The sequence below is a fragment of the Chelmon rostratus genome, chromosome 3 (genome assembly GCF_017976325.1).
Source record: "Chelmon rostratus isolate fCheRos1 chromosome 3, fCheRos1.pri, whole genome shotgun sequence".
NCBI classification, from domain to species: Eukaryota; Metazoa; Chordata; class Actinopteri; order Chaetodontiformes; family Chaetodontidae; genus Chelmon; species Chelmon rostratus.
In genome coordinates, this window is record NC_055660.1 from 17,844,090 (window position 1) to 17,913,554 (window position 69,465).

General features: G+C 41.8%; 8 protein-coding genes across 9 annotated transcripts in view; 2 read left to right on the forward strand and 6 right to left on the reverse strand.

Annotated features, from left to right (window-relative positions):
* Window positions 1–25,793: 25,793 nt before the first annotated feature.
* Window positions 25,794–27,372, forward strand: LOC121604515 (NAD(P)(+)--arginine ADP-ribosyltransferase 2-like). 2 transcript variants are annotated; one of them, XM_041934055.1, is made up of 3 exons: window positions 25,794–25,859; window positions 26,060–26,145; window positions 26,524–27,372. In XM_041934055.1, exons 2-3 carry the CDS (start codon window positions 26,071–26,073, stop codon window positions 27,256–27,258), a joined length of 810 nt encoding a protein of 269 aa, XP_041789989.1. In that variant the 5' UTR covers window positions 25,794–25,859; window positions 26,060–26,070; the 3' UTR covers window positions 27,259–27,372. The 2 variants fall into 2 exon arrangements, with proteins under 2 accessions (XP_041789989.1, XP_041789990.1); XM_041934056.1 differs by lacking the exon at window positions 25,794–25,859 and having other exon boundaries at window positions 26,027–26,145.
* A 5,273-nt stretch (window positions 27,373–32,645) lies between these two features.
* On the reverse strand, window positions 32,646–34,533 carry cbln18 (cerebellin 18). Its single transcript, XM_041934088.1, has 4 exons — window positions 34,440–34,533; window positions 33,904–34,083; window positions 33,044–33,175; window positions 32,646–32,947 (listed from the first exon to the last, which is right to left on the reverse strand). Exons 1-4 carry the CDS (start codon window positions 34,531–34,533, stop codon window positions 32,646–32,648), a joined length of 708 nt encoding a protein of 235 aa, XP_041790022.1.
* Window positions 34,534–37,680: 3,147 nt separating this feature from the next.
* Window positions 37,681–41,423, reverse strand: tppp2 (tubulin polymerization-promoting protein family member 2). Its single transcript, XM_041933894.1, has 4 exons — window positions 41,350–41,423; window positions 40,352–40,543; window positions 39,915–40,068; window positions 37,681–39,789 (listed from the first exon to the last, which is right to left on the reverse strand). Exons 2-4 carry the CDS (start codon window positions 40,540–40,542, stop codon window positions 39,598–39,600), a joined length of 537 nt encoding a protein of 178 aa, XP_041789828.1. The 5' UTR covers window position 40,543; window positions 41,350–41,423; the 3' UTR covers window positions 37,681–39,597.
* A 2,959-nt stretch (window positions 41,424–44,382) lies between these two features.
* ftr84 (finTRIM family, member 84) lies at window positions 44,383–48,456 on the forward strand. Its single transcript, XM_041933775.1, has 7 exons — window positions 44,383–45,125; window positions 45,294–45,389; window positions 45,557–45,790; window positions 46,016–46,172; window positions 46,266–46,322; window positions 46,506–46,559; window positions 46,788–48,456. The coding sequence occupies exons 1-7, from the start codon at window positions 44,553–44,555 to the stop codon at window positions 47,327–47,329; spliced, it is 1,713 nt and encodes a 570-aa protein (XP_041789709.1). The 5' UTR covers window positions 44,383–44,552; the 3' UTR covers window positions 47,330–48,456.
* A 4,977-nt stretch (window positions 48,457–53,433) lies between these two features.
* LOC121604297 (ecto-ADP-ribosyltransferase 5-like) lies at window positions 53,434–54,648 on the reverse strand. Its single transcript, XM_041933776.1, has 2 exons — window positions 54,583–54,648; window positions 53,434–54,475 (listed from the first exon to the last, which is right to left on the reverse strand). The coding sequence occupies exons 1-2, from the start codon at window positions 54,646–54,648 to the stop codon at window positions 53,711–53,713; spliced, it is 831 nt and encodes a 276-aa protein (XP_041789710.1). The 3' UTR covers window positions 53,434–53,710.
* Window positions 54,649–59,999: 5,351 nt separating this feature from the next.
* LOC121604542 (ecto-ADP-ribosyltransferase 5-like) lies at window positions 60,000–61,237 on the reverse strand. Its single transcript, XM_041934091.1, has 2 exons — window positions 61,161–61,237; window positions 60,000–60,755 (listed from the first exon to the last, which is right to left on the reverse strand). The coding sequence occupies exons 1-2, from the start codon at window positions 61,179–61,181 to the stop codon at window positions 60,000–60,002; spliced, it is 777 nt and encodes a 258-aa protein (XP_041790025.1). The 5' UTR covers window positions 61,182–61,237.
* Window positions 61,238–62,845: 1,608 nt separating this feature from the next.
* On the reverse strand, window positions 62,846–64,487 carry LOC121604460 (NAD(P)(+)--arginine ADP-ribosyltransferase 2-like). Its single transcript, XM_041933973.1, has 3 exons — window positions 64,408–64,487; window positions 64,119–64,207; window positions 62,846–63,787 (listed from the first exon to the last, which is right to left on the reverse strand). Exons 2-3 carry the CDS (start codon window positions 64,194–64,196, stop codon window positions 63,059–63,061), a joined length of 807 nt encoding a protein of 268 aa, XP_041789907.1. The 5' UTR covers window positions 64,197–64,207; window positions 64,408–64,487; the 3' UTR covers window positions 62,846–63,058.
* Window positions 64,488–68,729: 4,242 nt separating this feature from the next.
* The window catches only part of LOC121604787 (ecto-ADP-ribosyltransferase 4-like), a 3,174-nt gene continuing 2,438 nt past the window's right edge, over window positions 68,730–69,465 (reverse strand). Inside the window, exon 4 of the mRNA XM_041934391.1 lies at window positions 68,730–68,908. Coding sequence (XP_041790325.1) covers window positions 68,730–68,908 — 179 coding nt within the window. The remainder of the gene's footprint in view (window positions 68,909–69,465) is intronic.

Sequence of the window (69,465 nt, forward strand, 5' to 3'; positions counted from 1 at the left end):
TCAAACAGCTAGCACCAGCACTGCAGGGAACATAATCAAGTCATCATGAAATAATTAACTTCAAGATTACTTAAACCTTCAAGATTACTTTACAGTCAACCTCAAGCTCCCATCCAACAATGAACGGATGATCAGTTCGATCAAGAGCCTGAGAAGCACATGGAAAGCGCGGAATTGTGCAGTCTAGAAATTCAGCATTAAAGCCTGTTATCATTTCCTGACGTCTTGCTGCTATAGCTTAAGTGTGTGTGTGTGTAGTAGCAATAGTAGTAGTAGTATTTTTTCCTTTTCTCCCCTGCATCATTAAAACTTTTGTTTTAGTCTGATCCTTATTTGCCTTGTCTGTCTCTACCCAACTAGAGAGATTGCGTATGCGTGGGTATGCGTTCGTGTGTATGTGCATGTGTATGTGTATGTGTGTGCTTTTCTTTATGTGAATAGATGAGGTGGGCAAAGCAGCTCCCATTAATCTGCCATTTCACAGTCCACAAAGTGCAATAATTTAGGGGCAGAAAAGGCATGCACATGCACACACACACACACACACACACACGCACACACACCGCCTTAACACATTGAAAAAGTGTGGGAGGTGATTGCTGTGACTTCACCTGTAATCACACCACTTTATAGGGCCTCCAAGGCATTCCCACACACACACACACACACATACACACAGAGTGCTATTTGTGCTCTTTCCCTCTGGATGTTGCCATTACATCGCATTACATCAAATTAAAGTTATTAAAGATCAGATGTCGGATGTCAGATACCTCCAGAACATGGTATCTGTGTTAGCGAAGCCTACGTTAGCACGCCTGAGCATTAATTTGTGCATGTGGGTGCATGTGTGCATCTGCGAGTGAGAGGTTCATTACCTGTCTAACATCTCTGTTAGAGTTGAGCACAGATGCAGCAGCCATCCAGGGAACAAAACACAGCCTTTAACCCAAAGCCAATTTTCCTGCTTCTCCCTTTGGAATTTTAATTAGTGGTTTGCCAGAAAATTGATCAATATTAACCATCAGTGATACAGACTGAGTGGACAAACTGCCTGGAGTAAATTATGCTTCTGGCGGATAATCTACTGTCTAATCATACATGGGGATCTTTAAAAACTAGATAGGGGTGCAGGCTTAGAAAGATATCAACTCTTAATTCCTTCCTTTTTTCCCCCTATTTAAAGTTCATCATTTTTTTTCTCCCCCTTCATTTAATAGTATGTTTTAAACAGTGGAGAACTATTACAGACAGAAAAATGTCCACATATGGAAGAGTGATTTCTGATTAGTGCTGGATTCTGAATCTTATTGAAGTATATTTAGTTTGGCCAGTTATGGTATGGGTGCAAGCTACTGCTGGTGGTAGCAAAAAAGAAAAACTAAAAACTAAAAAAAAACCCAAAACATAACAGTCATTTTTGTCATGTTGTGCTTGTTTGGTCACTTTCTCTCCAAAGGAACCCTGTTGCATCAATGCTGGTGGCGCTCACCTGACTTTGTGCTTATGAAGCTAAGATGGTGCAGTGCTATTTCCTTCTAGTATGGTGGTGACAACTTTGTATCACAAATGCAAGCTTCATTTTGGCGATTGCACACACACACACACACACACACACACACAGCCTCATGGAAACTATCCATTGTGCTGATCAAGGGCTGAAGCACCCTCCTAGGCAATCACTGGCAATCATCATGATGCACACACACACACACACAAACACACACAAACACATACATAAAATCATCAGGTTCTGTGTAACAGCAGCCTGCAGAAAACAAAAATACTCATTATCTGCAGTGCATGCACATGACAACACTTCAACCACGAACACCTGCGAAAGACCATCTGTGGTCAAACACAGTCCCGTCCATGCAGAATAGAAGGAGAACGGGGAAGGAGATTAAAGTGTGCAGGTATTTTTTCATCATTAACCAGGATTCACCCACAAATCCTCATCAGAAATGATCTTTTTTTTGTTATTGTTTTTGCAGCAGTCTGTGGTCTGAAATTCTTACTTTTTTTTTTTTTCTGCTTGGAGAAATGGCTAAAATTGGACTTGGATATTTTCAAATTTTTTACCAACATATATTATTTCTATGTATATCCCACATCATTAAGGACATATCTAACTATCAGAAAAACACATTTTCCCATCTCAGGCATCAGTTTTCTTTTATTATTGATCATTATTTCAAGATGTGGTGACTGTAATTCTTCAACCCTGTTATGTACAATATGGAGGCTCTCTGAATATTATCATAAAATATATTTTTAAAGAAAGCAATGTTTTCGCATCAATCTGATGTCCCCCAGACTAATTCAATAATTTTACATAGAAAAATTACATAAAATCACACATTTTTGCTCTCTTAAATCCTGAAATCTAACTAATAAGTGAAAGCGCACTTGTCATTTTTCATCAAAAATTTAGTTTAACTGAAGAATTGTAATCAAAATCAATGATCATATGATAGCTCTCAGTATTTTAGTCAAAAGTCAACAAACATTAAATTAATTTTTCAACATTTTTAGAAAATAATATATCAAAATGTAGGTGTGACGGAGTTGAGACTAGCATAACGGGGATGAAGAGGGTAACGGGGTTGAAGGGACAAATACAGCTTTACATATAAGTAGTTGTTTACTCTCAAATTCAATGTATAGGACTTTCCAGTAGCATTACATTTCATTTTGTAACCATAGGAAGGACACCAGATACAAATTGCAGTTGAATTGAGTTTTAATAATCTAAAGTAAAAACAATCACAACAGCATATTAACAACTAATACTCGAATATTGTAAAGTGAATTCCTCAAATGTAACATAATGTGTATTGCATGTGTGTGTGTGTGCGTGCCCATGCGTGCGTGTGTGTGCGTGTGTCTAGGCATAAGAGAGCCTCATGAGGTGTGCTAAAAGTCACCTCATCCTTGTTCCTATAACATACAATTAAACTTGTAAATTGATGAACTGGTCATAATAAAAACAATAATAATCAAACAGTTAATGATTTCATTGTGTCTATCTGTATCAGCGCAAAGTGTTTTTGTATGTGTGTGCCTGCATCAGTGTGTGTGTCTGTATATATGCATGAATGTCCCTCTTGCTTTACTGAATTCATCTTGTGAGTCGGTTCCACACCTCTTTCAAGACTTCCACATGCCGCTTTGTTACGTTCTGTGGGGGTGGAATGAGTTCAAGGACATCATCAAATAGGTACCAGTTAATTTAAACACAAGATACTTGTGCTCAAAAAGAGGAGTCATTCTCAGTGAAGAACCTTGGAGCTCTAATCTGCCTCTATACATGCCAAAGAGCAGTGATTCCTAACACGTCTCTGGGGGTCATCAGGTGGAAACCTCCCTCCAACACTGTTTCGCCTACTTAGTCCCACTACACCTCCAGGAGGTTAGGCAGTGAACTCCGGTGTCCCAGAGTCACCCCCCCTAGTGCCAGTTCACACTGCTCCTACACAATCCAAACAGCACCGCCACGTTCAACTGACCCAGAGATGCTCCAGGTAGTGGCCAGTGCCGATGCTACCATTTAACTATTGCTAATGCTAATGCTAACCGCTAGGAAGAACAGAAGAAGACAATACAGTTCCGATGCTACCATTTAACTAATGCTACATGCTAACCGCTACCTGCTAAGAGAAACAGAAGAAGACAATAAAGCTAGATTCACCTATATACTGCTGTATTTGGGCATTCCAATTCTAACGCCGTCTTTTTTGGTAAAATCAAGAGCCTCACAGTTTGGTTGTTGTCAGTCATACCTATCATGTCTATAGTGTTTTCTCTCCTCCATTTCTCCTGCAGTGTAGAACTGCAGTGCTCCCTACGTCCCTTTTGTTGGTGGACAGAGGCTGGATTTTTAAATAAAAACCTTGTCGCTGCCTGAGACACTGTGGCATCATAAAGGCAGTTTGTATGCGTTTTTGCCCATATACGATGTCTGTATCTGACGGAGGTCTGTGTGCCATTTATATGTATTTGTCTGTGAAAAAAAAAGATGTACGGGGAAAAGAGCCAGGCAGAAAGAAGAGACAGATGAGCTGGATGAGAGAGACGAGAGGTGACGTTGGGGGTTTTGCTGGACGCCTCAGCACTATACACAGTGTCAGTCAGCAAATTTTTACACACACTTGGACACGTTCCAAACCTAGCATCACGCTCTCCCAAGGGAGGACACCGCAGACATTATAGATCATGTTCCAACACGGTAGAGATATAGGCTTAAATAAATCCTTCTTTTCATGGAACCAGCAGACACATTAGATTATTTTTTAACACTATTTGGCAAAGATTTGATATTTCTATAGCTTCCAAAACAGAGAACCCGCAGGAGGTCATGTTTCCTTCATTCGATGACCATGTAAATGTCACATACATCACAGGTCAGAAATTGGTAAAGAGAGCAGATTTACTTTCCCCGTTTGGATAAATAATTCTGAACATACTGGAGCAAGTTCAACTCCTACATCCTCCACGAGGACAAAAAGCAGAAGTAACCTCTCACCGGTCCTTTCTTCAAAAATTTGGAATGAATTTCAAAACAAACATAATCCTGATGGTGGAAATAAACACAACACTTGCCAACTGTAATTAACTTCTCCGTAGACTGTTTTCCATTGCTCCGCTGAAACTGCCTTTAATGGATGACTTTTTGTCCCTAGCATGCGTCAAACTCAAAAATGCTGCAATTTCAATCACACACATTTTAGTTAAGCGCTCCCTGACTGGTGAACCCCCACACTGCTTCTCAATGTTTTACAGTTAAAACCCTGTTGACGTCACTCAGGCCTGAAAAAGAAAAAGCTCCCTCCACAGCGACTGAAATGGGCAGAGTTCTCCTTTAATGTCACACCATCCAAAGCATTCAGTTGCTAGGGCGCGTGACACAAATGGATCCGATAAAAAATCGTTTTTCCATCATGTTAAAAAACACACACACACACACACACAAAAAAACTCACAATCTGTTCCTCTGATCTTCTTGAAAGGGCACACATGTGCCTTCACATGTTGCGACATGGCGGGAGGGCACAGAGAAGCTGGACAAGTCTTTTCTCTTCAGGGATGATTGCAGTGTCATGCACAATAAAGTGGTCAAAAAAAGAAAAAAGAAACGAAGGGAACACATTGATTTTCACCACGCGTTAGTCTGCTTACCATGACAGCTCTTCTCGGACTTGTTCCTGTGAAGGAACTACATTAATCACTTTCTCTTCCTCCCATCAGATTGTCTCAGCGGGGTGCGGCAGACGCATGCCAAACAACAACACTGATCACAAATCAAACCCAGTATTCCCTGTGGCACCGGCACAGTCCGGTGGAGAATACCGACTGTGGAACGCACTTCAGACTACGCACAAATCCAAAATAAATCCCCTGGACTCTTTAAATGAAACTGCAAATCCCAACGGAAGTCACTGTCGAGAAAAGTGTGCAGACCGCGGGACACGTTTCAAATTAAAAACGAGTCAATACGGCCAGACGAAAAACACTTCGCCTCCTGAAAGCAGTGATCCAGTCACACCAATACACAGCAGCCACTGTTTCCTCTGTGATACCCTGCAAACAGCCCAGAATATCCAGAGGAATTCCATCCAGATCAAACCGACTGCACCTTTTGCTGAACCGTAATGATAACTATACTCTCTATTCTGTGTCAGAGGTCAGCGGCAGAATAGCATCACTGGAGCTGGTGGTGATTCATGTCTGAATTAAGGACAGGACAGTCATCAGGTCAACAAAGCTGTCCAGCTGGAGTGACTGTTTAAAGGAACAGTGCACAGAAAAGTGAGTCACCCTCAGAGAGATACAGCATTTGTATGCAGCTGTATTTACTTCGAGATGATAATCCTCCAAATAATTTCACATAAAAAAATATTTTAAAACGACAGTATTTGCCGCATTATGCCTTTACTGTGCCACCAGTCACGGCAGCATTAGCATAATGTGATGCCTTTAAGTGGTTTTCAAAACATCCTAATTACAGGTAGAGCATGCTTCAAAAGCCAAAGTTGTAACATACACGTGAGGCAGATATATTTGAGCAAACCAAGATGTGATAGTCTCACTCTCTGTTTTCTCGTTAACTTTTTGCTAGTTAATAGCAAACATAATGACGTCAGCAAACAGTTTTCATGTTTGAGCAACTTCTTGAATCCCCACAGGCCATTCAGACCACTCGCACACTTATCCTGAGGGCAGTTAAAGTACACCTTTAGCACAATGCAAATGTCAGAAGTAAGGTAGACAGACAATCCCGGTGGCAGTCAGTTTAGAGAATAGCTCATGACTAGAGCTGTAGGTGATACGTACCAAATCCAAATGAACACCTCAGCTAGGCCGCTACTCCATTAAACACAGATTGGCTCCAGAGGTTGTGAGAAGATTTTCTTAGTTCTATAAATCAAAACAGGCTTTTATACAGCACATCTGCTTAAAGCTTTAAGATAGAGCTATCCATTAACAAAAGCATATTGCTGTAGTCACAACCCAAATCTAATTTAGCAGTAAAACTTAAAAGAGTTAAGTAGACATCAATAAGAAGAGCATAAATATCTTGGCTCTGCTGTTGTTGTACGTGGTCAGAATATACTTCCTGCTGGCCACAAGCCTGTAACACACTCCCCTCAGGGGGTGATAATGTGTTAGGACAGCTTCCTGTTCAATACAAGTGAGACCAAAAAGTATCACAGGTACGGTATATAAACACACAGAGGCACATGTATTTTGCATGCATGCGCACAAACATGCAGATGAAAGGTGATAGCAAGACATGTTTCAGAATGCCAGAGTAGTTTTGACACCTCCATAATGTCATGTATAATTAGAGCTGAGTGCTATTTATAAGAAAGAAAATGTTGCTCAAATGATGCTCAAATGGGTTTAATTGTTTTGCTAATGGTGGAAATGTAGAACAAATCCATACCAGTTCTGAAGTCCTCAAACGCAGATACAACAATGTATGTTTTTCAGACCATTTCAGGATCTGTTGATACTGAAATCCAGACTAACCAGCCGACAGAGTCCAAATCTAGCACAAACTTTGGCTATAATTGAAGCCTGGCCGGCTGTTGGGTTGAGTTTTAGGCTCATATTACTGTTGGCTCACAAGATCAATTTCCTACTCTTTTTTTTTTTCTTGTGTGTCTGGCTGGTAGCAGACAGGGCTCGTTGATTAACTCTGCGGCCCGGCTGTATTAAAAGAGAGCTCCGCCGATTTGTCATTGCAGTGTAACGTTGTCAGACTCTCGAAGGTTTGATACTCTCCGAGGGCTATAAACAGCTCTCCTTGGTGCTGTTTGTCTATTTGTGTTTTGCTGAGAACTGCTGACTGCTTCCAGATTAGTTTCCTTTTTGGACCACAAACAACAAAACTCGAACGAGAACATCTTCAGTGGACGCCATCTGGCTTGGCTGCACATGCCGCCAATGAACGCCATATCTTGAAATTCACTATGTGGCAGTGCAGTCGAACAGTAATTCTCTGGGGAAGCCGACGCATGTAGCTGGGGAAGCCAACGCATGTAGCTGCTCAAAGCTCGAACACACAGCAGCCATTATGGAGCGCTCAGGGACAGTGGTTTCATGGGAGGACCAGTTTTGTAATAGTAATAGTCCTGCTAGCGGGACAGCCAGCACGCCTCGCCAACTATCAAGATGACCAGGCCATCAGCGCTCACGGTAACTCGCAGAGAACAGTCTTATCTTGACAAGTCCTTCTGAAATTTGCTACTGGCTTTAATGTCTCTGTAGTGGTTAAATAGAATATACTGTTATTCATTTTGGGTTTATCTAACGGGCGATCTTTGGTCTCAGTGTCTAAATCTAGTATTTTTTCCTAGGAAAATCGGCTTGGCTGAGGTCAAAGTTATTGTTCATGTCTTTAAATTGTATTTAAGTTCAACTTTGCTATACTTGTTACAATAGCTATTATTTAAGGTGTATTTCAATCAAGAGACAACTGACTGCCCTCGCTGACTGGCGGGTGGCCAGTGACAGCCTTTTCACAGGCAGGCGAAATTCAGCAAAAAGTGGATGGGAGCGAGTATTGATTTTAAAGCTTGTATCATTGTCTGTATGTCTGGGGAAGGGTTGGAGCCAGAGTTGAGCAGTCTCCATTCATAATGATAAATATCTTTTTGAAGTGGCAGTGTGTCGCTTCTTTTTCATGTTTTTGTTTTGCCCAGGGACTTTGTTACCACTCCTGGCCTGGCAACAACTGCCAAACAGGCCAAAGAGACAAATGCTAGGTAATCTGCTTGTTTCTCTGCTTTGCACTGCACTGAAAACAGAGACCAGGCCATACATGAAGCCTAACACATATGCTGTGGCCCTTGAAATAAGGCTAATTAGGGATGGTGAATATCCTTACGGACCCACGTACAGACAAAAGGCTAGAGGTGTGACCGCTGCCAACTGGCTGTGGTAAAATGTAATGGATGCTGCACTCCAGGCACAACACTAGATTAGTCTACCCCTGGTTGCTGCGGCAAATGTGACTGCCACTACAGGCGGTGGCGGTGGTGTTGCGGTCAGAAGCCAGAGCCGGCCAGCCACACAGGAGATAGTCAGACTCTTCTGGGCTGGAGGCAAGAGAAGAGTGTAGACTAGCTTGTTGGCATCTTCAGATGACAGAGCTGACAGAGTGCCCTCTCTGTGCTGACACTGGGCTCTGCCTTATGTCTAGCCTCATCGTCAGACTCTGACCCCATCAGGAGGTCCAGCTTTGTCTTTGGTGGCTCTGGTTCTGTTTCCTCTCTGGAGGACTGCGATGCAGGTTCCCTATCCTTCAGCATCTCACTCAGCTTCCACCACACCTCTTTCACTTTCAGTGCTCGTTTGTAACACCAACAGAGATTTGCTTTGCCTAAAGATAGTCGTCAACTTCAGACTTAATTGCTGAGATATGTGGACACAAATTCGGGTTTCATCTAAACTTCCATCAGAAGGCTTCTTAAAATGTAATTTGCTCTTCAATACACCACGGGACGTCTCCTCAGTCACTGTGTTATCTGTGTTTTTGCTACACCTTTCATTCACTCAGCCAGGTATAAGCATCAAACCTGTGTTTCCCGTGTCATCCTCAGAGTCATCTGGGCCTTCCTCCTCCTCCAGGATATCACCTGCTGCCACACAAACGTCATGGGAGGCGCAGGTACCAGTCACCTCCGGGGCAAACAGAAACCAGATCTCCACAGCCCTCAAGACGATGGAGGGCCAGCACAATGTCAAGATCCTGCTCAGTAATGCTGCTTGCTCTTGCGTGGTGCACTGGGCTTCAACTGGGCCTGTTCATCAAAAGTCATGTGTTGTATGTCGGAGTCACCACAGTAGCAATCTGCTGTGTCTCCTGAGTGCGTGAGTGTCTGTTTAATAGGCAGCGAGAGTGCATCTGGCTAGAAGCTGGCGGTATGGCGTCATAACAGCAAGAGGGTGCTGTAGGCACAGGTATCCTGCATCTCCTAATAGAAAGGATTCAGTCCAGACACATGCAAAAATGCAAGAGTGGAGGAGTAAGGATCCTGATGTGGCACCCATCGATGGCTCCAGCAGCACAGTAGAATGCCTCATGACCAGCAATGCAAACAAAGCTGGCCCCCCACGTCTTCCATTTCCTCCGTGGAGGATGGTCATCATTTCCTCCATGACATCGCCAACGGTCCTGCAAACTGTGCCCAATGGCATGGCAAAGATGTGTGCAGTTACCCTGTAGGATGCTCCGCAGGCAATCCAGCAGACCGTGACCAGTAGCTCAGTATCATCCGTCCATGGGATTTTTGCTGGGCCAGCATCTGGACAAGCATGTTAATGCTGTTCCTGCTGTTGTTATACGCACTATGTATGATATTTATTGTTTATTTCTGTGTTTTTGCTATTTAATATTTATGCAATTGTAATATAAATGTGAATGTCTGATATAAATTGTTGAAGTCTGCCAGAATTAAATTTCCCTCAAACATCTGATCCATTTGGTCAGGTGCTGTCCATGCTTGTCCATTTTTTTTTCCATGACACTCAGCACAACTTTGATAAGTACGTAATGTCTGGTTACATTTTCAAAGACCTGCAGAGAAACATTTCACAAATCTAATATATTCAATTTTGTGACTATTTCACAAACTGCCCCAATGGGCCGGATAAGCAGTGTAAGAGCACACCTGTCTTCCCAGGATCTGAGTCAAAAAGTTAATGTAGCCTACACAATTACTGTATAATAGACAAGAAATGTCCTGTTTGTGTTGAGTCTGTCCTGGTTAATGACTAATGATCTATGAGACACAGATGAGGAATCCATACTTTTGTGCACATAACTGTACGAGGCCTGACAGGTATGACAGGTATGCATGTGGAATGCAGGCTAATCCATTTCAACATTATTAAGCTATTAAAAGTGTCATACTTCCCCTGTACATGCCAGTTGATTAGGTAGACCTAGATATAGTTAGGGTAGTAAAAGGTAATACAACACCCCTGCAATGAATCCTAACCTCAGCAGGTCAGGTGTTTGTCCATCCTATGAATGAGGAGAGATTAGAAACACCTCTCAGTATAACCCAGCTCAGTTCAACAGCGCTGCAAACTACTCACCGTTTTCCTGGTCCTTGGAGGCGCTCGCTGCATTCTCCGGACTCAAGGAGCTGCTCACATCAGCTCCAGTCCGCATCCAACCAGACCCCGCTCTACAATTTATGTTAGAGGTGGATGCCTCTGATACTGGGGTAGGTGCGGTCCTCTCGGGTGCAGATCGGAGACTTCACCCTGTGCCTTCTCCCGGCAGCACTGTGCTGTTGGAACCGGCTCAGAGCCCAAAACCTCATCATGCGAGGTGGCACCAGTGAATTGGGAGACTGAAGCCATAGTCAAGAAGGCACAGCAGCTCCAACCAGATCCAGGTAACGGCCTGTCACCCTGGTACCAATCGATCTTTGACATTATTAACCAGACATTTCTCACTTTGCGCCCCGACTAAGCTTCTCTCTGCCAAAGAAACAACTGACCTGTTAGTAAATCATGTTTTCCATCTGCATGGTATCCCCCTGGACATGGCAATGACCTCATCGGGCCCACCCTGGGTCGTCTGGAGGCTACCGTTGATGATGTCATTAAACAAAGATGAATCTTTATTGACAGATGACAGCTTCAGGAGCTACTTTGACTTTATTTTAAATAAATCCTTAGCAATCTAGTCAAGCACACTTGGCACAGTGCATATTCATAAATGTGTGGCGGTTTTAAAGAGGCACCAGGCAATTTGCAAGTTGATGACTCCCGAAATCCTGTGAGATGATGTCAGTAAACTTAAAAAAGCACTCAACTGTACCAGCCTGGCTGCTCAGAGATGAGTTACTGCATATAAAAGATACCAAAGGAGGAGAGAACCAATTTTTTCATGTACAACCCTGATTCCAAAAAAACTGGGCTGCTGTGTAAAACATAAATAAAACAGAATGAGGTCATTTGCTAATCCTTGCTGACAACTGAACAGTACAAACACTATATATTTAATGTTTTACTCATCGACTTCACTGATTTTTGTAAATGTATGCTTATTCACATTTCCAACAAGTTGGGACGGGAGCAACAAAAGACTGGGAGAGTCGTGGAGTGCTCCAAAAACACCTGCTTGGAACAGGTTCATTGGTAACAGGTGATAGTATCATGATTGGGTCTGAAAGCCAGGATGGAGCGAGGTTCACCACTTTGTGAAACACACAGAGCACAGTCGGTTTGCAAATGATTGCATTTGCTTTTTAATCATGTTTTACACAGCATCCCAGTTTGTTTGGAATCGGGCTCATATATTCAGTCCAGCTTTCTTTGGACAGAGTGCTCACACACCATTTTAGGAGTCGGGACTGTTTAGTTTCGATTTGCACTTCCTGCTGGCTCAGAACATTTCCCAACAGAGTCTATACCCAGCAGAGGAATTTAATTTGGATAAATAGGGCAAATCTACTTGGTCTCCATTAGTGGGGATGAGATGCTGTTGTCTGCTGAGTCCCACCTTTTAGGTTATAGGATGGGGGTATTTTAAAATAAAACTCCTGCCTGCAGCAGCTTTAACCATACCTTATGTCATATTTCATTTTTCAGCATCTAAAGCTTTTACACCTGGGAGCTACGCACTGCGTGCTATCTGAGAAGCCATTTGTTTTGAAAGTGATTTTTAGCATGTCCCATCCATTTGTTCTGTCTCTCAATCATCATTTGTGCTTTCTCATCCTGACGGAGAAGTTAATTCATGTCCTTTTTCATCAGCTGCAACGCCTGTATGCCTCTGTTCCCACTTGCGGTTCTATCAGTCTGGACCAGTCTGAAAAAAATAAAAACAAGCAAACGCGCAAGTGCACAGGTACATGTACACACACACACACACACCTTTGCGTGCACAACGTCTTCATTATTATTTCTGGAAACTTCAGTGCGACTCCTGACTCCCGACCACCGTTACCTTCAGAGCAGTTCATTTGCAGTACAGCAGGAAGTGAGAACGATAGCACGGCACTGGGGACTGCCGCCGCTGCCGCTGACACTGTAAGCTACCTGACAGTGAACTGGAGACGGGGGAAAGAAGTCAGAAAGCAGAGGAGAGAAAGGCGGGAAAGAGAGTGAGCATTTTTGGGATGCAACTTTTGAAGCAATGTGGTAATTTTGACGTGACACTGTGTGAAAAAATGAATTTCCTCCTTCATTTGAATGGAGCCAGTCCGGTGACACAGTGGGGCCAACACAGGGGTATCTGGCAAGAAAAGAAACACAATCTCTTTCCTTACTGTTTAATGCATTGCATCGTGTAATTCAGCACATGCGGGGCAGTATGAAAAAAGAAGCAACACTTAATGTTTTGAATGTTTTGCTGCAAGTTTCACTTTACTCGATCAAAAAGCAACACACCGCTCCAGACGATTGTGTCGGGGCAACAGCATGTCTCATAATCCTTTGTAAATGGATTTCAGGAAACAGAGTTGTTGGAAGGTCATTTGGAGGGTTATTCACTGCTTAAAGAATGCCCACTGAGCACCGGCCTCATTTGAATAAACCTTGAGAGAAATATGTCGAAAAACAGAGCAAGTAAGAGAGTGCAAAATAAATGTTACGGAATAACAGTGACTGGGTATCTTCTTTAATTCGTGATTGTTACGGGGATTAGAGATTGCAATGCTTTATGTAGTTGTCCAAGAAAAAAAAAGGATTCAGTTCCGAGAGCCTATAATGTTACAGAAGAAGAAAAAAAATAACCTCCGCACCCAGTTGGAGGTTATGGTTCTGTGTGGAAAGACTGGACAAAAGCAACAAAGACTGTCTGATGAAGAATAACCCAATATCTACTGCAAGGCTAGACACTGTTCTCAAAATAATAATTGAATTGTGTGGTGATAGAAACCTTGTATGTACAATAGGAGCTGTGCATAGCGAATATAATAAATAAATCGTGCTGAAACCTGATTTTGCTTTGAGCATCTATGGTCATCAACATGAAACAAAAAAAAACAGATCCATCTCATGTTATTGTCATTGTCTGTATTTACACAACAACCAGCTTGTAGTTTAGAGCGTTTAGTCATTAACAGAGAAGAGCAGAAAGTGAATAGTCATGACACACTGTCAATCATAAAATGGAACTGTTTTAAAGTTTAAAAATAAAGATTGTTCAGGATTTCTGTTGCCTTGTACAGTACCATGACACATGGTCGCCATTTAGTCGATAAGATCTACTTCTGATGAGATACAGGGAATATTTCCAATTTGCTCAAAAGAAGCCAGAATCTCTCGCCGTTTCTTGTCCCGTATGAAATGGAAACGTGCGCTTCTGCAAGTGTGAAAAAAAGCTGGCATGAAGAAGAGCAGTGACGTTCTGCTAAAATGCAACGTGTTCTGATATACTAGCTTTGCCAGTGCCACCTGTCTTTTTTTTCTTTTAAATTTCTGCTACACAACACATCATTTTAGCACAGGTGACAAACAGCTTGGCCTCACAAAGTTGTTTCCGCGACAGCGCTTTTTTTTTTTCTCATGTGGGCTTAATTCAAATATTTCGCAAGGTTGCTAAAGAACAGGAGTCACATTCAAACGTGGAGTGGGTGGAAAAGAAAAACAGGAAGGGAATTTTGAAAACAGATTGAGGAGAAGGAGCAGGAAAATGAAGTGATATAATTAGGTGGGAAAGAGGAGAGAGCAGGAAACTGATGAAGAGAAAAATGGAGGAGTGAGGTGCAGGAGAGAGGCAGAAGGAACAGCCTCTCCTCACCCGACGAAGCATCTGTGCCCTGTCAAAGCTGCTTGACTTGCTATAACATGGACACACACACACACGCATGTACGCACACACACACCTTTCAAAACTGTATGTAAAAGAGAGGGAAACAATGGGACACACAAACACACACACACACACACACACACACACACACACACACACACAATGCTGTGCTGCCATGCATGATAAATTTCCGTTCCTGCAGCCTCGGTGACCCACTTGAAGAGGTTCCCTTCGACTCCGTCTATTGGCACTAACTCACCGAAACATATTACCTATACACCTCCTCTCCCTCGTCCCTCCTCCGCGTCTCTCTCCCTCCTCCCACTCGTCCCTCTGTTCTCAATGTATGTGCCAGATCTGATTCACTGAGAGTGGAACACCTCCTTCCACTTTGCCTCCATCACCCGTTGACCGAGCACTTCCTTTTATGTCTCCCCCCATCGCTTTTTTTTTCAACCACCACCCACATTTCTATCGTTCTATCACTACCATCGCTGTGCTGTGCTACCGTGCAGGAAGTTGCTGAAATTTTCACATATTCTGCCTATTTATGGTTATATTTTTCATACCTCCGTACAAAAATATCTCATCTCCGTGCAGCCATAGATATTTTCTTTATAGAAAAGTCATGTCAGTGTATCTATAAACTGAATCATATTGCCTTGTACCTCCACACGCCTGTCTCTTTCTGCAGTCTCTCTCTCCCTGTCCTGTCTTCCTTTCATCCTTGCTGATATCAGCTGGAGCAAATCCACTAAAAAATATACTAAAAATATCTGTCTTCGTGCCTCATCCAGCCATCCTCAGCTGGTGGTAACTCACTGATATCTCTTTTATGTACACCTCCTTTGCTCTGTGTTTGTTGGCTTACTCTCACTCATTTTTATCCGTCCAGCTCTGCGTCCCTCCACATTATCTCCATCCCTCCTCCATGCCTCCCTTCACTAAAACTAAAATCCTTCCCTAAATCACCTCCGCCCCTCCCATGTGCCTCTCCATCCATGTACGTCATCTCTCTCAGCCTGTACACCGTCAGGACTTTAGTCCAAGCATAAGCCCCCTTGTTTCCGTCATGATGATGATAGCTTGTATCGCTGCTGGCCACGGCTCTCCACTGTGTGACTGCTCTTGACCTTAACTTTCAATGATTCTGCCTTTATCCAATAGAGCTAATGCAATGAAATATCTTCTTCAGAAATAACAATTAAGAGAATTTGAACACTTTTAAAGTCCTGCCTGGACTTCAGCCTTGGAATTACATCTGTACCCCACGACTGTTACCTGGTGCTCTGTCAGTGCAAGATGCTTGGCCTTATCTTGTGAGGCAGAAAGTAAAGGTTTAACATATCTCACCAACATGCAGGTGACTGGAGCTGTATCAAGTGACAGACTTTAACAAGCATTCACCTTTTTATTCCTCGGAACTGTGATCCGTCCACAAACCAAGTCAAGTGTTTGAGATACCTCATTTATCCATTCCTCATATTTTACGCAATCTTTTCCTTTAGCAAAACATAGTTGCCATGTGGAGAGGTTAAAGAAAGCGAGAACTGCAAAAGTATAACATCTTGAATAAATTGGAAAAAATATATAGATTGGATTAGATTCAGCTTTATTAGTCATTGCACACAGTCCAAAGTACAGAGACAATCAAATGCATGCTTAGCATCTAACCAGAAGTGCGGAGAGATGTGCACATGCATAGAGGTATGTATAAATAAACAGGAAGTGGTAGATATGAAGACATGCAGTATGAATAATAACTCTAATAAAGTGGCAGCAGTGTAGAAGCACAGCACAAGTTATTGACGTGAAGATCTCTACAGTTTTTACCCCAGTATGAAGTGGGAGATTACTGAGCTTGGTGGAGTTTTAAAATAATCCCCCCAAAGTCTTTGAACACGATGTCAAACAGCAGAAAACGGGATCATTATTTTCTTTTTCTCTCCACCATGCCTCCGCTCTAATTGCCCCCCCCCCCCCCCCCCCCCCATTTTGACACACCGGAGTTTTGGTTTGGATGACGCCCCCGGCAGCGATATGTTGCTTAGCTCCCGCCCGCACCTCCGAACTAGGCACCTGTCGGCCACCTTCCACTGCAGGTAATCGCTCATTTATTGTATATACACTCACACAACCCCACTTAAAAAAAAATGCTTTTTCTATTACCTCCAGTCATCAGCTGAAGTTCATACAGTGTAAATTATACCTGCTGGGGCACCCCGCTCTCTCATTGTCTGTAATGTATCCTTCCATTCATGCTGCAATAGCCAGTATAAATGGTAAATATTCCACTTTCATCTCTTCTCCCTATTCCGTCTTTCTTCAAACCTTCTCCTCTCTCCCTTTGAGCAGGAGGACACGTGGCTCTGCTCGTTGTTCCTCTTCCTTCCCCTTCCTCCTCTTTCTGTCTTCCACTCTTTCCATTTTCTGTCATCCTCACCAACGCTCTGATGGATTTCCTCCTCTCTCTCTGCAAGGATTCATGCTTCTTTCCCTGCTTTACTTCCACACTCTCCCTCTTCCTACTTTCTGTCCCTCCTTGGCTCCTTCTCCTTCTTCCTTGTACCTCCTTCCCAAGCTCCATTCCTTACATTCTGGTCATCTCCTCCTTCTTACCATTCCTCACCCTAGCTTTCTCTAGCTCATCATTCCCACAATTTCTCATATTTGCTCCTTCCCCTGGCTTTTATTTTCCTGTTGCAAACCCTCTCTATTTAACACTCCCTCCCTTCCTACTCTCTTACTTTCCTCCTTCCCCTCAAACCCCACTTTTCTATCCTAGTTCTCTCTTTCCTTACATCCCTCTTCCTTTTTGCTCATCGACTCACATTTCACACTCTCACATTATAATTTCTCTTCCTACCCCTTTGACTTTTCTACTTTAATCTCTCTTGCTGCTACTTTCTTAACCACCTCTCTCTCTCTCTCTCTCTCTCTCTCTCTCTCTATCTCTCTGTGTGTGTGTGTGTGTGTGTGTGTGTGTCTCTGCTGTACCTAAATCATTAATACAGTTTGTACCCTGCGTTTTGACTCTCCGCGTCCTTCCCATCCATGTCAGCCTTTCCCTCTGTATTTTTCAGCTGCACTTATTTATTTTTTCTCACCTCGGAATGTTTGGCATAATTCATTGAACACTACCCCCCCACACACACACACTCTCATCTCACAGTTTGTTGGGTCTATCCTCACTCTACCTCTCCCTTTTTGCTGTTTTACTGTGCTCCTCTCTTGCTCTCCAAGGTGCACCACAGCTACACCAAACATCTACCCTCCACCGATCCCTCCCATCCTCCTGCATCCTCACACTCCCTGTTTGCTTGCACTCTTTCCTCGCTGTGCTCCAGTCCTCTCACAATCTAAATACCTGGCTCTGCCTGTCTTTCTCTTGTCTCTCTGCCGGGCCTGCAGTGCAACAGGAGACTGATGCCTATTCTCTAACTGACGCCTACCTTTCTCTGGTTCTTTTTTAAATTTTTTTTTATCTTGTCTTCCTGAAAAACCAACCACCTCGCTTACCCCCGACTTTGCCTTTTATCGACTCTCGGAGCATCTTGTATCTCCTCTCCCTCCCTCTGTTTCTGCAATCCATTCGATACTCCCTGCTCTCTTCTCCATATCACTCCAACATGCTCTGCCTTCTCCCCTGTAACCCATTCTCACTGTGTTGCCTCTGCTGAGGATAAGATTGAAAATAATCAAAATGCTGTGGGGGTGAGGCATACCCACACATGCTTTGCACACACGCAAACATAGACACTCGCGAACAGAAGCACAGTGTTGAGAGCTGCTCAGGCGACTCAATAACTGAGGGCCAAATAGTTGGACGATGCTACCATCTGCTGGAACTTTTTTTTAATGCTTCATACGTGTTAATAGTCCTTTTGACAAAAGACATTTTGACATGTCACAGTAGCCAAAGCACATGTGCAGTAATAAGATTAACGATGGCTGAATTCTTTCAGCTGCCTCAGTTTCGGGGTGCTGGTATTGCGCTTTGGCTCATTGTCACTTTGATTCTTTCTGGGACACTACAACAGAGTCACTGTTAATGTTTTAATTTCTCACTATGACAAGTCCAAATTTCTGTGAAAAAGGGCTAACAGAGTAGAAAATCTAATAAAATGGTTTAAGACCCTAATCTCTGTGTGCAAATTAATGTTGGCTCTGCCCACGACTGTTTGTATTATGAAAGATATTATTAGAAATTCTAAATTCTAAAATAACCCAAAAACATCAAGCACCAGACCACTATTCTAATTAATAACAGCCACCAAACATGATACACATACTCAATCACCTAAATCAACTATAAATTAAATTCAGTTCACCAGAAACAAACAACAAAAAAGCCTAGATATGCTTAAGAGTCAAAACACAACTGCAGTACATGCACACATGCAAACACACACATACAAGCACACATACACACATACAAACATTCCACTTTGCTCCACTCCAATATGTTTAATAATAATGTCATGTCCAAACCTAATATTCATATTCAGTGCACGTGGCAGGACCCCTGACTAATTTGGCCTTCGTGCATACCATGTGCAGTTAAAATATTCGAGGCAATGTTATTTTGTACTCTTTTTGCATGTCATGTACATATATTGTTGATTTTTATTTTGTATTTCTTTTTGTTGTCTATTTGTTCTTTTCTACATCTACTTTTTATTCTTGCTGTAACATCTTAATCTCCTCGGTGTGGGATCAGTTTAGTTATATCTTATCTTATGCGTTTGTGTGTGTGTGTGTGTACTGAAACACTGATGATCCCCATTCCTCTCTTCCTGTTTTGTTAATTAGGCATCAGAAAATTCATTCATTCATTCACACAGTTCATTTCTCTCGCCTGTCATTTTCTTTACACTGTGTTTTCTACTCGCTGAAGAAGGACAACAACATTCTCCAAATGAAACTGTTTTGCAGACAAAATCAAACATTGCATTGTCTTTTGCCATCGCCATAGTACCGGGCTGGCGATGTGTGTGATGAATTGTTTGTCACCATCGTGGTTTGTCTCATAATGGCTCCATGATTGATTTTGATGGCTCTGGGTGAAATACAGCAAAGGAATATTACATTATTGTCAGCTTTGGACTCAAGGTCTACTTGTGCCTCATCAGATGAATCAGTCACATGAATTGACTTTTTGGCCACTTGGGGCACAGTCAGTGAGAACATGGCACAAACCACATGTTGACATATTGTCCCCTTGTAACGCTTGAAATTGCCATATGCACATGCAGCCTCATCTTACTGAAACTCCAAAGTTGAAAAGCTTGTTCACTAGTAGCTTCTGGCAGCTCCATCTTATTCGTTGGTGGATCCCTGTGGCCTTGTGGTGACACACACGCGTAATTGTAACATCTCTGATTCATTTCTGACCTGGGAGGGACCTTTGCTGCACATCGTCCTCGACTCTCCCTCCCCCAGTTGTCCTGTATGTTTCTACACTAATTAATCAAATAAGGAGACAGGGTAACCAAAAGAAGCTACAATCATGGGCACATCTGGTATTCCATAGTAGTCTGACCTGTGGTACTTGCCTGTGGTTTGATCAGTGCAGACTATGTCAGACACCAAATTTCATTGCTGTGCGTATTTTATATTCACAAACTTGTCCATTACACATGAGCTGGCTGACTGAACAGCCATTGTGGTCTTTTAAGTCTATCAAGAGATTTGTTTGTGTTTTGGCTCAGAACTTTTCACACATAACAGGTCGTGTCTTATTACAGGATGGAAGGATAGCATGGTCACTGCTCAAAGTCAGGTGAATATTATCTTTTTCTGTCCAACAGTTTTACCTGTGCAGAAGAACATTCTGGTCGCTCTGCTGTGTTTCATTATTTTATTCAATATATATGTATTATATATATTCATACATTCCACCCCGTGACATCTAGGCTGACTGAAAATCAATGGAAATTCTTTAAACCTGACCAATTTTGGTGGTAAACTTCAGCTCAGAAGAAGGTGTTCTTAATTTCGAGATCAAGCACAAAAGCCCTCTTAATCGTACTTGGCTCGCAAGCTTGGGGTCAGGAGAGCACGAACCAAAAGGAAACAGAAACACAAAAGACATCTATTTATTCCTGAAATCTATTTTTGTATAAATGATTATATTCTTGAGTGGGAAAGGAAGCATTAATTTACCATGCCAACAAATCTCTTTTGCTTAATCCTCTGATTATGGGATCAAACAGGTTGCATTTTGCGGGAAAGCATTGATTGATCCACAGTATCATCCTTTCAATCAGTCGTTTCTAAAGTCCCTAAAATCCCCAGAATTAATCATACTATTGCAGGATGCTGACTTACTAACAACACCTGCATGATAGGGCAACACAATCTCTTCCATCAACTGCATCTGGCTTAGGTCGGGTTTGGACATAAAAAAATAATGGCTGTCAGGTTCGAGTCGGGGTCAGTTACTACTCTCTTGGACAGAAAAATGCTATCTGAGCCGCACTCTCTCTGGCAAGCCCAGAGGCCCCAAAGCAGCAACTTGAATATTCACCAAGATGGTACAGTATGAACAGGTAGTGTCAACGGCTGGTATCGTGAGCGAGTCGAGTGCGGTACACAGGTTTGCAGTCGTACCGAACGTCTCAGCATCAAATGCGTCAGTTATCGTAATGTAAGTTACACTTTGTTATTATGCCTTTTATTTACATTATATTTTGCTAATTCATGACCTATCCTCCCATCTTTTCCCTCCTTCTCCCTCCTTCTTCTGGATCAGTTTTATCTTCAAGCAAACCAGGACATCCCAGTGAGAGTGGTTAGAGATGCTGTTGATGATGTACTGCAATGAAACAATGATGAAAATGATCAAGGTAAAATACATGAAGAGGAAGAGGCTTTAACTAAGGATCAAGCAATTTGTCCTTATACATCTGAAAAAAAAAGGTTTTATTAAATGTTCAATGCTGCAGTCCGGACCAACAGAACAATCTATGGCACCTCCTTCTCATTCCACTGCTTCCATTTCTGGCTGACATCCACACAGCTACACAGATCCTCAGTAATAATGCAAAACGTCGCTCTACGTACTGCAAAACCAAGGCTGTGTTTTTATGGGCGACGTCAGCCAAATAACACAGTTTGGCTTCTTTGCCACCAGCTCTGAGAGAAAAGAGCTGAAGAAGTTGGTAAGAAGACCTGCCTTAAAATAAAGACCTGTACTGGAGCTGTCCTGAAAAAATATCCACACCTCGAAGATGAAGAGCTTGAGGTGCATATCCACGCCCTATGAGAAGTTCATTAGAACTCAAGTACAGAGTAAATTTGACCAGGGTCTGAATGACTGTGAGCTTGTGTATATCCTGGAGAGTGCAGGAGGAGCAGCAATCTAGACTGCTGCATGGCATGCTAAATAAATGCCCGGCGGTTCTTCTTCAAATGGCAAAGCAAAGTTAAAACTAACTGAGAAGTTTAGGCTTGTTCAGCAAACTATGTGCACACAATCCTTCTAAACTCCAGGCTCATTACAATATATCCATACATTCTCCTCAGCCCCTAAATTCATGCATAGGGTTTATTTGATTGTTGCTGGCTTAACTTTTCATACTTCCCCAACATATTATACTGTACATCAATGAAGGCAAGAACTTTTCACAGTTTCTAAAAGACATTCTTAGTGTGCTTCTTGCACTTGTATCTTGTCCGTCCTTTTCACATGCAGTGTACTGACAGTGTGGCTTCTCACAGGAAACATGGTTTTTCTAGACAAACAAGTCTAATATAGCTGTCTTTCTTTCACTTCCACGCATGTCTTTGTCTATGTTGTGATGAATTCTGGGATTGTCATGCGACATGCACCGGACATTTGAGCTCAGACGACTGGAGAATCTGCTTTTGGCCTCTGTTTTGCATTGGCAGCTGATATAAATGATAAAAACTGGTGGCCCTGCAAACAGGTTTAAGGTTTAAATATTGTTATTATACAGAAGTTCTGCATATGGTCTAATATGTTGCTTCTTTCTTGTAGTGGGTAAAGTGCAGCTGCATCCGCGTAAAACGCAACACAATGGCTGGTGACCCCCACTGATGGTGGGAAAATGTGTCATTTGTTTCCTTTAGCAGTCACAGTGTGAGTGGAGTATTCTGGGCATTAGACTGACATGATACAGTCATATCCATGAGACATGCCAAATAGCAAAGCTGGCCTATGGATCAAATTATTTAGCTTTATGTGTTAACATTACATTGAACCGTCATGTGTGGCTGGTTTGGACATTATTTTTATGATTGTGTCGTGAATATCTGTTGACGTCAGCTACAGTTCGGTTTCCTCATTAAACGTTATAAGGCCAGTCTGAAGACAGGGAATACATTAACTGCACTGAGACGATGTGGAGGCTTTTTTAAACTGTCAAAACAGCTTTTTTTTCTTTCTAACCCTGAATTTCAGAATTTCAAAATTCATAAAATGCTACAAATGTGAAAACATAATTTAAAACTTAATTTAACAATGGAGAAGTTCTAATTGCATGAGCCTTCCTGTTATAACTTCTCGAAACAACAATGTACAGGAAGCATGGTTAGATTCTCCTTAGGAGTGAGACAATGCATGGGAGACATGAGGGAATAATCTGGCACTGGAGGAGTGTTTGGTCCGGCTTAAGAAGCCAGCGCTGATGGGTTGATTAGTGTCAGGTGTGTGTAATTGGTTTCACTCCTGAGGAGATCGGCTCCGCCCCTACTCATGCGCCCGTAGGCAGAGAGAGAGACAGGTGTGAGCACTAAGTAACGGGCAGAGACCGTGACATGACACTTCCTAAAACCTTGCTTGACAAACAAAATGTGCATCAGCTAGTTCCCGCAAGTGTCAGCGAGCAACATGAGATCAGAAACACTACAGGTGTGAAAATATTAGAAACGTTGTTGTTTGACACCATCACTTCATTTTTGCTTTTCAACAGTGAAAGCAATGCATACTCCCTTGAACATCTGGGGGAAACTGAGCAGTTTAGTCTTGTCTATGATATTTCAGTGTTGCTCTCTCATTGGAGTCTTACTATTATACTTCTTGAGGTACTACAAATTTAAACATTGAAATGTCCCATGTATTGCAAATTATTTCATATATGAATGATATATCATGACTGTGTGCTCTGCAAAGAAGTAGGAAACTGTCTGCTTCAGATCCAAATATTACTGTTGGCTCACACCAAAGCCATGCTTGACATACTCATAGAGAAACTCTGAATACATTTCCCTGGCCGCTGTCTTTCAGTCCAGCTCACATGACCTTACCTGCCCTGACACAGCGGCAGCTTCAACCCTGCATTTGTATTCTGGCAGTCGGTCTGCCACACTGAGATTGAGGATTCAATTTGTGCTTTAAATCACTCAGGTCAGCTCCTTGTCACACTGTCAAAGACCTGTTACTCTCCCACTTCCTTCCTACTTCCAACTTATATTTTCCATTTTCCACTCACCTACCTCTTCATCCCCTGACCTGCTCCATCCTTTCCCTCTGCATCTTCTTCTTTCCTCCCTCCTTAGTTGTTTTCCTTCCTTTCCTTATCCGCACACCCTTCCCTCATCTGCTAATATTGCAACCTGCCTTCTTTCCCACCACTTTCAACATTTTCCTCCTCCCTCCATTTCTTCCCTAAAGAAGAAATGGAAACTCTTCTCTGAGTTTTCATCAAACAAGGGTGAATATGAAAAAGAAGAAGAAGAAAAAGACCATGAACAAAGTGAATATGCAGCTTTAGAGATCAGGGGGAGCTGATGCTGATGCAGCTTTTCATGCAAATGTAGGGCAAGTTGTACTACATGTCATCAGACAGACGGCAGCGGAGCCAGGCTCTCTGCACAGACAGACAAAGGGCTACAGTTAGATGTTTTCTCTCCTGCAGAACCACTGATTAGTTCAAAGACAGATACAGTATCGGATCAAATCAGAGTGGTTACAAGCTTCTTCAAGTAGTTCAGTTCAGTTCAGCAGAAAAAAAGCAGAAGAGCTGCACAAAGAGAGATTATCGATAGGGAGAGGATGGTCTATAGCATTTTTCTTGGTATGAAACTGAAGGACACACTTGTATTATTGGAAGAGATCAGAGCAGAACAGAAAGTTGCAGTAACACTAAATAATACATCTATCTGAAAACTTTGTTAAAATCCAAAAACATAGAAATATGTACATGCACAGCAAGTATATTTTGGTTTGTGTGGTTGATGTGTGTGTGTGTGTGTGTGTGTGTTTCCTCTTAGCTCCACAGCTCAACCACAGGTGGCAGCTTCAGTGAAATGACACATTCCCACACATGAAGTGAGCAACTTCTTTGACTCATTGTGAGGAGTTTTTATTTTATTTTATCGCAGCAGTGTAAAAAGGACAGAATTCAGTCAAAAAGTAAAATTTAGGTGCAATTGCAGTACTTTAAAGGCATAATACTTCAGTGCAGTACTCAGGAATAAGTACTTTGTTACTTCACATCTTGCAATGCAACTACAGGTTCAAAAATGAGATCGCAATAAAACATCAAGCAGTTTTTTTGTATATTGCAACCATTCAGCTACAGTTATGTTTCTTATTTCTACATGTTACCAGATAAAACAGGACAGTCAAAGCTCTCAGTTCTTTCACAATTCTTCTAACAAAATCAGAAATTTCACTCTGCAGCTTTTATGTGATAGTGAACCTTTGTAATTTGCCATCACTCACACTCCTAATAATGTCAAAGTGAGTGAATTCACAAATTCATGACTGGCTTTAAAGAGTAATTTTCGCATATAGGCGATATGAGAAATGAACAGTGATGTGTTCCATGTCAGCTTGTGTTACCACATGACGCAGAAGGAGGAATGTCATCAGTGTGGTTAGAGGCTGGAACAGAGACTATGAAGGTGTGAGGCAGTGTGTGGACACCACTGGTTCAAGATAATCTAAGAATTTTCTTTTTAAGATGAGCATCATGTAGTTGTAAAGTTCTGTGTTTCAGTCTAAGACTGGGACCTGTGAGCCCAGAACCTACATAACCCAATACAGAAACACCATTACCTTAAAGACAACCTCTCTGTCTTACAGCACATCTTAAAGATCATACTACTTCACTTTGGCCTACTTTCATTTCCTCTGCATAATCCCACCAAATATACTGTATGAAAAAGGGTTGAATATGACATCTCTCTCACTGACTGCCACATGCATCTGCAATGTTATCTATGTGTTTGAAATTTGTATAACACACCGAAATATTATTATTCTGTTCAAACATATAGAAGAGTAATGATGTCTGGTTTTACACTGAAAGACACCGCTTGAGCGTTTGTGGTTCTGTTACTTGGTTTTGGTTTCCGGGCTGTTTGTCCGTTTCTGACTAAACCATTCAGAAACACACCCATGTCAGATAAATGATACACAGCACATACACACGCACAAACACACACATGCGTGTGTGTGAGGACATGTGACACGTCTGGTCACCAAGCCAAGGTGTATATATAGAGATGAAAGCAAGTCCTGAACACATGCCGAGGACCAGTTGCCTGATCAAAACCTTTGACCTGAGGGGTTGACTTACTGCACAACATCTTCTCATCCTGAAGGCTGGTGAGTTGAGCTTTCAAATCAACCTTCTGAGAAGAGTTTAGCATTGGCCAGTAATGTTAATTACATTCATGTAGTTATGCATCGATATTACTGCACTCCAAAAAAGCATACAGTGGCACAACTTAAAAAATGAGACACATTTACACACATATACACTGTATATAGTGTAATACTGTTCATTGTTGTCGACTCTGATTCAGGAACAGTTTTCATGACAGTGATGAAGGCAATCTTTGCTCCACTGTGTTTTCTCCTTTGCTGGATGCTGCCTGTTGACTCCATGACGGTGAGTGGAGGATGAAGATATAGCTTGGTTTGAGGCTGGATGACAAGCTGTGCTTTAAAAACAAGCACGACTGAGTCCTTAAACTGGCTTTTTAAAATACAAACATAGCTTTTGTTAGTCAAAACTGCAGAAAGCAAATTGTGCAGTCAAACTTTAGCTTATTTATTATAGTGGCAGTGTTACCTGATACCATAGATCATTGAACTTGGAGAGTTTAGGCCTATTCAATAAAATGCGTGACAGTGGGTTTGCATGACCTCACTCAGGAAAACAATTTCAGCACCCAGGGCGGGTTTTTAAAAAGACACTCACAGTAAAGTTTCATTAGTGTCTGTCCAATGACCTCCCTCTTCATCATTTTCTTTCTTTCCCTTTTAGATCCGTTTCAACTTCACTGTCCGAGATGCCGTCCCAAGCATCCCGCTGAGCATGGTTGAAGATTCAGTTGATGACATGTACTTTGGCTGCAAGGACGCAATGATGAAAATAGTCAAGTACAAATACATTAAGGAAGAAAAGCACATAAGACCATTTGCAGATGTCTGGAGTGAAGCAGAGAAATGTGCTAAAAAGAAACTGAAGCACACAAAGCACATGGCTCTAACCAAAGATCACATAAAGGCAATCTGTGCTTATACGTCTGACAAACTGTACAGGCCCTTTAATACTGCAGTCCGGACAGAAAAGAGCATCTACGGGTCTTCATTCCAGTTCCACTCTTTACATTTCCTGCTCACATCTGCCATACAGATATTGAATAGCAAGTACTACTGTCACACCACTTACAGGCGTGCCAGTGTTAGGTTTACTGGCAAAGTCCACCAGATTATTCGGTTTGGTTCCTTTGCCTCCAGCTCTTACAGCACAGACTTGACAAATTTTGGTAACGAGACCTGCTTTAAAATCAAGACCTGTTCAGGTGCCTCTTTGAAGAGTTATTCAATGTATGACGATGAGGAAGAAGTGCTCATCCCCCCCTATGAGATGTTCAAGATAACTGAGATAATTAATGGCAAGGTTAACATTCAAGGTCTGAATGATTGTAAAGTCGTCTACGTCCTGGAAAGTGCAGGCGTTCGGAGCAATCTGAACTGCAAACTTCTGGACCCGTGAGAGTCCAGCAGGTGGGGGAAGGCATTCTTTAAACCATCTTTAAACATTCTTACTCTCCTGTCACAACTGAATGTTATACAACATAGTGCATTCTCTACAATCTGTATCTTTGTGCTTCGGGTTTGTGTGGTCATTGCAGGCTTATGTGTTACACTTTTCTTCAGGAACATTTTAAACATTGTAAAAATTCCTGCAAGTGAACACTTGTCATTAAACTGCTCAGTGCAATAATGCTGGTTCCGTGCTTTCATTGTGTGATGGTTTATTCACCGACTTACAAGTTCAGCAGCTGTGTTAAAGGGCTTCTGTTACAGTCACAGATGATGGAGGACAATGGCTGGCTGTTGCCGAATCTTTAAGATGTTAGAAGTTCAAGGCTGTAAACAGAAGTGCTGTGTGGGTTGCCTTCCAGTAACTTTAGAGTTGCATTTTTTACATGCTGCATCGTCTTAGTTGGGCAGTCACTGAAGACATTCAGGACTATATACCTACCGACTGTTGCCAGGCTGCTTGTTCAACCACAGTGTCGTCTGAAGGCACCTTCGACAGAGCTGCTCTGAGTAACAGAAAGTAATTCAACCACTGTACTTTTGCTGGTTAGTAATCAAAATGTGATTTGAATGAATTTGGCCAACACTGGCCCCTGGTGGACATTTAAGAATAATGGCAGTGTACTAAAAAGCTCATCAATCAAATATAATTTGTGATCAAAAAAATGAGAATGGGGATTACTAATATGCAGCTTTAGCACCCATCACATTCTTCAAGTTGATCAATAGATTTGGGATTAATTAATTAACAAGCAAAATAATTAATAACTAATTAATTCATTCATTAATAATACGAAACACGGTCTGTGTTCAGTTTAATAACTTAATCTATCTCAAGTGGAACAATCGAAAAGTGTGTGTGTGTGTGTGCGTGTGTGTATTAACCAGCTACTGTATTGTCATTTCATTTCCTACCTGGTTGAACTCCATGAACCTGTAATGTTAGATAACAAACCGCATGAAGCAGTCAGCAGGCTGCAATGTGTGTTTTCATAAACACATCACGGCAGGAACTTCAGAACCGTCCCGGTGGACAACTGCCCTCCCATTTAAGACCTGACAGTGATGTATCAGTGATCAATAAAAGTAATAAACGATTCACTCCGAAATATTCTGCTCTTTGACTTTTAGGATGTCCTTGAATGGGATAATGGAGGTGACGTCCTTAATTGGCTGTGGTCAAACTGATGAAAATAGTCTGGTGCAAATGACTACGCAAGAAAAGCATATGGGAGACATTTCAAATGTCCTGAACAAAGCACAAGGTTGTGCAAAAAATGATCTGAAGCGAAGAAAAGATGAGACTCTCTCAGCAAATATCGAAGGCATGTAAAATATCTGAGCATGAAAAGTTTTATATGATGTTCAGTGATGTAATCCAGATCAACAGGAGCCTCTGATTCAGTTTGGTCCTGTTTCTTTATCCATCCCTTACAGGGAGCACACAGTAGATCTAAACTGCAGAGCGGCATACAGATCAGCCTTCATATTTATTTGCTGAATGTCTTCAGTTCAGCAGTTTTAAACCCATTAGCCTTGTTTTGTATACTAGAAATAATTCTAATCAATACGACAACTAAATCAAATATATTGCATTGAAAGCATTTCCTGTATACTTCTCCATCTTTCCATGGTAGCTGCACATAGCACGGTTTATTTTCATATGCACCAACCACAGCACCTGTTAAACGCCCATGCAGGCTTTGCATGCAGGAATGGATTACTCGTCGATGTTATTTGTTTACCGATCAGCAGATGAAAACAGATGTTTTGTGGCTGATGTGATTGAAGCTGGAGCTCCTCCTGTACATTTGGGAATGAACTCAGGGAAAGACAAGGTTAGTGCTTTCATGTTTCTAGACTTTATTTTTCTCTTTCCAGGCAATATGTGAAACAGTAAATGAGATCACTTTCTTCATCTTGCTGCCAGAGTTATCACATACTGGACAGCTCTCTTCTTTGTTCATTAGCTTGTATGTATTCATCTTGTGAATTGTAGATTTTATTGAGAGTCACTCTTGACACTTTAGCACAGATTTGTTTAGAGACGGACATTTAGTGACGCAGACAAAAAGCGTGATTAAGATAAGATAAGATAAGACTTTATTGATCTGACAATGGAGAAATTCACTGGACAGTTTGTGGGTTTGTTCAGTTTATAAAACAGGCCTAGGCAAAAGATTTGGGGTAATGGCTAAAAAGTGAAGAGAAAATGCCCTTCCTCTCTTGCAAATTACATGTATGTACGAGTCGCTGACATACTCACACTGTCCCCCTTGATAACTGGATTTAAAGGATTCCACTGACCAGGTTGTCGTCATTAAGAAAGAGCTGAGCTGAGTCAGACTGTTGAAAAAGCGTTTCCTCTACACTGCTTTTTTCCCCTTGCACTTCTTTCCAGGAAACATGCAAAACCTCACGGCAGGAGAAGAAAACCTCACAGACTGTGTTTTCTGTCTGGAGTCTCCCATCTATATCCCTGCAATTCTGCCTTACACACTGATCTTTCTGCCCGCCAATGGCTGGGTCCTGTGGCTGATGATATCATCTCCTGTCTTCTGGACAGACAGGATGGACGTTTCTGAGTTCCACTTGGTCCTCACAGAGCTGCTTTTTGGATTCATGGAGATACTAATTGTCATAACCAACTCTGATGTGAAACTTGCATTGACTAAACTCATCAGCGTTATATTCTCAGTCAAGATTCAATTCCAGAGCAACGTCTGTGTAGAACGCTACTTTGCAGTCGTCCACCCTGTGCTGTACCTCAGGTATAAACCCCTGCGCTACAGGATGAGCTTTTGTTGCATTGTCTGGCTGGAAACCATCCCTCTTGGTCTAGTCGAAATGTTGATGTGCAGTGTAAGCCCGGTACCAGTGGGCATAAACGTGACACTTTTTGTTTCCGTCTTTATCGTCAGCTCTTTCTGCTGCTTATCAATTCTTAGGGCTCTGAAACAGCCCTCGCCAGGGGAAGGGGAGAGGGAGGGGTCCAACCTGATCAAGAAAAGGGCATTCAATATCGTCCTGATCTTCGTGGTGATTTTGTTTTTCGGCTATCTACCTCTGATCACTATGGTCCCCCTGGCTGGGAAAATAGAAAAGGAAATACTGTGCATTGCGCAGCCCTTGGCGTACTGCGTTACGATTTGGTTTGGGGCTTTCCATCCTATCCACTACATCCTGAGGACTAAGAAACTCCAAGTAAGGAATTGTTTATGTCTAAATTGCTTTCAGGTGTAACTACACTTGATTGCTGTTCCTGTTATTTACTCTGTTATACAGTACAGAATAGTTTAACACATAGTTTCCAACTCTGCTCTGTCTCTTTGCTAAGAAGCCCTTTGTCAGAAGCTTTGAGCAGTGAAATGCTATTTTCACTCAGCCTTCAAAGTGAGAAAGTGGGTAAACAACAGCCCAAACTCAAGCTTGTGTTACAAAAGCAGCTGAGCATATACTTTAATGTAATGTAAAGGCCTTAGTAGCAACACAATTTTCTTCATCTGTTTGTAACCATTTGTTGTCAGATGAGCTAATGTACTGTATGTGCATTGAACGTGGTTTTGAAATAAAGTTATATATGCCAGCAATGGTCTTTTTTCGTTCCACTTTTTTCCTCTACATAACATACATTTTATATCTTATTATATTTTATCTGCATAATATTGCATTGCATGGCAGTTTCTATTCAAATACTTCCTATCTGCATTCGTATTTCTAATTCATTGGTGCTTTACATTAAATAACTCAGATTTCTTTCATGATACAATGCTGTTTCATAGTGTGGGGGCTCTAATAGCAAAAGCCTGATCACCCTTAGTCACAACCTGTGACCTGGGGGTTGCTAGCAGGGCAGGGGGTTGCTACCAGGTATTTAGGAGCAGGACCATTCAATACCAAAAAAAAAATTTAGATCAGCAATTGATAAAAATGACTGAATTTAAGAGATTAAAACCCCTCACCACTGTCACTGCCTATGTACCATATAGAGCAGTAACATGTAACATACACAGTAATGCAGCAGTATCAATCTAAAAAAAATAGGAAACATTTTACTACTCAATGAATACTTTTACTTCTGATACTTTAAGTACATTTTACTGATCATACATACACACGTATGTGAGGTTTTGAGTGCAAGGTGATACTCGATGTGTATTCTCAGTGTGGTATTAGTGCTGAAAAGATTTGAATACTTCCTCCACCACTGCTTCTTATTCTTGGGAAATGAAGGGAACCTGTCCGTTACAAAATGCTGTGAGTTTGACTTTGGTGGAGAAACTTTGGATGGGTTGAGTGATTCACAGACATAATGGAAAGGCACGTCGAGTGATATGACGCTGTGTGAAATGACGGTGAAAATGTGGTTAACACAAACGCACATTTGAGGAGAGAGTTCATGAGAGGCTTAAAGAGAATGTTTCAGCGGATAGCCTTGATCTGGGATTGTATAATACAAGTGAATACTGGTGCACCAGTTCTAATAATTACAACTGTAGTCTCATTTATATCTTTCTGCCCCAAGTGCACAGCACTGAGCACCCAGCTGCAGAACAGCATTAGCTGGTGAGGCAGGAAGGAGCTCTGTGCCGTGCTTGACTTTTACATGGTTTGTATTGACTTAAATGGAAGGGGCTTCTCTGTGTCACAGTAAATAATGTTTTCTGTTGCAGTCATCTAATGTCATTTTCCCTCCAGCTTTTAAGTCTTTAAAATAAATAAGATTTCCTTCAGAAACTGAGACTTAATTGCATTCCAGGAGTTAGCCAGGAGGGACCATGATATGTAGTACACAGTCCCGGATCAGAGCTACAGTAATAGACTGAAGGACCTTAGGCTCGTCTCACAACAGATGATTATCAAGTTCCCGAGATCTCCACTGTTCCAGATTTTGTGGATGGCACTTGATTGATAATCGTGGACAGATCTCTGCACTAGTACTCTGCAGTCATCATACTAGCAAATAGGTAAACAACTGCTTGTATGCCCTATAGCTGATAGGGTTTAGTGTGGTGCCATTCATTCTGTATTAAAGCCACTATCCTTTAATTTCACTATTCATTAAGAAAAAAAAAAACATGAATTTATTCTCGGAAATGCATTTGATTCTATCTTTTATTAAATTTCGAAAAGAAAAAAAAAGATCCCACCCAGTGCAGTAACATTTAAGGCATTACTGTGCGTCAAAACATGTATTTTATGGTCGTCTTTATTTTCATGTTGTAATTTCAGCTTTACTTTTGAAAAAAAACAAAAACACATATGTAAATTTGAGTGCACTTTCAGAAGCTTTGGACCAGCCAGACACATTAGACCACAGTGACATACATCAATATTTTAGGCGAGAGTGGAGTAAATCAAGGCGCCAGAGAAGGTGTTTAAGCCCTCGACGATGCCACATATCTGTCTGCCGTTCATCAGCTCTAGATAGACCTGACCTCCCCGCTGCAGTGACAGCAGTACAGTCTGGGAGCTGCTGTCTTCTGAGTCCTCTCTGTTGTCTTCCCAAATAGATGCCACCACCTCGTTGTTTCTCATGAGCTGCACCTTGTAGTACATCCTCTCGCCCTCCTTGGCCACCTTGGAATACACCGAGAAGGAGAAGGAGTACAGTCCTGAACGAGGAGCTGTGAATATGCCTGGAACGAATAATGTTATGTTAAATTTAAATTGATACATTGAATACATGATTCGTGGTTGGACAACACGTTTGCATGGCACTTGTGAGCACTTACCCAGGGCGGGGTTATATCCACTGCCATGGTTGAGGGTGATTACATCATAAGGAATGGGGCTGTTCCTGGTGAAAGGTCCGAAGCAGTTTGTTCTGCCGCTCATGGAGGCCGTGAACGCAACCCTCATCCCTCCTGAGACAGAGACAAGCCAACAGGGAAGGACGTGCTCATATGTTAGTATTGTCACATTCACAGACCATGGCGTGAGACAGAATAGCCTCACGTCATGGTCCAAGCTGATCTGGAGCTTTTGATCACATCACATGTCACATGTATCTCTCCCAGACCTCTGAATCCCACATGTCAGATCTGTTCACCAATTCAAAAAGGTCACAAAAAGCTTTTTAGAGAAACGTTTTGACTAATCAGACCTTAAGTAGGTGGGAAAGAAGATGGGCACATCGTCCTTGCATAGCTTACTTGCTTTCTTGCAAAAGTTTTGAAAAATAGCATCAGAAGAAAGGCTACAAGTATGATGGAGATCAACACTTTGACTTAGAGAGACAACTCTTCAACAACACATGTCTTTAATCGATGCGTAAAGTGAACTGCTCCTAGCGACCGCTACCGCAGCTTTTGATTACAATTCAATGATAATTCAACTGATTATGAGGCAAGGATGACTTTTCATTCAAGGTAGCTTTAAAGTTGAAACAAAAAAACAACTTTCGTATTTCAGGTACTTTCATGATAATCTAAAATACGACCAGGTGACACTGTTGCTTCAGTATTGGCTGTAGTTAATAACCTCAAAACAACACAAAAGTGTTCAACAGCTATAATCACATTCATATGGACTTAATCAGAATAGCCTCTTGGTTCTGTGGCCTGTTTCCATCAGTGCCCGTGTTCCAGAGTACCTATGACTTCAAGGATGCTGTCACCCAGCTGGGACATGCTGGTCAACAGGTCCATCACTCTTGCGAAGACCTGATCCTCCACTTCTCGGAGCTCACCCGCGGCGCAGCAGCAGCCCCGTTGGCGCTTGAACGCACACTCACAGTCCCAATTCGTGCACGGCAGCTCCCCCTTCCACGCAACTGCAAATGTGGATGGAAAGGAAGGGAAGGACTCATCAACACATTTCATGCACTGAACTGGAGAGAAATTAATGGGTGTTTTGAGCTGAGCATGATGGGAGAATTGTGATATCTACTGTATGTGTGCATCAAAATAAGATTTAAAAGAGACCTCACTATATCCAATATTGCCTGTGATGGGCACAAAGTCCACACATGATATAAAGACTTCTTTTTCTTCCTTCCTCTGTATCTTTGCCCCCCATCCACAATGTGCAGCAAAAGGGCTCTTAGCCAGCATGCCCTGTTAAGCCTCAGCTGTTTTTCAGCATGTGAAGTAATACTCAGCACAGTAGCTGAATAACAGATTGGTTTACCTGCCGCCGCTCGAAGGCTGCTGATAGTATTTTCGGCTCTCACGCTGTCCCACAGCAGGACCAAGGCGAACAGAGTGCATGCTACAACTCTCATCTCACAACGCAAGGAAGTGCCTGCAGACACAGTAGTTTGTAGTTATACAGTAGCTATACAGTAACCGACTAAAAAACTAAAAAAAAAAACAACATTCATTTATAGTCTCTGGTGTATACTATTATGTGCATCTGTCTCACTGTGGAGAGGATTCAATTTCTAATTTAAAATTCAAGCTGTATCCAGCTGTGCTAAAGGATGTAAACAAGGTTGGGGAAAGAAAAGACACAATAACTTATGCATGCTTATGCACTAACTGTATAGTATAGTATACAGTAAAACAAACTGTACTCACTGCAGTCTAGTACAGAACGTCCTCTTCAACCTGTATCCACGTAAAATCTTATAGTCCAGCGTTTAAAGCAGCAGTAATCGTGATGAACAGTGAAAGGTAAAAAGGCACACACAGTGAGGACGTTGGGGTGTTGCAGTTAGCCTGTAAGAGATGCTCCTTTTTACCTCACTTTTATTTCCAAGTGGGTGGAGTGGGCCAGTAATCCATGAACGGTCTGTTTCACTAAATTGATTCCCCTCCCATCCACACTTCCAGCCAGGTGCTCCTCGAGCTGGGTGTGACCTGTGAGGGCAGGTTTCAGCAGGGACCGTCCTGATAAGCTCCCCAGTGTATATCAAAATCTCCTACAGATTGTATCTTACAGAGCCTGTGTGTATATGTTGGTTATTAGGTCAGAGGTGTCAGGTTGGCTGATAGAATTGCTCAGCTTGTTGTTTATGATAAGCCTGCTGTGTCCTCCCTCTGCACCCGTCCCTGGATACTGATGACACTGGGTCAAAGAAGGTCCTAGAAGGCTGCTGTTCCCACTAGTGTGTGTAAGTCTTTTTGTCAGTCCATGAGAAAGCAGATTGAAATGGAAAGTGTTGCCTTGAATAGTAACATTATTTAAGTCTGTTTAATGAGCAGCAGAGATGTTTTTTAGGTCATAGGAGCTGAACGATTTATTGTGATTTATTGTCTAATTACCTGCAATTAAGACATTACAGTTCTGTAATACTGCACCATTAAGGGTGAGATTTGTAGAGCTGCACATGACCGGAACCTCATCTGTCTCACAACATGTAGGTTAGTGAGCTCGTTTTTGATTTTCTATAAGACTGTCTTCTTGAAGTATAAATATTTGATCCAAACTCTGTACAAACTCCGCTCTTATTCTGGATGTGCCATAGCTGTGTTTACAGCTGCTATAATGAATATTTTTATACTAGCAATGGATCAAATGACTACAAGTACTCTGAAAGTTTTAGCTTGTATCTGAACCCACAGATAATTGACTATACAGTCCCCCTGTGAGCTTTTTAGCGTCTTTGACTCAGGGTTTTGGGTTTGCAGTCTGTAGTGTAACTGTCTTGGTTTTATTCTCGTCGTTTCCACCCCCAGGTGAAAAAATATTATACTTAAATTATACTTTTTGAATAATGTACTAAGTGCTATATTTTGTCACCTTTAAATACACTGTACTCAAGTAGTCCTTGAGTACTGATGTAAGGAAGTACACCAGTGCAAATCAGTATTCATGAGTATTTAAAGCACTCTTACAGTACTGTATTGTATAGTATCACCAATGTGTTGGAAATATACTTAAATATGCCTAAAATGAAGTGATTTCAAAATCAGTGACTTGAAATACTTTTCATAAGTACACTAATAAAAGTATTTGTAATTTACAGCATGTTCTAAAAGTACACGTAAGTGCAATTTACAACACACTTACACAAAGTACTTTGAAATACCAATTTAAGTACTGCAGAATTAGAATTAATAACTTAATGACATCTAGTTGGAAGTACTTTTTTTAAAAAAGTATATGTCAAACATATTTTAAAATTAAGCACAAAAAACAAAAGTGTACTTGTAATGGCTTTTCTAGCTACTTCCTCTAAAAGCAGGCTACTTTTCATCCTTCCCAGATGCAACATGCACTTGTTCTCAGTGAAAAGCCCCAAAACCTGTACACTGGTCGTCCAGCACCTATCCACAGGCACGGTGGACAAACATGTGGTGGAGTGATATCCCAGCATAACGAACAACTTCACCCTGAAGTCCAGTGCAGGTGATGTAATGCAGGTTTTATTTGCACGTCTTTATAGAAAGAATCTTCATCTCAGATAACCAGCAGCAAATTTGAATAGATGAAAAGAAGAAAAGTAACTTTTCACAACACAAATTATTACTCAACAAAGTTTTACCATATGGAATGAATTTACTGGATTATTTCTTCATATGCGTTGGGAGCTCAGCATGAGTTCAGCGTGGCAATGTAGAGAGTGCAGGCTGTATTATGAAATTCAATGGAGAATCCACACAAAACCCAGGTGATGCTTATCAGCTCACCTCTATAGTGTGACAGGTAGAGGAGGAAAGCGATCTTTAAACATGTGCACCGTACGAGGAGCATTGTTAAAATGGCTCCATAAATGCCATCAGGGTCACATTACAAGGAGGGTCCAGGCAGGAGGATGAGTGTATACTGAGTGTTTATTGTTCCTCAAGGACTCTTTATGTTAAGAAACCCGATCCCAGATATCTCTGCAGGGCTTAGATGAGGGTTGTTATCTTTAACCTTCATTGCTTTAAAGTTATTTACTGAGAATATTACCTGAGAAATAGTTTTCTTTTATTTTCTGATACTGAAAATCCACCTCCTGTCTGTTAAAGCTAATGCCAGCGACTAAAAGTTGGTTTTGAGGATATTATTATGTATGTTCTAACAATATTTCCCCAAATTATGAACAAATGCTTCTTAATTATCTTTTGTTATGATGCTACAATGCAGCATCCCACACAGGTCAGTGAAATAAATGAATGAAGTGTGATATAACAGTATAACACCATCATGTTGGTGCATTTATATATATAAAATTTTACGTTCTCTTCTCTTGAAATGCAGTTTTTAGAGTTTAATTCTCAGAGACAGAGCATAATGTCAGTAAGGAAAAATATGGAGTAAAGACAATGTGAGAGTATTTTCTACTGTAGATTCATCAGTACAGTTGTTACAGCTCTGTAAACTCGACAAAGAGGGAGACCACACAAGATTTCAAGGAATTTAAACAATATTTTATTTCAAACTAAGCCAAAAGCAACATAATATTTGACTCTTTAGTCTGTAAGTCAGTAGTGGTTGCAACAACAACAGAGGAAAACCAGAGCAAAAGGGTGGATGGTGATGTGGAAAGACAAAGACAGAATGAACCAGAATAAATAACCTGGGCCCAGCCTGGCCACGTGTAAGACATCAGGTTAGATGAATCCGCCCATCTCCACCTGCGAGCAACCTGCAGAAGAAAAACCACACTACAGCAAGAGGAGTGCTGATAGTTAAATGTCACAACCAACCGTCCCACCTGAGGCAAAAGCAATCTGTAGCAAACTGTAACATAAGGCAGACAGTCCACCTGAACATTTCTGATGCTAGCATCAGCTTCCCTCTAAGAAACCTCAATCGGGTTATAGGAGCTCTTTAAGAGCAGGAAAACAGAATACAAGAGAGCATGAGCTCATCTCCAGTCCCTGCCTTACAGGCATCACCAAAGAGCTGCAGATGAGGTGCAGCAAGCACTGGCCACCTTTTTAAAAACACGAGCACAAACTGGAGGCAAACTGCCACAAATCCTTCAGTGGGGGGTTCAGACCTTTCTAGAAAACCCCTCAAAATTGCATCGTCGTTTGCCAGTTCCTCCTCCCCCTCAGGAGGTGACCCCCTGTCAGATGGGACAACGACATCATGCGGACCCTTCCAGGAGGTCTGGGAAGCAGGGCGATTCATTGCATGTCAGGACGGGTAGGAAGCACTTCTAGACAACAACTGCATGTTTCAGCAAGACGGATGACTACTGGGTTACAACATTTGGACACGTGCCGGTCCTGACACACTCCCCAGCCAAGTGAATGGCCAAATGTCCACCCTAGTTACAGGTAGTTGGGGACAAACACCCACACAGGCTTCCTCTTGAACCAAGTGTCTGCGCACAGGAGCAGACAAAACATTTAATCCCAGTCCCCTGACCAGTTTCCCCAGGATCCAAATCAGGTGAGAGTGGACCATCCTGTTTTCTTATCGCTGCCTACAAATGAGTGTGAAATGAATGCCACAAAAGCGTCACTGTCCTCAGAACTGGTGCTTTCTACGGCACCTGTGGCGAAGGCACACAGAAACCTGAACGAACAGGAGCAGCTAATGCAACAGACTTTATTTGTGGAAAATATTTGTTCAACAAAGCAGTGGATCGAAGAGCAGCGACAACTAATGCCACCTAAAACAAATCCCCAAACAGGAACACGTGTGTGAATCTCCCAAACAAGTACACCAGCAACAAGTCAGAGAGGCAATCCAGGTACTTAGCACTCATGTCCACGGCAAAATAGACTGATACAGTGTTAATTAGACTTACAACCATTCATTATTGAGCCTAATTCAAGTCCATTCAAGGCAGGACGAGCCTGTTTATTTACTTATTCTTTGTTCTTCACTTCTCATTACATTTTATACATACTGTACTTCTATATTTCATGTAGCATATTAAATTACATTTAATGACGTGAATAAATTCCATGACAAGAACAATAACGATTGGTCATGCAGCAAAAGGCACTGAAATATAAAGCGATAAGCGCAGCAAGCGAAGGAGCTTCATTTGTTAAAGCATGAAGGTAACTGAGAACAGCAGCAGCATTACTGTATATCAGAGCGTTCACACTGCTGGCTACATCACTTGTAAGGCACAGTGTTAACTATTCTACAGAGCAAAGTCAGTTTCTTTAAAGCACGCTCGGCTACGAGTACAGTTTATCTTTTGGCTGAAAATATACAGAGCACTGTGAGTTTCTCATCCCGGTTGTCTTGTGAAAATCCTGAAACTCCATTTATGTCTTTTTTCTCATTAATTCTCCATTAAAAGTGTGGTGAATGCTCGGCCCACTGGAATAACACGGTACACTACATTTTGTCTTCAAAAAGTAGTAGCCAATGCATTTATGTGTGTTTTTTTTATCGACCCTAATTCAGGTTATCGGTTAAACCAGTTTTTCATCATCCGTCAGCAGGATTATGCTTCTTTCACTTTGTCATCGTAAGTGCCGCTGCCCTTGTAAGCTGCCACATAGCCACTGGTGTCCGGGAGGTCTTCGCGGCCGGCCTTTCCCTTCCCTTTGCCCGAGTCGTCGAACCGCTCCTTGTGCGTTCCGGTGTATTTGGTGGTGTCGGTCAGCCTGTCCACCGCCGCCGCCTTCGCCACTCTCTAAAAACATCAGAAGCTCAAATTCACAGGAAAACTTAACTAATAAAACAAACAAGCATTATCAATCAGTCGTAACGGTGGTGGGTCAGTTAGAGCATGACATGTAACTTTGGCGAAGGACTCACAGTGATTCCGACGTTGGTTGGCTCCTTACCAACGATGAGACCATAGAGCTGCTGAAGCGCCTCCTCTTTGCTTTTGCCTTTGAAACGTTTGGGAGCCAACTCCGTCAGGGCCTGGTTGAACTGCTCGAACGTGATTACGCGAGCCGACTTTGCCCTGAGGGAAAACACACAGTGAGCACGCTGAAATACCTCGGCGTCGATTCAGGGCTTGACTTCCTCTGGCAGCAGCGTGAAGTCAGCATTTGGGGCTTTTGGTGAAACATCTGGAGGGGTTGCCGTGAAATTTGATGAGGATGAAGTGACTGTGAGCCCCTGACTTTTCATTTAGCATCATGGGGTCAATGATGAAACATTTCCCTGTTTGTTACACACTGGGAGAGGGATGCTGTGCTAAGAACATTTTAGGTGTGGAAAACCGAGCCTGAGCGAAATCTTACTTGACTTTGCTGAAAACTATGTCGACATCCGTGGTGGTGACGTTCTTGCCGTCGATGATGGTGCAGTCCTTGCAGATCTTGGCAAAGTTCTTGCCGTTCATCTCCTTCCCCGTGGCCTTAGTGTCTCCGTGGACTGCAAACTTCTGGAAGGAGGTCTCCACCTCTGCTACAGACACCGAGCCCTCAGCCATGCTGTCAGACACGGGGGGCACGCAAAGGCAAAGGCAAAGGCAAACTCATCTATTAGCTGATTAGCGATCAAACTGCCAAGAAGTGGCTGCCATCGTGGTCAGTCTAAGTGAACATTTTCTCTCTCTCATTCTCTCTCTGTCTCTCCGACACGCACACACACACACACACACACACACACACACACACACTTTCACATCCATCATTATGTTTGCGTTACTCAAGCTGCTCTTGGTGCCAATTTAATTCAATCAGCTCGGCTTCCAAATGGCTGCTCTGCTGTTCAATTTCCAGTGAATGAACAAACATGCTCCTTCTCTTTCTCTCCTCCACTCAACCTCTCTCTCACACACACAAACACACACTGACACACACACTTGTCCATCACTTAAGTGCTGTTGGCTGTAGAGTAAGGATGTTTGTTCGGTTAGGTTGGGTAATAAACAGTGACATAAAAACATGATTCATAAATATAAATAAAAAGAATATTTAAAGGAAGATTCATAATTTAATTGTTTTTAGCCTTAAAAAACAAAATGCATCTAAATGCATTTTTATCCATGTTTAAAGTAGCAACTTGGCTATAAGCCATTAAACCATGAAAACAAATAGCACAAAAAGCATATGTAAATAACACTGACTGTCTTTACTAGAGCATGAAATTAGACAAGATCCCATGGCAACTGTTAAATATCACGTCCTCGGACGTGTGTTTGTTTTGTTGCTGCTGTTCCCATCCCCGCCCCCGTTGTTGTTTCGGTTACCACGGTATGAAACGCTGATGATGAAAAAGAGAGAGTAAAGTGTACCTGCTGCCGTAAGTGGAAGGATGCTGCGTGAATATCCGTAGTCCTCCTCTTTCTTCTTCTTTCTCCTCAGCCTCTCCTCCTCCTTCCTGCCACTCCCAGACTGACTCACAATGACGACAGAGATGTAAGGACACAGAGATGCAGGAGGAGAGAGGGGAGGAGAGAGGGAAGGGGAGGGAGGAGGGGAGGGGGGAGAGAGTACCAACCAGCACAGTCAGTGACATCATGGCCTCTCAGCCTTGTGTCTTGTGTCTATTCAGACTCATTCGCTCCTCGCCTCTGAGCAGAGACCTGCTTCTGTGGAGAGATTTATCATGTCCTGCTCATTTGATTTAACTTCATTGTCAAATTCATTGTCCTGTTTATTTGTGTTACTTATCCTCGGGTATTCCTTCTGTAAGCCGCGCTTTGGGGCAGGCGTTGCATAAATCATCATTATTACTGTCGCCGTTCTCCCTGGAATTCACCGTTCTCACCCTTTTCCTTTAACAGCAAACTCAACTCACAGCTGTGTGCCATGCTCGCTCGCCCGCCCTCCTGCTCGCTCTCTGTGTCTCTCACACTGTCATCGTCACAAGAGCCCTCTTGTCTGGACAGAGATGAGAGCGGCCCTTCAAAGGACAAAGAACACTGACAGTGTGAAGCTGACACATTACAGGGAAGATTGTCCCATCTCACAGCTTCATATCATTCAAAGTGGATATCAGAGCAGGACCACAGAGCAGGAGTATGTGTGCGCCACAGCTGCACTGTAGAGGTCAAACAGCACTGCTGTTGAGATTCAGTACATGCACCTATGCTTTCATATCAAGTGGGAAAGTGGGGATAGTCAGACTGCAGACAGCCATTAAACTGAGATTTGCAAGAAGGTGGAGCCTTGCACAGGAACCCGAGGGTCGACACCTTAAAGTGCAACTCTCCACACATTTATCGATAAAATGTGGGCTTAAAAATCAAAACATAATGCATTTTTATTCAGTTAGAGCAGCGTTTCCCAACATTTTTTCCATAAGGGACCCATTTTCTATGATTGAGTAAAGTGACATCCCCTGATATAGCCAGATATTTTACCGCTATTACATATTCTATTCAATAATAATAGCAATAATAGTGCAGAACAACTGTAAACTGGACAATTAATCTAAATAGTGAATGCTATAACTCCATGATGCTTGTGTAAGACAAGCAATCTGAATGAATTCTGTAAGAAAAAGATTTCTTACATCCCTTAAAATCAAGAGGCTTTAAATCAAACTTTGGCGACCCCTAGTGGGCCAGGACCCCAGGTTGACAACCAGTGATTTAGAGTCTTAAATCAATTAATTTAGTTCAGGAAGTTTGGTACTCCACAATTGTAGTTCCCCTAGGAAAATATCTTCCATATTTTTGCAAATGCGCCCCCTGGCTCAGTATCAATCTGCCACATGAGCAAAAGTGGCTGTTTTTATTTGTAATGGTGCCTGTTCAGCCACCAGTGATGAACCGTCGCTGTTCCTTCATGCAGCGCTTTTTAAACTTGAACAGCTATTTACAGGTACTACATTTGGTAGTCACTGAAGGTGAGTGATCCTTGGAAACAAGTATTAGTCAATAAAATTGAAGTTCCCAAATTTCCCCGGTTGGGGATAAATAAAGTTTTATCTTATCTTATCTTAATCATGAGAAAGCTCACAGTGACCTCTTTTACCTGAAGAGACTCAAACATTAGGGAGTAAAGCTGTAAAAGTGCTTGGTTCGCAGCAATAAGCAGAGTCTATGGAGGCTGCAAACCAAGGACTTTAATAATGACATTAGACATGATTTTACCATGAGACAGACCATTCATTGATATGAAAATCCACAAACCCCAACCTGATCAGTTAAATTAAAATGAGGAGGATAATTCATCATCTACAATGACAGTTTTAAACTTTTAGTATTAAAAACAGATAATTTGTTGAATTATTGAAAATGAGAAGAAATTACCAGAACTGGGGTGAACTTTAATAATAGTCAATTAAACCATTTAGAGGAAACTTCTCTAAAGAATCCACAATATGATTCATGATTTATTGGGCTGATCGAACCCTAACCTACACTCACATTATGTTCATACATACATACATTTGTATGTAAGTGTGATATCAAAGTCCCATTCAGACATTTCTTGTCCACATACTGTAAGTTTTAGGTATACATCCATACATATACTGTTTAGATTTTGAAGTAAATTAGGTTTTTTTTCCATTAATTTGTTACATACATAGTATAGACTTGCTACTCTGGGGTTCACCAAATTAATGATAAACATTTTACAGCAGAAGCATGAAAAAATATAAATAAATGCAACAGGGTTAGTCCGTGTACGAGACAATCAGTCAGTTTAAGAGTATAATATAATAAATAATAAAACAGAAATTATTGTTCCAGCATTGTCTTCTGTCTTCTGTTTATACTTCGCACTGTTTTTCAGGTTTGAATGAGCTCCTGTGGATACCCACATCCAGACACTAAAAGCTGTGTGTTTTGTTCACAGGATACACACAACAAGTTGTTTTGCCCTTATGCACCATCATGAAACTCACTGCTCAGTCAAATGGAAATCTGGAGGGCGTGAAGGTTCCCACTAACCAACGCTGACCACTCCAGTCCTCGCCCAATCAGTGTAAAGCAACAGGAGACAGCTGATAGCGCTTCCCTGAACTAATCACTGATTAGTTCCTGTTATGTGTGTTATGGTAAACACTCTTGTCTTGTCTTGTAAATATACAAAGTGTTAAAGCTAACAGACATCAGTATCAACTCATTTTCAGTTTAACACCAGTCCGGTGCTTCCTGAAATGAGATGGATAACCTCTACATTACTTTACTATTTTGCTCACAACTCGACCTGACCTCACTGTGTGAGTTCATCTGCTTGCTCAGCAGATTCCGTCACGGGTGCAGACCTCTGTACTTTCACTCAGATGCTGCGGGAAGACGTCACCTGTCTGCTTACAGTACAAACAAAGGCTTGTCTTTAAAGGACACAGTTCTGCCTCTGGTTTGAAAAGGTGTTGGAGGATCACAGGAGCCTGAGGCTGGACTCCCTCTGGGCATCATACTGGCTGACACCACTTGACTCACCATCACTTGCTGATTTACTCATATTAACAGTTTGAGGAATTGACTAAAGGCTATTCTGATCCAGAGTTCATCCCAGATTTGTCTCACCCAACATCATCATGGCTGAGTCTAGTTTCCCTTTACCACCAGAGGATTACTGTCCCCTGTGTGTGGACGCAATGAGAGACCCGGTCACCATCCCCTGTGGTGACACCTATTGCCTGGAGTGCATTAAGATCTACTGGGACCAGTTCGACCACATGGGCGTATACAGCTGCCCACAGTGCCGCGCAACCTTCACCCCGAGGCCCGTGCTGAGACGCAATCTGCCCGACGTGCACCACGAGCCACGCCGCCAGCTTCCGGAGCTCACCCCTTTCCCCTACATGCACCGGGAATCCTTCTGCGACTTCTGCGTCGGCCGGCGCAACAAGGCCGTCAAGTCGTGCCTCATGTGCCTGGCCTACTACTGCGAAACGCACGTCAAGCCACACTACGAGTCATCCACCTTCAAGAGGCACAAGCTGGTGGATGAGACGGGCCACCTGGACAGGAAGATCTGCCCCCAGCACGAGAAAGGCCTGGAGCTGTTCTGTCGCTCTGACCAGATGTGCATCTGCGTGCTGTGTACTGTCAGAGAGCACCGCAGCCACAACATCACCTCAGCAGAAGAAGAGCGCGTCGAAAAACAAGTGAGTCTGCAGGATTGTGAGTCACAGCTGTCAGTTGTGACTTCAACATTTCCTTTTTATCAGTTTCATGAATGTTGAATCACTGAAGCTACATCCAAAATGATGCAAAATGCCACAGATTAATCGCATGTCTTGTTCTCTGAAGCTCTTATCATGTTCCTCCAACAGAAAGTCTTGGTGATCACCCAGTCCGAAGTCCAGCACATCATTCAGGAGAGGATGAAGGAGCTGCAGGAGCTCAAACATAATGTGGATGTCCTAAAAGTAAGATCAGACATCACCTAATCAAATATGAATAATTGCATCCGTGCGTTTTCATGTGCGATGTGACATTTGGGAGGTGGCACAGTGTAACCTGAGCTACTTCATCTGGTGGCATCAAATCTCGTGCCACACTCTTGTCTAAATGGACAAACCGATTTACCTTTTAGAGCTGCGCCCAGCGAGCGCAGGCAGAAAGCGACAAGACATTCCATGAAATGCTGCAGGCGGTGGAGCGCTGGAAGGCCGAAATCAGTCAGATGATAATGGCCAACATGCAGGCAGCGATGTCCCAGGCTGAGGGCTACGTGGACCGTCTGGAGCAGGAGATACTGGAGCTGCAGCGCAGAGACGCAGAGCTACGTCAGATCCTCGAAACAGAGGACAACATCCACTTTCTTCAGGTGCTGAGAGACCGTGCAGAGCTGCAGCAAATGTTACGCCTTAACGCTTCTCATGCAATGTAACATTGGTGGAACACTGGAATGGAATAGGACTTTTTAGATGGCAGTGTATTCACAAATCAAGGCCCCACCAATTGAAAATATGTTCTTTTCTTCAAGCTGCTTTTCTGTTTGTGTTCCTGACTTGCTGACTGGATAACAGAACTCCTGTTTCTCGCTGAACAGAATTTTCCGACCCTGTGTGTTCCTCCCGAGGCCATGGTGCCCAAAGTGCTCATCAACCCTCAGTTCTCCTTCGGAGAGATGAGCAAGACAGCCACCGAGATGAAGGAACATCTGGACGAGATCTGTAAGAAGGAACTGAGCAAAATCTCCAAAACAGGTTTGTGTCCAGCACATGATAATGACAAAATATATTTATACTATGAAAACTGTAAAGTGGGCCAGTTACACTGACTCTGTATCATCTTCACAGTGAGTGAAACCCCCGTCTACATACTTCTGCCAAGAAATGGAGACAAACGACTCAAAGGTGAGTGTCTGTCCAATTTTACCTTTAAGCACACGTGAGGATCAATCATATAGGTTTTATCTTTGGGACGAGAACAAGGAAGACGCAGACATAAAGTGTTTTAATGGTCTCTCATTTGTAATTTATCGATTCACTTCAGATAAAAACTAATTAATACGTCTCCATGTTTTCTCATCACAACAGTTCCTTCCAGAGTTGATTTTCAGGAGCCAAAAACCAGGACAGACTTCTTAAGATGTGAGTAAAGTGTTTATGGTCGGTCCATTCGGTGCCTGTCGCTATAAACAAAGTGACTGCTTTAACATATTTGCTTTTCCATGACAGCAATATTTATTTATTTAGTTTTCTCAGAGGTTTAGTTATTGTGGGTTAAAAACAATTAGTGAGGGAAATGATCTTGATCAATGAAATGCTCCGCATCTAAAGATAAATAATCAAGAAATGTGTATGGCTTTCTTTGCTCAGACGCCTGCAAGATGTCCTTCGATCCAAACACGGTCTATAAAGAGCTGGTCCTGTCGGACGGGAACCAGAGGGTCACGCGCAAGAAAACGGTACAGTTTTACGGAGATCATCCGGAGCGCTTTGATGGCTTCTCCCAGGTGCTGTGCAAGGAGCCTCTGACTGGTTTTAGATTTTACTGGGAGGCAGAGTGGAGCGGGGAGTTTTCCATCGGGGTGGCCTACAAAAGCATCAGTCGCAAAGGGAAAAATTCGCACAGCCTGCTGGGCTACAACGACAAGTCTTGGAGCCTCCTGTGCTCAGACTCAGGCTACTCTGCCTGGCACAACAAAGTAGACCGAGACCTTCCTGATGCTCACAGGGCCACACGAATCGGTGTGTACCTCGATTATGCCGGCAACACTGTGGCCTTTTATTCAGTATCAGAGGCTATGGAGCTTATCCACAGGTTCAAAGCTCAGTTCAGCGAGCCTTTGTTTGCTGGTTTTGGTGTGGGCTCCTCTGTTACCCTCTGCCAGCTGAAGCAGAGTGCCCTGCCTTACTAAGACTTTGTGTGAAAGTTACAGAACTTTGTACTGTGCAATGTAAAGTTGTTGTTTGCAAAAATGAATTTGAAACCTCTTTTATGTTGTTGTGAGCAGACTGTGCATGCCCCTGCAATACGCAATGATAATGTCTCACTGAGCATGATTTGAGATGCATGTACCACTGCGTTTATGTCCTGCTTGTTTGGAGGAATATTAAAAGGGACACAGCAAGTATAGCAATGCAGTCCTCTAATGCTAATAACAGAAGGCCTATATAGAGGGCTGTGATGTTTTTATGAGAAGTAACAACCTGCAGCTGGATGGTAAGAATATGCTTGTATATTTGGGTGTTTGTAAACTGTACAAAAACAAAAACGTACATGGTGTTGCAAACTGTTCAAGTTTTTATTGTCTTACAGAGAGCAACTTTCAGCAACCATGACATGAAACACTAAAAACAGCTTTATAATTACATATAAATCTAATAAAATATATTAAAATATTAAGAGAAATATTTTTAAATAAAGTAATTAAATATGATCATTTCAACTACTGCATTGTACAATTTCGCTGTATTTTATGACTCATTTCTAACTATGTTTAATTTCGTTATTTTTGGCATCAAATGACCTTTCGTCTGCCTATAGATGTCAGCATTTATTGTGAATTTTCTTCACTCTGAAATGTGGGCTGGGTGGGTCAAAACCTGGGATAATAAAGACACAGATATTTACAGAACTGTGAAAAAAAACAACAACAAAGCTTTAGTATTACTCCCGTCAAGGATTTGACAGCTGACAGGTTAGTCCAGATGAAATCAGAAGCCCTTTTCCTCATGCTGTTACCTCTGGGTTGGTCCCTCTGGCCCTCTCCTGGTCCACGGCGTTTCAGAGCTCTGACAACTGAGAAGAGGGATGAAATCAGGGGCTTCCTCTCTTTCCTTCTCTTCGTTATAAGCCACAGGACATAGACACTGGTGCAAAGACCGAGAGAAGGTTTGCAGGGAATGCAACTCCTGCCCGAGCATCCCTCACAGTGTTTTCTTCAGGTGACACCTACAGTGGAGTTGTGGCTGTATGGTTGATGGTGGAAACATCTATTTTCATCCTAATAATAAACACATTAATCAACATTAGACTGCTGAACGAGTTCTTGTTGTGGATGAATATGCAGTGAATCTTCCTAAGTCATACTGTAAATGTTTATGTCATCATTTGTTAACAAATATCATACATACATTATCAGAAGGCCAATTTATTTTATTTGTAAGAGAGTATTCATGAGTATTCATATATATATAAATGCCATTGCACCCAAAACACACTTCATGAACTTCAACCAGATGCACTTTAAACAACCAAACAACCAATCAACCAATAAAGGGACTGCTGACCCAAAGCTCAACTTTAATGGTGAGGGGGAAAAAAAAGGTTTTGACACATTCATATCAGGAAATACCACAAACCAGCTGGCTTGTGTCCACTGACAGTGTGTGTCAGAGCTCTGAAAGCTGCTGCTGCTGCCACTTTTGCCTTGACAGCCATTAGGTAAAGCAGGACACGCTCGATAACCTCAGGGTCACATAGCGTTATCTCTCATATTACATTTTAAATCGAATGTGTTATTGTGATGACATTTTTAACTGATCTGGAACCTTCACAGTGACTCATGGGAGGAACATCAGCCTCTCTCCTCGAAGCTCGCATGATTTGCAAGTGAAACGACCCAACGATGCAGCGCTGCTTTGCATGTTCGTCACGTAACAGACACGGCCAGGGTCCTGCATGCAAACTTACAGGTGTCGAAGGAAGCAGTCGAACTACTGCAGAAATGTCAGCAGCTGTTATATTGTTCATATTGACTGCAGCAGTGTTAGTGTATATTACAACAGACGAAAAAAATAATTAAGTACATCATGAGGTTCAGGTGGCATTTTAAATGAGCTTTTATTGAATGGTATTCTTTTTATGCTCTACTACTTGATACTTTGCTCTCAGGCGTTTGTGCCACAGGGGAAAACCTCTTCTTCACTGCCCTTGCTGGTGCATTGCTACAGTTCTTGGAGCTTTACCGCCACCTGCATGTCAGCAGAACACTGCGAAACCACCGTTGGGAACGCGTGTTGCGTTACGAGCATGCATGGAGATGCTTTGCACGTGCATGAGACAAAAACTGGGATGCACTGCTTTTCAGACATTATCAGTTCATGAACAAATAAATGAAAAAATACAGGACATCTTTAGCAAAACAGAAAATAATGAGTAAGTAAGAACATTGTTAACATGTTAGAAAAACCAACTTGAACAGATATGGATGGAGGATAAATACTCGGTAATTCCATCAGTCTGTTATATTGTGTATTATTAATCTGAATCTGGACACAAATTACATACTAGAATTATCAGATAAAGTACAGTACAAGAACGTCAAAACTGTACTTACTAATTGAGTAAATGTTCTTAGTCACTTTCCATGACTTGCAGAGATAGATGAGAAAAAGAGATTTTTTGTAAATGATGTGAACTGACCGTTACACCTGCACTGTGCACCTGTATCTCGCCAGACACGCTCTAAAGGCAGCGAGCCCTGTTTTCCTTTTGTTATTGACTGAAATTTACATTTTGCAGCCTGTCCCCCGATAGTTGTTTTTGTAGTGTATTTAATTATGTCAACAGTAAACTAAGTGAAAAGAGCCTGCAGAGCTGTTTGTGTGTCACTTTACATCTTCACCTCTCCGCTGCCTGACCGGGAGTCCGGACACCGTTCAGCTCGGCACCAGGTTTGAATCCCAGTTCGCTGAATTTGTGCAGTGTGTTATTTCTGTGAGCTGCTTCTCAAATTATTGTACAGGTCTGTTGCTGAAAAAAGGGTTACTTGCATTCTCGTGCATTCTTCTTTGTATGAACAAGCCCCAACTGATTGTCTTCTTCTTCACAGTCACAAAATGAACGCCACCTCTGCAGAGAACCACTTGTCTGTTGTCGGATCTTATTATGAGGCTTTAGCCATCGCCTCGGGTTTGGTGAACAACGTCCTGGGTCTCCCTCTGAATGCTTGTGTCATGTGGCTGATATTGGCAGGAGCCAAAGAGACGCTGGCCTCAGACTTCTTTTCCCTCAACCTGGCCATGTCTGAGATATTTTTATCTTTATCCAACATATGGTATTTTGTTTTTCTGAGGTTGAAACTGCTCTTCTGGTTTAAAGCCTTCATGTTTTCACGTGGCCTTTTTTATACAGCCCGTCCTCTTTCACAATGTTGCATCTGTGTGGAGTGCTACGTAGGGGTCGTCCACCCCGTGTTATTTCTGCGCTTTAGAGCCCTGAGGTACAGGGTGGCCTGCTGCTGCTTCGCCTGGCTTATTGCTTTGGTTTCCTGCATCTACTCTATGTTCACATATTCGAACCCTCTGTACCTTTATGGGAGTTTCATCCAGAATGTTCTCTTCTTCTCTGTCATGCTTTTCTGCTGTCTCTCAGTCCTCAGGGCTCTGAAACGCCCTGGGCCAGGAGGAAAAGCCACAGAGAAGAAGAAGAGCAGTGCAGTGAAGAGAAGGGCCTTTAAAATCATTTTGCTTACCATGATCGTCATGGCCATTAATTTCTTTTTGTATGTGGCTGTTATTCCACTGCAATGTTGCTTGAACCCTCTGGAGTTCACCTCTGCCATAACCATCTCCACATCCTTAGCTTTAACAACTGGGTTTGTACAGCCCCTCCTCTACCTCCACAGGACCCGAAAACTTCTCTGCTTCAGCAAATTCTAATGTTCACTGTCAATGTAGCTATCTACACACACACACACACACACACACACACACACATATATTTATATATATATATATATTTATGGGTGTTCCGTACTCTGAATGCTCTTGTTGTCCTCCATTTATTTTGAATTAAAAATTCAAATTATTCTACATCAAAATCTACAAAATTCATCTTTTGTTCTGGACACATAAACAGTTTCATAAATCTTGCACATGTCCTCAAGCGCTTCATTTATGTAATGGAAAACACTTCTCTCATATCAACTCAGTGGAGGCCATGTTGAGAGAGAGAGCAGCCCTCTGGTGCCGTCAGCCACCCCCACCTCTCAGGTGTAGCCAGTGGCTCTGACGACCCACCCGGTCACCTGCAAGAATAACCAGCAGAGTGTTGCAGGAAGCCTGATGAGTGCGACGTCACGTGGACATCGACTGAGGGTTGACGGTGGCACATAATGACCCTGTTTGCATGAGGCATTGACGTGCCTCTTTCTTCTGCTAACTTACATTTGCTGAGAAAGAAGAACATCTGATCTCTCTCAGACACGTGTATAAACAGACCCATCACAGCCTCCATCATGTAACACTCTTCAGATTTCTGGAGCTGAATGCAATGCATGCTGGGAAGTATGTGTAAATAAGACAGCAATGCTTGTTTCAGTGATCATTTTGAATGCTGAAAATTAAGGTTTCTGGGGCCGAACAACTTACAATCGTTATTTATGTCAAAGAACGTAAGCTGGTGTTTTTACAGTGTGCATCTTAGCTTAGTGGGTTATTTCACAAATGTTAAGGAGATGATGTTGAACTCTAATCGAAGCTATGATTGACTGTATGATTGCTTGTTATATGACATCCCAGAGCCGTGAAAAGTGTGATGTTGGTGGGTCAGCTTTCTCGGACTGGAGGCTCGCTCACTGTCTGAGACACAGTTTGCAGTTCACCTTCATTCTGTTTAATTCACCACTAGATGACACTGTTTCCCTTCTTTGCTGGTTTGTCAGCGAAGCATTTATTTAAACAAGAGGTCTCACTAACATGTGTATATCTTTATTACAGCCAGAGAAACATTTTCATATGAAAACATTCTGTTTAAATGTATGATCAGAAACCTCAAACTGAAGTAATGAGTCTTTTTTTTTTTTTTTTTTTTTTTTGTGGTGCACTTGTGAAATGTGTCATCAGTTCAAATTGAGGTTTAGGAGCAAAATTTAGAAAAAAACATATCATATCAAATGTAATGTAATGTAAACTATGTTATTGAGCTGCTAAAGATGGTCTCAAGTATCATTATTAAATATAATTCATGCCAAATGTCATCATTAAAATGACATTTGGCATGAATTATATTTAATATCTATTTCATTTCTTCAGTCAGACACAGATTATTTCCTTCTGCCAGAACAGTTGTGAAGAATTTTCATAAAAACAAAGTTCTGACCAGTTTGTTAACCTCATGCCACATTGATCAGAGAACACAAGGACAAAAGTTAAACTTCATAGAGAATGATGAGATCAAAATAGCATCACTGACCTGTTTTAACCAAATCTTCTCTGGTCCAACTCAAAACAAAAAAACAAAAAACAAAACACAGAATCCATCAGCACGTTAGCTTGTAGACCACTGACAACATTATCTTCCCTTCACCTGTGTGTCCTCTGCTCCGCCTGTGTGTGCAGGGGCAAACTCCGCCCTCGGTGCAACATGAGAGCAGAGGATAGCAGTGTGAGCGTTAGCAGCCGTGCTCCCGCAGCATTTTGATTGTTTTCTTCAACCCTTCAAAGCACAGAAAAGTCATTTTCCCTCAGAGTGTCATCTGCAGGGGTCTCCACAGACAGGCATACAGCCCCAACAGCTTCTACTGCAAGCACAGCATGGTGTGCGTGCTGCAAATCACTTGCTGCTGCTCTGAGGCTTAATTGCTGTGAACACACAGTGATAAGTGAAAATGACTCAGGTAAGCAAATGAACTTTATGGTCAGTTCAGAGCTACTCCCATTTGGATTCTGGTAGTGAGACAGTGAGAGCACACCGAGGTATGTGAATCAAACTGCTGTAAAAACATTTGACAACACGCACAATTTGTGAAACACAAGGGTGTTTACTGATTTATTTTTTTGGCACCTTTTTCATACAACAACATCGAAGGAAGGATTATGGATCTAATTCAAACACAGGCGACGCAAGAATAAACTCAATAAAACGTATTACTATGATAGTATCCGGTGACCAACTTCTAAATTATTCTTTAAACATTTTGTGGAAGTGGAAGAGAGCCACATGGTTTGCAGCTTCATCAGGCTCTTCAAAAAAGCTGTTTGAAATCATTTACTATTTCTAATGTTTTTTGGAACAACCCACAATTTGAAGGCTTCGTTTTCGTGCATCTAATGGCTCATCGTCATTTAACGCTTGTTGCACAGAATAACATTCACACCTCTGCCCATTCAGCGTTTAAATTCAGTTTGACAGTGTTACTGAAGTTATTCAAATGTTAATGTTGGTGTTTTCCTGCGCGTGCATAAGAAAGAAATCCATATTTGGCTGCATGTTGATTGAAGATCATTTGAAATAGATGACATGATGTGTCGTAAAACTCTATGTTAACTGTGTGGAAAATGTGTTAGACTGCTTATTTGGGAAAAAAAGCACAATTCAGACCAGAATGTTCGATTTCTGTACTGTCCACTTCATAGACCACCTCACATTCAAGGCCCGGCTGCTCAGATCTCTTCTTAATACTTTTGACTTTAAACACTTCATATGGAGGAATCAGCACTTCTGCCTCTGCGTCTCCAAATTTAGAGTATATAGAGACATCTCCTCCAAAACATGTTAAAATCTTGAAACAGGACTTGTCTCCATATTGTTTAGCCTTAGCCAAGCCAAACATTGTAGTTGAGGCAAAAGAGCCAAAGCGAATCTCCTTGTTGAGAACATTGTCTTTGAGGGCGACATTGACTCCGCGGTAGCCAGTTGTACATTTGCCTGCTTCAGAATTGAGTTTCTGAACAGCGGTGGTCAGGAAAAAGTGAAGCGCGTGATACCCGAACGTGGTCTTGTACGCAGATCTGCTGTTCCGAACTGCGTTATTGAACTCAATATGAGGATCCCCTGGAGCAGAGGTATAGACATAAACTGCTATAAACTCTTCTTTCGTCAGTGCGTAGGGAGATAGCGTTGCTGTTTTAGGCTTCCAGCTTTGGTTGTAGACTTCCTCTGCTTTATTCCAGGCACTTTTGAATTTCTCATTTTTGTTTTTTTCATTCTCCAGGATTTCAGATTGCACCTTGGACATCATTTTATCTTTGCAGTAGCTGTACATGTCATCAACAGAGTCTTCAGCCATGTCCAATGGAAGGGCAGTCTTCGACCCAGAAGTCCCAGAAGCAGACTCCTTCAAAGAAATGATTGACACTGTCAGAACAAATGATCACATCATCTTACTTACAGACGTCAATGGAAGCAGGTGCAATGAAGAAAGCCATCGCCCAGCATATACACTATTGCACTTCCTGTAGAGACTCTGTAAGCGATTAGCACTGCTGCCCAAACTGCCATCACTGCCATCCCGCTCCAAAGCAGAAACCTGGAGACTCAGTTGTTAAATAAAAGAATCTCTGACAACTTGTGGAGTCAAGCAGAAACAGCCTTCAAAGAGACGAGGAAGTCTGTCTCTGCAGTCTTCACTGACTGAGAGGGCGGTACCATACACTTATATATAGCTCGTGAGCGCAAGAGAAACGTGATCATAAACAGGAATGTAAAGGGCTTATCTTAACCACTCGGCCATCTTAGCGTATTCATAATAAGCATGTGATAACTGAGTTTGACAATAAAATGACAATTTAAATAATACAGACTTTACTTTCAGACACAACATGGTTATTAGGCTAATTTTTTATTCTGTCTACTTTAGTCTATATTTTAATTTTATTCATTTCACTCTTAAAGGAGGCGTGAGTGACTCTGACATGGCCGTCTCGTTTTTCTGCCAATGGCTGAAACAGTGCTGTGAGGCTCGGTGCCAGCCGCTTTGTTTCCCATTTGCAGAGCCAGAGCTGATTTTTTTCAGAATGGACAGCCAGCAGATGGTGAGGAGATATCCACTGAACTTCAAATTCACCCCACTTGACATGATCCGAATAACATTATGTTCATTTGTAATTATTGATAATTATTATTATTTCAGGAATCTGAAAGGAAATAGCTCTTCTTTTCTTTGCTTAAGTTTTCTTAAACCGTTCTCACATTGTAAATTGAAATTTATGTCATTGACAGAGTGGTGTTTAGTTTTCACCGCTCTTCTACTTTTTCTCATTTTGAAGTGTTACAAATTCAAATGGATTTTTACCATTTGATAAACGCAATAACACAAAGAGCGCTTTCAAGGTACAAAATACTTTTTGTTGTGACACAAGCATTAAGTTGGACAAAAAAAGCATGCAAAGGATTCCTGAGGTGATTGTCCTGCTGGAAGGTGAACCTCTGCCTCTGCTGCAGACCTCAGCAGGTTTTATTGTGTGGAAAAGTCCTTAAACCAGCTCCACCAACAATTTAAACTATCAAACAATTTGGAAAGTAGAATCAAGCTCGAGTAAATACATAAATCTTCATTACCTGCAAAAGTCTCTTAATATTAATATTATTTGGTCTAGCAAGTGGCTCTCAGGACACATTTGAGCTTAGGGTCACACAATCTCTCATCACACATTTGAAATTTTATTTTCACCTTCATGTGGTGTCTTCCACACTAATGATGGACATTTCTGGAACTTTCACATTGACTCGTTGGGGGAACAATGGTCTCTCTTCTCTTAACTCATATGATTTGCAAGAGAAATCATCCAAAGATACAACACTGCTTTGCATGTTTGCCACCTAACAGACATAAAGCATGGCCAGGGCCCTCCATGCAAACTTAGAGCTGTTAGAGGCAGTCAACCAGCAAAGGTCACATTGAGTGCAAATTTGTGCAGTGTATTTTAAGGGGTGTAACTATATGACATTGAGATCACAATTTAATGGAGCAATTTATTGTATGGTCTTCTTTTCTGTTCTATTTTACCTGCTGTATGTGCTGCAGTTCTAATATACTTTGTCATGACTGCTCATGCCAAATTTAATAATAACAATTTGTATGTATTAAAGGATGTTACAATAATAATTTTAATGTGTGAAAGTCTGGATCGGTAATGTATGAAAGGGCATTTGTTGGTTCACCCAACATCAGGTCACATGAGAGGAGGTCAGGAACAGCAGCTTGGCATTTTGGACTGTACCACACATGTTGAAGAGGGCTGGAGCCGCCACATTGGAGTATAAAGCACACCCTGTCACACAAAGACCAATACTTACTCTGTGGTTCTCAGCACCCACTGGAGCAGGAGTTACAGTAGCAGAACCCTGCAACACCAAGCTCATAATGAACCATCCCTGTGAATATTCTCATTCATCCAGGTCATTGTAAGCTTTAGGGCATTCAATCGTTCGCAACTGGACCTCGTCAGTTTGTCTTAGAAGACGTTTCGCTTCTCATCCGAGCAGGCTTCATCAGTTCATGCGCCCCAGACTAGATAGGACAGCTCTAGTCCAATGCAATGGTGTTAGGTTCAAGTATTTATCCCCTGAGTGAGGCCAACCCCCAAAACCAAGAATGGTATCACTCTATTGTGAGGCAAACGATCCCCCCATTAAGGTGGGGTAGGGTGCAACCCTTGGGTGTCAACGACAGTCGTTTGCCTCATTAATGTCCCATTGTTGTCATTGGGAGGCTCCTGGAGCCATGTGTGAATGGGTTTGTTGTTTGTTTTCAGAGGCAAAATCTTTGAATTTCTTAGGGAGAGATGAAAGGACAGCATTGTATGTGGGAGATAGGTGGTGGTTTTTCAACGTTGACATAGATGGCTTCTCTTACTCCTCTTTTGAACCATCTGTCTTCTCTGTCCAGAATATGCACATTTTTATCCTCAAAGGAGTGTGCTTTCTCCTTGAGATGCAGGTAAACAGCTGAGACTAGACCTAAAGAGTTAGCCCTTCTGCGTTGTGCCATGCGTCTGCTCAGTGGCTGTTTGGTTTCCCCAATATACAAGTCTGTGCATTCCTCAAGTACCCTGGCCCAAGAGAAGGACTATAGACATCCGAGGGATACTGTGCAGGGATGCAGTAAGAAGTGCACAGACCTGTATAACGTGGAAACTAAACAACCATTAAACTCTTGATGCACCACAGGAGGGCCAACTCGTCAGGTCAAGACCCAGCAGTTTGCCTACACCTGAAAGATAAGAGACACTCCAGGACGACAGTGTATGTATTTTGGAAAGTGAGGCCAGAAGGTGTGAAAGAGGAATGAAAGAGGCAATTTACATAAAAAAGGAGAAACCATCCCTCAACACGTATTCACAATTGGCCTCAAACCACAAAAATTAAAAACGTGGGACTCCCCACTAGTCAGTCAGAATTGAAGATGCCCTGTGGATGAGAGGTGAAACAAGTCCAGTTGCCCTTGATTCAACCCTTCTTGGATAACCACGAGCTGGATGCCTGAGGATCTTCACAGACAGCCTCTGGTTATGTTTGTATGTCTGGTTTTGTTATGACACAGGGCATAAAAACAGAAAATAGTTAAACAGATTCATCATGTCAGAAGATGCCCAAATTCAGGCTTGTGTGCGCTGAATGTGTGTCTGACAGCTGCTGGGAGCTCTGGGAGCTGAACTCTCCACTTTGACTTGGTGTAAAGGCAAGCAGCTCATCGGACGTAGAAAGTCCTCAGGGTCACATATAATACTATTTTCCAGCTCCTCTCATAGCTATTTGGAAGTGAAATGATCCAAAGATGCTATATACACTAGTCATACTAGTGTATATAGCAACAGCCCTAACTGTTATGAAAAAACTTTAAAGGATTGAAAATATTGATATTGATATTAGGTCTGCGATCACCACGCTTCCCATTAAATACATGCTTCTCTGTCATTCAAGAACACATTTATCTGGTCTGCACTGATAAGACGTGACTGTATAACGTCTGGCACTGAATCTGCAATCTCCTCACAGTATGTAAAACAGTCAGAGGAGGAAGTTACTGCAGGGCAGGTGTCATGCTGCAGTAAAGCGGGGGTCAGAAGACAGCACAGCAGCCAGTAACAAGTAGTTGAAACAGGTGATGTGAAAGACTTATTTGAATTTATGTAAGTAGAAGGATCAAAGAAGGTTTTTTTGTAGTAATCCTTCACTACAGGTAGTAATGACTAAGAAACAAAAGGCATGTCTCTGTTTCAGTCACACTTTATTACAGTCAGGTCACAATATAAATTGTACAACAGTATGTTAAAGGGAATCAAACAACTAATCTGCAGCTTTGACGAACATTTTAAAGAAAAATATGTCAGCAAGTTACTCTGAAACGCGGCCACATATCAGTCGTCACAGTCGCTGCAGATGCCTCCATTACTGAGCAGTTTTTCAAGAATCATTTACCTTGTGAAATCAATAATCCCACATTCACTTACGTTGACCTGGTACAGGATAAAGTCTATTCCAGCCAAACTGCCGCCACGTTATTTGCAGGCTTTGCCGTACTGGTCTGAAGAATGTGTAATGTGTGGTCAGGACAGCACATGGAGGTGAGTTCTTTTTACAAATGTACCTGTGGAGTCAAACGAAAAAGGCTACATGTTTATGGTTTATGCATAAATCATGGTACTAATTTACCTGAGGCAAATGTCAGGGAAACTTCTAGTTTGCGGTGGTCGGTCATTTCTGCCTAACTGAAAAATACTGTATGGGTATGTAGAGGGCAAAAAGAGGTGCAGTCAGTTTAGTTCAACTAAAATTAGAAAGAGAGGTGAGGTATATGTGATTTTGTGTAAAGGAGGTGAACTAATCTTTTGAATTAATACACAACAACCTGCTGGTAGAGAGAAACATCCATCCATCCATTCTGTAAACCTGCACAGGGTCACTGTGGCTGCCATCTATCCCAGCAGACAGAGGGCAACAGGCACGACACAGCCTGGAAATATGTTTTAAGGACAGAGACAGCACTGACTCTTCTCTGCATTATATTTTGGATCTCATTTACTCTCAGTTTTTGCATTTCCTTAATATCTCTTGTGGTAGTAAAAAGGACAGATACAAAAAGTAAGCATCTGAGTTTGTTTGTATATATGGTTGTCTTCAAATAAAATAATTACTATATTTATCTGCATTTGCTTTGAACCATATAATGGAATGATAGTCCTATCATTTCTTTGTTTTCAAGATGAGAAGGTTCAGATTACATACGTAAAGTGACATACAATAGATCTGACTCAACTAAAGCTACCCCTATTATCCAGATGTGAAAAGTTAGCCCATCAAAAGCACAAAAAAAGTTGAGGAATTAAAATTTTCAACAAACAAACAAACTTAGACAATGTCTCATCATTTGTGTTACTGAGTCCATTCAAGTAAGAATTTTTACCTCTATCAGCTTAACACAAGCTTCTGCAACTTCCTCTGACACGGCCTCATAATGCAAGCAGAGGGGCGGGAGGAGATCAGCGAGCAGCTGGAGGCTCACAACATTTAAGCAGGTTCACTACCTCCCACACCTTGTTTGAACAGGTTTGGACTTTCCAATCACAAGTTGGAGCTCTTCAGATTCAGGTCATTTAGCCAGTACTCATGTGTTTTCATGTCTGTCAATTAGCATTATTATGCATGCATGCAGGACAGGATTGACAGGATTATAGGACAACTGTTTTCCTTTAATGCACCCAGTTTATCCAGTTGCAGACAGATACCACTAAAACAACACCGCTGTAGTCACAGATATGTAAATGACGAGTCAACAGACAAGTCAAAATCATTAATCTGGTGTTGCCCAGTATATTATCTTTTTAACTTCAATTTTCAATTTTAAATGTGTGTGTGTTTCAGAAAAGAGCACAATTCATGTTGGAAAGAGTTTTTCCTGTGCTTTTCACTTTGTAGACCACCTCACATGGAAGACTCTTCTGCTCAGACCTCCTCTCTATCCTGGTGACTTTAAAGACCTCGTAAGGGGGAATCAGGGCCTCTCTCTCCGACTCCCCGAGCTTCGAGTACAGCGAGACGTCCGCTCCGGAGCATGTGATAATCTCAAAACATGACTTGTCTCCAAATCTTTCGGCGCCGGGATACCATCCCATTGAGCTGGAGGTAAAAGAGCCAAAGCGGATCAGCTTGTTCAGAACATCTTGGCTAAAGTAACTGTCGGCTCTACGGTAGCCAGTGAGGCATCTTTCTTCTTCAGGTTTGCGAGCGTTGAGAGTTTGAAGGGCGTCAGTCAGGAAAAAGTGAAGCGCGTGATACCTGAATGTGGTCTTGTACTTAGACTTCTGGGTTCGAACTGCATTGTTGAAATCCAAATAGATTTTTGGTTTGTCAAGGGTGTAAACATAAATAGCCATGATCTGCTCTTTCCCCAGGGAGGTGGAGGGTCGCTTTCCCTTTCTGCGCTTCCATTTTTTGTTATAGTATTTTTCTGCTTCATCCCAGGCCAAGGTGAAATTTTTGTCTTGGTTCTTCTCATTTGCCAAGTACTCCTCCTTCACTCTGTACTCCATCTTGTCTTTGCAGCCAGCATACATGTCATCTACAGTATTTGGAGCCAAATCCAGCGGAGCTTTTAACCCACGTTCTGCAGAGTTCTGAAAATAATAGAAAATAGAAATCTTACTTGTTGCTTCTAACAGATGCTGTCCAAATCTTTTGCCTAGACCTGTTTTATAAACTGAACAAACCCACAAACTGTCCAGTCAACTTCTCCATTGTGAGATCAATAAAGTCTTATCTTATCTTATCTTATCTTAATCACGCTTTTTGTCTGCGTCACTAAATGTCCGTCTCTAAACAAATCTGTGCCAAAGTGTCAAGAGTGACTCTAAATAAAATCTACAATTCACAAGATGAATACATACAAGCTGATGAACAAAGAAGAGAGCTGTCCAATATGTGATAACTCTGGCAGAAAGATGAAGAAAATGATCTCATTTACTGTTTCACATATTGCCTGGAAAGAGAAAAATAAAGTCTAGAAACATGAAAGCACTAACCTTGTCTTTCCCTGAGTTCATTCCCAAATGTACAGGAGGAGCTCCAGCTTCAATCACATCAGCCACAAAACATCTGTTTTCATCTGCTGATCGGTAAACAAATAACATCGACGAGTAATCCATTCCTGCATGCAAAGCCTGCATGGGCGTTTAACAGGTGCTGTGGTTGGTGCATATGAAAATAAACCGTGCTATGTGCAGCTACCATGGAAAGATGGAGAAGTATACAGGAAATGCTTTCAATGCAATATATTTGATTTAGTTGTCGTATTGGTTAGAATTATTTCTAGTATACAAAACAAGGCTAATGGGTTTAAAATTGCTGAAGACATTCAGCAAATAAATGTGAAGGCTGATCTGTATCAATATGCCGCTCTGCAGTTTAGATCTACTGTGTCCTCACTGTAAGGGAAAGAAAGAAACAGGACCAGACCGAATCAGAGGCTCCTGTTGGTCCCGACTACATCACTGAACATCATATAAAACTTTTCATGCTCAGATATTTTATATGCATGCGATCTTTGCTGAGAGAGTCTCATCCTTTCTTCGCTTCAGATCATTTTTTGCACAACCTTATGTCTTATTCAGGACATTTGAAATGTCTCCCATATGCTTTTCTTGCGTAGTCATTTGCACCAGACTATTTTCATCAGTTTGACCACAGCCAATTAAGGACGTCACCTCCATTATCCCATTCAAGGACATCCTAAAAGTCAAAGAGCAGAATCTTTCGGAGTGAATCGTTTATTACTTTTATTGATCACTGATACATCACTGTCAGGTCTTAAATGGGAGGGCAGTTGTCCACCGGGACGGTTCTGAAGTTCCTGCTGTGATGTGTTTATGAAAACACACATTGCAGCCTGCTGACTGCTTCATGCGGTTTGTTATCTAACATTACAGGTTCATGGAGTTCAACCAGGTAGGAAATGAAATGACAATACAGTAGCTGGTTAATACACACACACACACACACTTTTTGATTGTTCCACTTGAGATAGATTAAGTTATTAAACTGAACACAGACTGTGTTTCATATTAATGAATATACATTAATGAATGAATGAATTAGTTATGAATTATTTTGCTTGTTAATTAATTAATCCCAAATCTATTGATCAACTTGAAGAATGTGATGGGTGCTAAAGCTGCATATTATAAATCCCCATTCTCATTTTTTTTTTTTATATATATTCACATATATTTGATTGATGAGCTTTTTAGTACACAGCCATTATTCTTAAATGTCCACCAGGGGCCAGTGTTGGCCAAATTCGTTCAAATCACATTTTGATTACTAACCAGCAAAAACACAGTGGTTGAATTACTTTCTGTTACTCAGAGCAGCTCTGTCAAAGGTGCCTTCAGACGACACTGTGGTTGAACAAGCAGCCTGGCAACAGTCGGTAGGTATATAGTCCTGAATGTGTTCAGTGACTGCCCAACTAAGACGATGCAGCATGTAAAAAATGCAACTCTAAAGTTACTGGAAAGCAACCCACACAGCACTTCTGTTTACAGCCTTGTACTTCTAACATCTTAAAGATTCGACAACAGCCAGCCATTGTCCTCCATCATCTGTGACTGTAACAGAAGCCCTTTAACGCAGCTGCTGAACTTGTAAGTCGGTGAATAAACCATCACACAATGAAAGCACGTAACCAGCATTATTGCATTGAGCAGTTTAATGACAAGTGTTCACTTGCAGGAATTTTTACAATGTTTAAAATGTTCCTGAAGAAAAGTGTAACACATAAGCCTGCAATGACCACACAAACCCGAAGCACAAAGATACAGATTGTAGAGAATGCACTATGTTATATAACATTCAGTTGTGACAGGAGAGTAAGAATGTTTAAAGATGGTTTAAAGAATGCCTTTCCCCACCTGCTGGACTCTCACGGGTCCAGAAGTTTGCAGTTCAGAATGCTCCGACCGCCTGCACTCTCCAGGACGTAGATGACTTTACAATCATTCAGACCTTGAATGTTAACCTTGCCATTAATTATCTCAGTTATCTTGAATGTCTCATAGGGGGGGATGAGCACTTCTTCCTCATCCTTATACATTGAATAACTCTTCAAAGAGGCACCTGAACAGGTCTTGATTTTAAAGCAGGTCTCGTTACCAAATTTTGTCAAGTCTGTTCTGTAAGAGCTGGAGGCAAAGGTACCAAACCGAATAATCTGGTGGACTTCGCCAGTAAACCTTAAACTGGTACGCCTGTAAGTGGTGTGACAGTGGTACTTGCTATTCAATATCTGTATGGCAGATGTGAGCAGGAAATGTAAAGAGTGGAACTGGAATAAGGACCCGTAGATGCTCTTTTCTGTCCGGACTGCAGCATTAAAAGGCTTGTACAGTTTGTCAGACGTATAAGCACAGATTGCCTTGATGTGATCTTTGGTTAGAGCCATGTGCTTTGTGTGCTTCAGTTTCTCTTCAGCACATCTCTCTGCTTCACTCCAAGCTTCTGCAAATGGTATTCTGTCCTTTTCTTCCTTAATGTATTTGTTCTTGACTTTTTCCATCATTGCGTCTTTGCAGCCAAAGTACATGTCATCAACTGAATCTTCAACCATGCTCAGCGGTTTGCTTGGGACGGCATCTCGGACAGTGGGGTTGATCTAAAAGGGAAAGAAAGAAAATGATGAAGAGGGAGGTCAGACACTGATGAAACTTTACTACTGTGAGTGTCTGTTTAAAGAAACCCACTATCATGCATTTTATTGAATAGGCCCTAAATCCTCCAAACTCAATGATCTATGGTATCAGGTAACACTGCCACTATAATAAATAAGCTAAAGTTTGACTGCACAATTTGCTTTCTGCAGTTTTGACTAACAAAAGCTATGTTTGTATTTTAAAAAGTCAGTTAAAGGACTCAGTCGTGCTTGTTTTTAAAGCACAGCTTGTCATCCAGCCTCAAACCAAGCTATATCTTCATCCTCCACTCACCGCCATGGAGTCAACAGGCAGCATCCAGCAAAGGAGAAAACACAGTGGAGCAAAGATTGCCTTCATCACTGCAGTCATGAAAACTGTTCCTGAATCAGAGTCGACAACAATGAACAGTATTACACTATATACAGTGTATATGTGTGTAAATGTGTCTCATTTTTTAAGTTGTGCCACTGTATGCTTTTTTGGAGTGCAGTAATATCGATGCATAACTACATGAATGTAATTAACATTACTGGCCAATGCTAAACTCTTCTCAGAAGGTTGATTTGAAAGACAAACTCACCAGCCTTCAGGATGAGAAGATGTTGTGCAGTAAGTCAACCCCTCAGGTCAAAGGTTTTGATCAGGCAACTGGTCCTCGGCATGTGTTCGGGACTTGCTTTCATCTCTATATATACACCTTGGCTTGGTGAACAGACGTGTCACATGTCCTCACGCACACACATGTGTGTGTGTATGTGATGTGTATCATTTATCTGACATGGGTGTGTTTCTGAATGGTTTAGTCAGAACCGGACAAACAGCCCGGAAACCAAAACCAAGTAACAGAACCACAAACGCTCAAGCGGTGTCTTTCAGTGTAAAACCAGACATCATTACTCTTCTATATGTCTGAACAGAATAATAATATTTTGGTGTGTTATACAAATTTCAAACACACAGAGAACATTGCAGGTGCATGTGGCATCGGTGAGAGAGATGTCATATTCAACCCTTTTTCATACAGTATATTTGGTGGGATTATGCAGAGGAAATGAAAGTAGGCCAAAGTGTGGTAGTATAATCTTTAAGATGTGCTGTAAGACAGAGAGGTTGTCTTTAAACAAGAGGTCTTACTAGCATGTGTATATCTTTATTACAGCTAGAGAAACATTTTCATATGAAAACATTCTGTTCAAATGTATGATCAGAAACCTCAAACTGAAGTAATGAGTCTTTTTTTTTGTGGCACACTTGTGAAATGTGTCATCAGTTCAAAATCAGGTTTAGGAGCAAAAATTTGGAAAAATCATATCAAATGTAATGTAATGTAAACTATGTTATTGAGCTGCTAAAGATGGTCTCAAGTATCATGATTAAATATAATTATATTTAATATTTATTTTATTTCTTAATATTTCTCTTGCCGACTGGCTTTTTCACCTCTCTACTTCCAAACGTGCCACCGTCCGTCCTCGTGGTGTGTTACTGAATGAACTATTATTTTTCAGTTAATGAAAGGATAAAGTGTATTTTCATTGTATCAGTTGTTATAATGATGGGAGGTCAGACACAGATTGTTATTTCCTTCTTCCAAAACAGTTGTGAAGAATTTTCATAAAAACAAAATTATGACAACGTTATGTTAACCTCATGCCACATTCATCAGAGAACACAAGGACAAAAGTTAAACTTCATAGAGAACAATGAGATCAAAATAGCATCACTGACCAGTTTTAACAAAATCTTCTCTGGTCCAGCTCAGAAAAAAAACAAAAAAGCAAAAAACAAAAAACACACAATCCATTAGCACGTTAGCTTGTAGATCACTGACAACATTATCTTCCCTTCACCTGTGTGTCCTCTGCTCCGCCTGTGTGTGCAGGGGCAAACTCCGCCCTCGGTGCCACATGAGAGCAGAGGATATCAGTGTGAGCGTTAGCAGCCGTGCTCATGCGGCATTTTGATTGTTTTCTTCAACCCTTCAAAGTACAGAAAAGTCAAGATCCCTCAGAGTGCCATCTGCAGTGGTCTGGAAATAGCCTTTCCTTTGTTTTCGTTGCTTAAGTTTTCTTAAACCGTTCTCACATCGTAAATTGAAATGTATGTCATTGATAGAGTGGTGTTTTAATTAAATTACAGCGCTTACAAATTCAAATGGATTTTTACCATTTGATAAACGGAATAACACAAAGAGTGCTTTTAAGGTACAAAGTACTTTTTGTTGTGACACAAGCATTAAGTTGGACCAAAAAAAGCATGCAAAGGATTCCTGAGGTGATTGTCGTGCTAGAAGGTGAACCTCCGCCTCTGCCGCAGACCTCAGCAGGTTTTATTGTGTGGAAAAGTCCTTAAACCAGCTCCACCAACAATTAAAACTATCAAACAATTTGGAAAGTAGAATCAAGCTCGAGTAAATACATAAATCTTCATTACCTGCAAAAGTCTCTTAATATTAATATTATTTGGTCTAGCAAGTGGCTATCAGGACACATTTGAGCTCAGGGTCACACAATCTCTCATCACACATTTGAAATTCTATTTTCACCTTCATGTGGTGTCTTCCACACTAATGATGGACATTTCTGGAACTTTCACAGTGACTCGTTGGGGGAACAATGGTCTCTCTTCTCTTAACTCATATGATTTGCAAGAGAAATCATCCAAAGATACAACACTGCTTTGCATGTTTGCCACCTAACAGATATAAAGCATGGCCAGGGCCCTCCATGCAAACTTCGAGCTGTTAGAGGCAGTCAACCAGCAAAGTTTGTGCAGTGTATTTACGGTGTGTAACTATATGACATTGAGATCACAATTTAATGGAGCGATTTATTGTATGGTTTTCTTATCTGTTCTATTTTACCTGCTGTATGTGCTGCAGTTCGAATATATTTTGTCATGACTGCTCATGCCAAATTTAATAATAACAATTTGTATGTATTAAAGGATGTTACAATAATAATTTTAATGTGTGAAAGTCAGGATCAGTAATGTATGAAAGGGCATTTGTTGCTTCACCCAACATCAGGTCACATGAGAGGAGGTCAGGAACAGCAGCTTGGCATTTTTGGACTGTACCACACATGTTGAGGAGGGCTGGAGCCGCCATTGGAGCATAAAGCGCACCCTGTCACACAAAGACCAATACTTACTCTGTGGTTCTCACCACCCACTGGAGCAGAAGTTACAGTAGCGAAACCCTGCAACACCAAGCTCATAGTGAACCAACAAGTACCCTGGCCCAAGAGAAGGACTACAGACATCTGAGGGATACAGTGCAGGGATGCAGTAAGAAGTGCACAGACCTGTATAGCGTGGAAACTAAACAACCATTAAACTCTTGATGCGCCACAGGAGGGCCAACTTGTCAGGTCAAGACCCAGCAGTTTGCCTACACCTGAAAGATAAGAGACACTCCAGGACGACAGTGTATGTATTTTGGAAAGTGAGGCCAGAAGGTGTGAAAGAGGAATGAAAGAGGCAATTTACATAAAAAAGGAGAAACCATCCCTCAACACGTATTCACAATTGGCCTCGTGCAACAACTGCTGACCGTCATTTCCTCTTGGCATCATGTGACTCAAACGATTCTTAACTACTGCCATTACAGTCCTTGGTATCCAGTGGTGTCAATGACCTTGATAACCACAAAGGTTAAAAACCTGGGAAATCCTACTAGTCAGTCAGAACTGAAGATGCCCTGTGGATGAGAGGTGAAACAAGTCCAGTTGCCCTTGATTCAACCCTTCTTGGATAACCACGAGCTGGATGCCTGAGGATCTTCACAGACAGCCTCTGGTTATGTTTGTATGTCTGGTTTTGTTATGACACAGGGCATAACAGCAGAAAATACTTCATCATGTCAGAAGATGCCCAAATTCAGGCTTGTGTGCACTGAATGTGTGTCTGACAGCTGCTGGGAGCTCTGGGAGCTGAACTCTCCACTTTGACTTGGTGTAAAGGCAAGCAGCTCATCGGACATAGAAAGGCACAGGGTCACATATAATGCTATTTTCCAGCTCCTCTCATAGCTATTTGCAAGTGAAATGATCCAAAGATAATACTACAGAAATGTTTCACTGCTACACTGAGCATTGTGAGCGCCATCACACTAGTGTATATAGCCACAGCCCTAACTGTTGTGAAAAAACTTTAAAGGATTGAAAATATTGATATTGATATTAGCTCTGCTGGTTGGCACTGATAAGACGTGACTGTACAACGTACAACTAAAGCTACCCCTATTATCCAGATGTGAAAAGTTAGCCCATCAAAAGCACAAAAAAAGTTGAGGAATTAAAATTTTCAACAAACAAACAAACTTAGACAATGTCTCATCATTTGTGTTACTGAGTCCATTCAAGTAAGAATTTTTACCTCTATCAGCTTAACACAAGCTTCTGCAACTTCCTCTGACACGGCCTCATAATGCAAGCAGAGGGGCGGGAGGAGATCAGCGAGCAGCTGGAGGCTCACAACATTTAAGCAGGTTCACTACCTCCCACACCTTGTTTGAACAGGTTTGGACTATCCAATCACAAGTTGGAGCTCTTCAGATTCAGGTCATTTAGCCAGTACTCATGTGTTTTCATGTCTGTGATTTAGCATTATTATGCATGCATGCATGCAAAAAAAAAAAAAAAAAAGCATTAGACACAACCTGGTAAAATTTCATTTTTTATATACAGTTTGACAATTCTGACAGGATTATAGGACAACTGTTTTCCTTTAATGCACCCAGTTTATCCAGTTGCAGACAGATACCACTAAAACAACACCGCTGTAGTCACAGATATGTAAATGACGAGTCAACAGACAAGTCAAAATCATTAATCTGGTGTTGCCCAGTATATTATCTTTTTAACTTCAAATTTCATGTTAAATGTGTGTGACCGGCCTGTTTCAGAAAAGAGCACAATTCATGTTGGAAAGAGTTTTTCCTGTGCTTTTCACTTTGTAGACCACCTCACATGGAAGACTCTTCTGCTCAGACCTCCTCTCTATCCTGGTGACTTTAAAGACCTCGTAAGGGGGAATCAGGGCCTCTCTCTCCGACTCCCCGAGCTTCGAGTACAGCGAGAAAAAAAATAATAGAAATCTTACTTGTTGCTTCTAACAGATGCTGTCCACAGTTCAGAAAGCTTCCCAGCAGCATTACCTTAGCAGTTCCTACAGAGGCTCCATATGTCATTAGCAGTGTTGCCCAAACTGTCATCATTGCCATCTTCCAGCAGCACAGACCCCTGCACACAAATCTCTGTCAGGTGGTACATTTGTTCTGTGCAATTCACTCAATTTCCAGTTATCTTACTTGAATCTACTGGCTTCCTCTAACCTTACCGAGTGATGTCAGTGTAACAGTAATTGTGTAAAACTGGTTTGGATGGATCAAACAGGTAGGAAATGAAGACTTTTATTGACTTACCACAGCTCAGTTCTCACATGGTGCAGCGCTACTCTGGTGACTTGCAGGTTAATTGTTAAGCTGAGCTCCTGCCCGTCTGCAGCAGCTGCAGGTCATTCCAATCAAAGGTTTTAACCTTCATGACGACAACCCAGACAAGTCATTCATCTTTGATTAGAATGAATGATACAGGTCTGTACCTCTGGGAATGACCAATGGTATAACAACAGTGTT

Bases quoted from the DNA above. Each gene is read 5' to 3' on its own strand.
- cbln18 (XM_041934088.1), bottom strand. From the start codon at position 34,533: ATGAGAGTTGTAGCATGCACTCTGTTCGCCTTGGTCCTGCTGTGGGAC. The intron at 34,084-34,439 runs GTAAACCAATCT...CCACATTTGCAG, and splicing joins CAGCCTTCGAGCGGCGGCAG to TTGCGTGGAAGGGGGAGCTG. The intron at 33,176-33,903 runs GTACTCTGGAAC...TCTCTGTCTCAG, and splicing joins CAGCATCCTTGAAGTCATAG to GAGGGATGAGGGTTGCGTTC.
- ftr84 (XM_041933775.1), top strand. From the start codon at position 44,553: ATGGCTGAGTCTAGTTTCCCTTTACCACCAGAGGATTACTGTCCCCTG. The intron at 45,390-45,556 runs GTAAGATCAGAC...TTTACCTTTTAG, and splicing joins ATAATGTGGATGTCCTAAAA to AGCTGCGCCCAGCGAGCGCA. The intron at 46,173-46,265 runs GTTTGTGTCCAG...TCATCTTCACAG, and splicing joins GAGCAAAATCTCCAAAACAG to TGAGTGAAACCCCCGTCTAC.
- tppp2 (XM_041933894.1), bottom strand. From the start codon at position 40,542: ATGGCTGAGGGCTCGGTGTCTGTAGCAGAGGTGGAGACCTCCTTCCAG. The intron at 40,069-40,351 runs GTAAGATTTCGC...GTTTTCCCTCAG, and splicing joins ATAGTTTTCAGCAAAGTCAA to GGCAAAGTCGGCTCGCGTAA. The intron at 39,790-39,914 runs GTGAGTCCTTCG...TGATGTTTTTAG, and splicing joins CAACCAACGTCGGAATCACT to AGAGTGGCGAAGGCGGCGGC.
- LOC121604515 (XM_041934055.1), top strand. From the start codon at position 26,071: ATGACAGTGATGAAGGCAATCTTTGCTCCACTGTGTTTTCTCCTTTGC. The intron at 26,146-26,523 runs GTGAGTGGAGGA...TTTCCCTTTTAG, and splicing joins TGCCTGTTGACTCCATGACG to ATCCGTTTCAACTTCACTGT.
- LOC121604542 (XM_041934091.1), bottom strand. From the start codon at position 61,181: ATGAACTCAGGGAAAGACAAG. The intron at 60,756-61,160 runs GTTAGTGCTTTC...TATTATTTTCAG, and splicing joins TGAACTCAGGGAAAGACAAG to AACTCTGCAGAACGTGGGTT.
- LOC121604297 (XM_041933776.1), bottom strand. From the start codon at position 54,648: ATGGCAGTGATGGCAGTTTGGGCAGCAGTGCTAATCGCTTACAGAGTC. The intron at 54,476-54,582 runs GTGTATATGCTG...ATTTCTTTGAAG, and splicing joins TCTCTACAGGAAGTGCAATA to GAGTCTGCTTCTGGGACTTC.
- LOC121604460 (XM_041933973.1), bottom strand. From the start codon at position 64,196: ATGACTGCAGTGATGAAGGCAATCTTTGCTCCACTGTGTTTTCTCCTT. The intron at 63,788-64,118 runs GTGAGTGGAGGA...TTTCCCTTTTAG, and splicing joins TGCCTGTTGACTCCATGGCG to ATCAACCCCACTGTCCGAGA.